Source organism: Oncorhynchus tshawytscha, linkage group LG12 (genome assembly GCF_018296145.1).
Source record: "Oncorhynchus tshawytscha isolate Ot180627B linkage group LG12, Otsh_v2.0, whole genome shotgun sequence".
NCBI lineage: Eukaryota > Metazoa > Chordata > Actinopteri > Salmoniformes > Salmonidae > Oncorhynchus > Oncorhynchus tshawytscha.
The window spans coordinates 62,083,088-62,155,176 of NC_056440.1; the positions used below are offsets into that span (position 1 = coordinate 62,083,088).

At 42.8% G+C, this 72,089-nt stretch overlaps 2 protein-coding genes across 2 annotated transcripts; one reads left to right on the forward strand and one right to left on the reverse strand.

Annotated features, from left to right (window-relative positions):
* Positions 1-23,070: 23,070 nt before the first annotated feature.
* On the reverse strand, positions 23,071-25,998 carry LOC112235770 (haptoglobin-like). The gene is made up of 4 exons (XM_024404290.2): positions 25,888-25,998; positions 25,449-25,558; positions 24,015-24,283; positions 23,071-23,819 (listed from the first exon to the last, which is right to left on the reverse strand). The coding sequence occupies exons 1-4, from the start codon at positions 25,890-25,892 to the stop codon at positions 23,244-23,246; spliced, it is 960 nt and encodes a 319-aa protein (XP_024260058.1). The 5' UTR covers positions 25,893-25,998; the 3' UTR covers positions 23,071-23,243.
* A 21,451-nt stretch (positions 25,999-47,449) lies between these two features.
* Positions 47,450-58,029, forward strand: LOC112235771 (trace amine-associated receptor 13c-like). Its single transcript, XM_024404291.2, has 3 exons — positions 47,450-47,816; positions 55,374-55,727; positions 56,297-58,029. The coding sequence occupies exons 2-3, from the start codon at positions 55,460-55,462 to the stop codon at positions 57,196-57,198; spliced, it is 1,170 nt and encodes a 389-aa protein (XP_024260059.1). The 5' UTR covers positions 47,450-47,816; positions 55,374-55,459; the 3' UTR covers positions 57,199-58,029.
* Positions 58,030-72,089: the final 14,060 nt, after the last annotated feature.

A 72,089-nucleotide genomic window follows, 5' to 3' on the forward strand; every position in this document is an offset into this window, starting at 1 on the left:
TCCTTCCCACCTTCAACAATCTGTTTGCTCTCTGAACTGGCTTATATTGGTTGTGTCGCATCATTTGAAACAGGTTAAATCAATTTTGAGTGGTTGTGTTCAATCAATTACATGTCTTCTCTATTTGTATTTGATTGTTGCCACTTGTGTTTACCAGTATGGATGACATGTGCATTAGAGTGCAGAATGTGTTTTGAGAATGAGAATGTATTTAGAGTTTTGCTGAAAAGTCTAAGTGAGATCTGCAAATTGTGTTTTACCATGTGAAATGGTTTAAGGTATTGACAACAGACTGCATAATTAGCTAAATGAGTCCAGGCAACTGAGAACTTTGTTCAGCTAATCTTTGTGGGCTATACTCGGCCCTGTCTCAGGATGGTAAGTTGGTGGTTGAAGATATCCCTCTAGTGGTGTGGGGGCTGTGCTTTGGCAAAGTGGGTGGGGTTATATCCTTCCTGTTTGGCCCTGTCCGGGGGTGTCCTCGGATGGGTCCACAGTGTCTCCTGACCCCTCCTGTCTCAGCCTCCAGTATTTATGCTGCAGTAGTTTATGTGTCGGGGGGCTAGGGTCAGTTTGTTATATCTGGAGTACTTCTCCTGTCCTATTCGGTGTCCTGTGTGAATCTAAGTGTGCGTTCTCTAATTCTCTCCTTCTCTCTCTCGGAGGACCTGAGCCTTAGGACCATGCCCCAGGATTACCTGACAATGATGACTCCTTGCTGTCCCCAGTCCACCTGGCCGTGCTGCTGCTCCAGTTTCAACTGTTCTGCCTTCTTATTATTCGAACATGCTGATCATTTATGAACATTTGAACATCTTGGCCATATTCTGTTATAATCTCCACCCGGCACAGCCAGAAGAGAACTGGCCACCCCACATATGCTCTCTCTAATTCTCTCTTTTTTTCTCTCTCTCGGAGGACCTGAGCCCTAGGACCATGCTCAGGACTACCTGACATGATGACTCCTTGCTGTCCCCAGTCCATCTGACCGTGCTGCTGCTCCAGTTTCAACTGTTCTGCCTTATTATTATACGACCATGCTGGTCATTTATGAATATTTGAACATCTTGGCCATGTTCTGTTATAATCTCCACCCGGCACAGCCAGAAGAGGACTGGCCACCCCACATAGCCTGGTTCCTCTCTAGGTTTCTTCCTAGGTTTTGGCCTTTCTAGGGAGTTTTTCCTAGCCACCGTGCTTCTACACCTGCATTGCTTGCTGTTTGGGGTTTTAGGTGATATCAGCTGATGTACGAAGGGCTATATAAATAAATTTGATTTGATTTGATTTTGAGCTAATGGGTTTTAGTGTTTTAGCAATTGAGAAAAACTGTAACTGAATGAGAGTGAAGTTTCTCCTCCATCTTGGCTTGTGCTGCAATAGCTAGATGAACAAACCATGTCTCCTCCCTAGCTAGCGATGTCAGCCTGTCCCTCTCATTAGCCTGCTGATGGGATCCGAGAGGGACACATTGAACTCCCTGACATTGACACATTAGAAAACCTCCCAGTGTGTGGCAGTGCATCAAGCAGAAGGGCTCATATATTAACTCCAGAAAGGCTGACGTGCACATAAAAAACTGTTGTTACTTCAGTCACATAGCTTGACTCCGAACAACCTGGATTTCCCATATATAGCTCATAGCTACATACTGTACTTCCATCAGTAAGGTTAATGGAAAACGATGTGACAGATGCTAACAAATAGGCGGATATCGTCATTAGGCCTACCTAATCACAGATTCCATGTGCTGCTCATCTAAAATAATGTGAAGGATGGTGAGTTGTGTATTGAAAGCATTTGTGACAGTAAGGATACTGTCTCATCCACCAGAGACCAGAAACCCAGCCTAAAACCCCAAACAGCAAGCAATGCAGGTGTAGAAGCACGGTGGCTAGGAAAAACTCCCTAGAAAGGCCAAAACCTAGGAAGAAACCTAGAGAGGAACCAGGCTATGAGGGGTGGCCAGTCCTCTTCTGGCTGTGCCGGGTAGAGATTATAACAGAACATGGCCAAGATGTTCAAATGTTCATAAATGACCAGCATGGTCAAATAATAATAATCACAGTAGTTGTCGAGGGTGCAGCAAGTCAGCACCTCAGGAGTAAATGTCAGTTGGCTTTTCATAGCCGATCATTAAGAGTATCTCTACCGCTCCTGCTGTCTCTAGAGAGTTGGAAACAGCAGGTCTGGGACAGGAAGCACGTCCGGTGAACAGGTCAGGGTTCCAAAGCCGCAGGCAGAACTGTTGAAACTGGAACAGCAGCACGGCCAGGTGGACTGGGGACAGCAAGGAGTCATCATGCCAGGTAGTCCTGAGGCATGGTCCTAGGGCTCAGGTCCTCCGAGAGAGAGAAAGAAAGAGACCATGCATATCATGATATTCAGTCTGGGTTGGTTGTTGAAGTTGTCTTTGCGGGGCTTGTGTGTCATGGGTCTTGTGTTCAGCTGTCAGTGACATCAGGGGTCACCACTGGATTCCATTACAAAGTGGTGTGCCAGAGCTATTTCTGGGGGTCAGCATGAACTCTGTCCCTGTGTGACATGTATTCAACCTCTCTTAAGTATCGTCTGAGATTTCCAAAGATTGGAAAGCTGCCGCGGTCATCCCCCTCTTCAAAGGGGGAGACACCGTAGACCCAAACTGTTATAGACCTATATCCATCCAGCCCTGCCTTTCTAAAATCTTCTAAGGTCAAGTTAATAAACGGATCACCGACCATTTCAAATCCCACTGTACGTTCTCCACTATGCAATCTGGTTTCCGAGCTGGTCACGGGTGCACCTGTCGTGGCAATTTCCTGTATTACCAAATGAAGAGAGAGCAAACCACACACAAGTCAGAGTTATATATTTAAAGTCCATCTTTTAATAATATGAGCTTCACCATAGCCCTTTGACTCTCAGATCAAATCAGTGTCTATAAATTAATTCTGAGAGTGCTTACAAAAGAATGCTTCATATTTTATAGCCAAGATACACCCCTCTCAACTCACAATGACGAACCACAGAACTTAGGAACTCCACAAAGGGCCTTTTACTTGAAAGAGGAGTATCCAATAGCTAGATAGCATTAGCTATAAATTATCGTTCAGTTTGCTCTCTAAGACAAGGTTCTACTTCTCGTTCTTGGTACTTCCTATTACCAAAACATTACCTCATCCAATGGCATATATCAATTGTCAATTCTAGATACTCCCATCTCAAATACAACCCACCCCTGGACAAGCTCCCTGAGGGGAGTGAGCCTCTGGGTCATATACTATGAAAGATAAGTTTCAACATCAGAGGGGACATACAATGGTTCCAGACACTGCCATACTCCTCCCCCCAATGGGAAAAGGAGGGAGTGACTGGTGTACAGACATAGTGGAGCCCTTCACATGGTTTAACATATTCACTCACATATGAAGACAATCCTGACCTCTCCCCTCTCTGGGCCCCAAGTGACTTTTTCCCACATAAGCATATTATGAAAAGAAATAAAACATCTTATTTATCAATGTTACCTAACTAATTCTGATTCAGCTACGACACACCTCAGCCACGCTCAAGGTCCTAAACGATATCATCACCGCCATCGATTAAAGACAGCACTGTGCAGCTGTCTTCATCGACCTGGCCAAGGCTTTTGACTCTTGTCAATCACTGCATTCTTATCGGCAGACTCAATAGCCTTGGCTTCTCAAATGACTGCCTCGCCTGGTTCACCAACTACTTCTCAGATAGAGTTCAGTGTCAAATCGGAGGGCCTGTTGTCTGGACCTCTGTCAGTCTCTATGGGGGTGCCGACTCTTTCAGGCCGACTCTTTTCTCTGTATATATCAATGATGTCGCTCTTGCTGCTGGTGATTCTCTGATCCACCTCTACGCTGGCGACACCATTCTGTATACATCTGGCACTTCTTTGGACACTGTGCTAACAAACCTCCGATCGAGCTTCAATGCCATACAACTCTCCTTCCATGGCCTCCAACTGCTTTTAAATGCTAGTAAAACTAAATGCATGCTCTTCAACTGATTGCTGGCCACACCCTCCCGTCCGACTAGCATCACTACTCTGGACGGTTCTGACCTAGAATATGTGGACAACTACAAATACATAGGTGTCTGGTTAGACTGTAAACTCTCCTTCCATACTCACATTAAGCATCTCCAATCCAAAATTAAATCCAGAATCGGCTTCTTATTTCGCAACAAAGCATCCTTCACTCATGCTGCCAAACATACCCTCGTAAAACTGACTATCCTCCCGATCCTTGACTTCGGGGATATCATTTACAAAATAGCTCCCAACACTCTACTCAGCAAACTGGATGTGATCTATCACAATGCCATCCGTTTTGTCACCAAAGCCCCATATACTACCCACCACTGCGACCTGTATGCTCTCGTTGGCTGGTCCTCACTACATATTCGTCGCCAAACCCACTGGCTCCAGGTCATCTATAAGTCTTTGCTAGGTAAAGCCCCACCTTATCTCAGCTCACTGGTCACCATAGCAACACCCACCCATAGCACGTGCTCCAGCAGGTATATTTCACTGGTCATCCCCAAAGCCAACACTTCCTTTGGGCGCCTTTTCTTCCAGTTCTCTGCTGCCAATGACTGGAACAAATTGCAAAAATCAAAAAAGCTGGAGTCTTATATCTCCCTCTCTAACTTTAAGCATCAGCTGTCTGAGCAGCTTACCGATCACTGTATCTGTACACAGCCAATCTGTAAATAGCACACCCGACTACCTCATCCCCATATTATTACTTACCCTCTTGCTCTTTTGCACCCCAGTATCTCTACTTGCACATCATTATCTGCACATCTCCCTACTCTTCTACATTTGCACACACTGTCCATAGATTTGATATTTTTTTATATTGTGTTATTGACTGTATGTTTGTTTATGTGTAACTCTGTGTTGTTGTTTTTGTTGCACTGCTTTGCTTTATCTTGGCCAGGTCGCAGTTGTAAATGAGAACTTGTTCTCAACTGACCTACCTGGTTAAATAAATAAATAAATGTATCAGCAACACAAATACAGGAAGTGGTTTAGTCAAAGAGGACGTAGTCTACTCTTTCACTGGTGGTAAGTCACATGTGTCCCCATCCCCCTTGGGCCTGTCAAGCTGTCAGCTTTGGAACATTATGGTGAAGTTATGCTAACACTAACTGACATAGATGTTTGTTATCAATGTTCATAAACTTCAATTAATCTACTCAGTCTGCAACCAAGAGTTTGTAAAGTTCTGGTTTCAATGAAACCGACAGAATTCCCAGTTTACAATAGTCAAATCAATGTTTTTTCACCAGAGCACTCTGAAGTCCAGAATACAAAGACATCCATTTTATACCATGCTCCTTACTTACGCACACACATGCACACGAACATTAGGAGAGTTATCTTCCTCTCCATAGTTCTCACCACTGTTTATCACTACCCAGCCGACAGTTCCATTCCCCCCAGATTAGGGAAACCTGGAGGGGTACTCCCTGTCCTATCATCCATTTCTCAGAGTTCTAGCTGGGTCGGTTCAAACACAGTTTAATTGTTCTCTGTATTTTCTTAGGCACACACACACATTCCTCTCTTTCCCAGTCCAACCTAGTTGGACTCATGTTTAATATTTTAATTACTCCTTATACATGCTACATAACCTATAATCCCTAATGGTTAATTTTCAGGTAAGAAATATTTATTCATTATCTTTAAACTCATAAATTATTTTATCACTAACAAAAGGTCATAATCCTCCCGATCACAGTTTATATCAATGAGTGGCAGTGTGTCAAGCTGATCCAATGAGTGTACCCTCAGTAACTAATGACATCGACCTTCATCTGCTGCTCTCAGACTCCGGGCTGCTTGATTAGTACTTTCACGGCAAGACAAGTGGTGCTTCATAGAGCGCATGTCTGACAATAAGTGTTGTTTATCAGGGGAAGTACTGTTTATTAGGGGAAGTGTTGTTTATCAGGGGAAGTACTGTTTATTAGGGGAAGTGTTGTTTATCAGGGGAAGTACTGTTTATTAGGGGAAGTGTTGTTTATCAGGGGAAGTACTGTTTATTAGGGGAAGTGTTGTTTATCAGGGGAAGTACTGTTTATTAGGGGAAGTGTTGTTTATCAGGGGAAGTACTGTTTATTAGGGGAAGAAGCCAGAGCTAGAGTACTGCACCTAGCCACCAGGAGGGTGGCACGTGGTTGTGTTGCCAGACAGACTCCATTGCCCTCATGCATATAATTCAATATATATAACTCATACAATATAACTCTATGATTAAATATTTCAGAATAGGTCGTGGTGATGGGTCTTTGGATGAGTACACACTACATTTTTATGCGATTCAGCCCTCTATGTTCCCGTTCTGTGAGCTTGTGTGTTCTACCACTTCGCAGCTGAGCCGTTGTTGCTCCTAGACATTTCCACTTCACAATAACAGCACTTACCGTTGACCGGGGCAGGTCTAGTAGGGCAGAAATTTTTACTAACTGACTTATTGGAAAGGTAGCATCCTATGACGGTGCCACGTTGAAAGTCACTGAGCTCTTCAGTAAGGCCATTCTACTGCCAGTGTTTTCCTATGGAGATTGCATGGCGGTGTGCTTGATTTTATACGCCTGTCAGCAGAGGGTGTGGCTGAAATTAGCCGAATCCACTAATTCGAAGGGGTGTCCACATACTTATGAATATAGTGCATGTTGAATTTGCATTTCCACACCAGAGATAATTATGATGTTTTGGATGAAAGAATGTGAAGACATTTAGCTATTCTTAATCTAAACACTACTCCTATTTTAAATGACACCAAGACTGACTTTGTAACATCTACAGACTCATCATTGTAGTGTCACAAATTTCAACATTTTAAGCAATTATTTCTCAATAGATATTCAAAACATCCTTCCCCCAAAGGGCCTTTATATGGTTGCATTTCAGAAAAATCCAAAACATGATAAATATCTTTGGGCCAACTAGTCTAGCAAACAGGTAGAGCTGAGTGAGGAATAGGGCAGCAATGGGCTAAAAATCATCACAATAGCCGTCCTCACATTCACTTCATAGAATTATCGTAGCTATGCTAATGCACACTGTGCAGTGCATGTGTTATTGTAACAACTGCTAATTAACTTATGCAGAGTGAAACAATGAATGGAAACACAGGCTAAGAGGAGTATCCTCTTCATACCACTCCACCTGTACACTGGGCTAAGAGGAGAAATAATTGTCACTGTGAATATCTGTCACAACATTTGGTGAATATAGGTACTGGTCTGAAGTCTTACGGCTTTCGCTGTATGAGACTCCACAGAGTCACTTTCTTCTTTGATTAAGTAACAGAGTGAAGTCAGACAAATCTCAGCAGACCTTTCAATGAGAAAACATTTGAATGTGTAGCATGACAATAGTCTCTCTAGACAGACGGGTTGCCTCCCACAATGTACCAACTTTCCTGCATACGCGTCTGTAGAAGTAGAATCTCGTGATTTGTGTGAAACCTCCTCGGTTTCAGAGACTAGAATGACACTGATTGTTGTGTGACCAAGGTGTTTAGTCACTGTGCACTATGCAATCCAATATAATTATTCATCATGGTTGAATCAAGAGCATATTTCTCACATCCAAGAGCCCTATATGCCCTACCGAGGTCCGCATGTCACCCATGCCATTATAGACCAGACCTGGCTCCACCCATCTTAATATCAACATTTCACATGGATTTTGAGCAATTATATGTGCTAAATGACTACAGCTGTGTGAGTCACATAATAATTTCTCCTTCAAATCCAGCAACAACACATGGCTGTGGCTCAAGCCAGACTGTGGTCTCAGAGACACGGTGACATGAGGACACAGAGCTGCACCCCTCTGGGGACATGGGGGAGGGGTGTCAGAGGAACTGTGTGACATGCTCTGGGGTGTTTAGCCAACACAATACCCTGGCGTCCACCCTCAACATCCACACAATGCCCTGGGTGATGACCCTGTGTGTGTGTGTGTGTGTGTGTGTGTGTGTGTGTGTGTGTGTGTGTGTGTGTGTGTGTGTGTGTGTGTGTGTGTGTGTGTGTGTGTGTGTGTGTGTGTGTGTGTGTGTGTGTGTGTGTGTGTGTGTGTGTGTGTGTGTGTGTGTGTGTGTGTGTGTGTGTGTGTGTGTGTCAGAGAGAGGGAGAGAGGTGATCAAGAAAACTAGAGAGAGCAAGCGAGAAATGGAATGTTGTATATCAATTGAAGGAGAGCAGGATGAAAAAGAGACTGATAAGATGTGAAATCTTTCTGCTGGAGGGGTGGGGAGTGGATGTAGAGGTGGGGGTGAAGAAGTGAGGGACCATAGAACAGTCACTATTGAAGGGAGAGCGATATATAATATATGACAGAAATTGAGTATGGAACAACATGACAGACAGACAGACAGACAGACAGACAGACAGACAGACAGACAGACAGACAGACAGACAGACAGACAGACAGACAGACAGACAGACAGACAGACAGACAGACAGACAGACAGACAGACAGACAGACAGACAGACAGACAGACAGACAGACAGACAGACAGACAGACAGGACAGACAGGACAGACAGTGACTCATACAGTGAAGTTGCCATCAAATGGAACATAAAATTTGACATACCAATTAGGATCTGTCTAAAAGTACTTGAATCAGTTATAGAACCCAGTGCCCTTTATGGTTGTGAGGTCTGGGGTCACCAACCAAGAATTCACAAAATGGTACAAACACCAAATTGAGACTGCATGCAGAGTTCAGAAAAAAATATCCTCAGTGTACAACGTAAAACACCAAATAATGCATACAGAGCAGAATTAGGCTGATACCCGCTAATTACAAAATCCTGAAAAGCCATAACCTATGGAGAGATGAACCTGGAGAAGAGTCCCCGAGGCAAGCTGGTACTAGGGCTCTGTTCACAAACACAAACAGACCCCACAGAGCCCCAAGACAGCGACACAATTAGACCCAACCAAATCATGAGAAATCAAAAAGATAATTACTTGACACATTGGAAAGAATTAACAAAAAACAGAGCAAACTAGAATGCTATTTGGCCCTATACAGAGAGTACACAGTGGCAAAATACCTGACCACTGTGACTGACCCAAACCTAAGGAAAGCTTTGACTATGTATAGACTGAGCATAGCCTTGCTATTGAGAAAGGCCACCATAGGCAGACCTGGCACTCAAGAGAAGACAGGCTATGTGCACACTGCCCACAAAAGGAGGTGAAAATTGAGCTGCACTTCCTAACCTCCTGCCAAATGTATGTGTTGGTGGTGAATGGATAAGGCGGAGTCAGGCACAGGACACAGGTATGAGTAAAAATCTTAGCTTTACTCTGAAGTGCTGGGGGATGGAACTGACGGACCCCGATCCAGATGTCCGCAGGAGGCCAACAGGTTATCCAGCCGGATGGATAGGTTCACCAGCTGGTCAAGGTTAAGGGTGGTGTCCCTGCAGGCTAGCTCCCTATGAACGTCCTCGCGTAAACTACACCTGTAGTGGTCGATCAGGGTCCGCTCATTCCATCCCGCGCCGGCGGCCAGAGTTCGAAAGTCCAGCGCAAAATCTTGTGCGCTCCTCATCCCCTGTCTGAGATGATACAAGCCTTCCCCCGCCGCTCTCCCTTCAGGTGGATGATCCAAAACCGCCGGAAGCGGCGGGTAAAACCCTTGTAATTGTCCAACGTCGGTCCTTCTCTTCCCCAGATGGCGTTGGCCCATTCCAGTGCTTTACCAGTCAGACAGGAGATGAGGGCGCTCACTCTCTCGCGCCCGTAAGGAGCCGGCTGAATGGCTGCCAGGTAGAGCTCCAGCTGGAGTAGGAACCCCTGGCACCCGGCAGCCGGTCCGTCATACGTCCCCAGGAGCGAAAGCCGAATCCCACTGGATCCTGGTGAAGGAGGGGTGGACATCGGTGTAGGTTGTTGTGGGAGCTGGGGTGATGATGATGGGGTTGCCGGAAAACCCCCTCTCTCCCATCATTCCATGGTTTGCAGCAAGCGATCCTGCTGTACCGAGACTCTGCAACATAGTCGCATGCTGCTGGACGCGCTCCTCCACAGGTAGATGAGGGCTGGGTGCACCTGCTGACTCCATTCTCAGATGCGTGATTCTGTTAACGTTCTAGGTGAATGGATAAGGTGGAGTCAGGCGCAGGACACAGGTATGAGTAAACATCTTAGCTTTACTCAATATCAACAATGTTCCAACAAGAATAAACATAAATATCCAGAGCACATAAATTAAACCACTTGACAACGACAATCACGCACAAAACAAAAGGGGAAGCCAGAGAGTCTGTGGTGGCAAATCGGTTCAAATATGACACAACCAAGAACTTTGTGAAAATCAATATAGACTTTTAATACAACAGTATCATAAGCCGGAGCGGTCCGCGGAACACACACTTTTTCAGAGCCCTCGCTCTGAGTTATACACATAGCATATAAGTCCCTCCCATATGCAAATTAAGTTACATCCCAATCCGTGCATTCTGCTTGTTCAGCCCAATAACGCCCCCATCTGCTTTCCATTAGATCCTAATGGTGACAAGACCCTTGCTTTGACCTAAAGATAATATACGTCCCTCTATCCTATGGCCTATGCTTTGACCCTGTAATTAACTCCATGTGTTATTTTGTATGTGTGTCTTTTATCTCGGATCAGCAGACTGTGGGTCTCCCCTGTCATTCCTTCAGCGTCTTCATGTCCTAAGGATATGTGAGTCATGTCTATAATCCATCAGTTGGTCATTTGGCTGACCCCCTCCTTTGTATATCCCTCTGACCTTTGTATGTCCAGCTGCCCTAGGCGTCTATGTGTTGCCCTCTCCCATGGCCCCACTCTGGCTTTCTGTCCTATACAATAGACAATGTATTTTACCAGAACAGGAAATGAACCCATAAGTGTATCTTTCTCTTGTGTTACCAAAATCATGTATATAATTTCACCCACAGGTTAAATAAGGAACACTGACTATGGAATGGAAACTAAGTATGTACAATGAAGACAAAACAAAACGAAAATGAAACATGGATCGGTGGTGACTAGAATTGATCGCCCCCCATCTAGCTTCAGAGTTTGTTCTGTTAGGTGACCTAAACTGGGATATGCTTAACACCCGGAAGTCCTACAATCTAAGCCAGATGCCCTCAATCTCACACAAATCATCAAGGAACCCACCAGGTACAACCCTAAATCTGTAAACAAGGGCACCCTCATAGACGTCATCCTGACCAACTGGCCCTCCAAATACACCTCCGCTGTCTTCAACCATCACTACCTCATTGCCAGTATACGCTACGGATCCGCAGTCAAACGACCACCCCTCATCACTGTCAAACACTTCCTAAAACACTTCTGCGAGCAGGCCTTTCTAATCGACCTGGCCCGGGTATCCTGGAAGGATATTGTCCTCATCCCGTCAGTTGAGGATGCCTGGTCATTCTTTAAAAGTAACTTCCTCACCATTTTAGATAAGCATGCTCCGTTCAAAAAATGCAGAACTAAGAACGGATATAGCCCTTGGTTCACTCCAGACCTGACTGCCCTCGACTAGCACAATAGCATCGAATAGTCCCCGCGATATGCAACTGTAGCCCTAACTCCAAAAAGTTCTGGGACACTATAAAGTCCATGGAGAACAAGAGCACCTCCTCCCAGCTGCCCACTGCACTGAGGCTAGGTAACACGGTCACCACTGATAAATCCATGATTATCGAAAACTTCAACAAGCATTTCTGGCCATGCCTTCCTCCTGGCTACTCCAACCTCGGCCAACAGCTCTGCCCCCCCCGCAGCTACTCTCCCAAGCCTCTCCAGGTTGTCCTTTACCCAAATCCAGATAGCAGATGTTCTGAAAGAGCTGCAAAACCTGGACCCATACAAATCAGCTGGGCTTGACAATCTGGACCCTCTATTTCTGAAATTATCCGCCTCCATTGTCGCAACCCCTATTACCAGCCTGTTCAACCTCTCTTTTCATATCGTCTGAGATCCCCAAGGATTGGAAAGCTGCCGCAGTCATCCCCCTCTTCAAAGGGGGAGACACCCTGGACCCAAACTGTTACAGACCTATATCCATCCTGCCCTGCCTATCTAAGGACTTCGAAAGCCAAGTCAACAAACAGGTCACTGACCATCTCGAATCCCACCGTACCTTCTCCGCTGTGCAGTCTGGTTTCCGAGCTGGTCACGGGTGCACCTCAGCCACGCTCAAGGTACTAAACGATATCATAACCGCCATCGATAAAAGACAGTACTGTGCAGCCGTCTTCATCGACCTGGCCAAGGCTTTCGACTCTGTCAATCACCATATTCTTATCGGCAGACTCAGTAGCCTCGGTTTTTCTAATGACTGCCTTGCCTGGTTCACCAACTACTTTGCAGACAGAGTTCAGTGTGTCAAATCGGAGGGCATGCTGTCCGGTCCTCTGGCAGTCTCTATGGGGGTGCCACAGGGTTCAATCTCGGGCCGACTCTATTCTCTGTAGATATCAATGATGTTGCTCTTGCTGCGGGCGATTCCCTGATCCACCTCTACGCAGACGACACCATTCTGTATACTTCCGGCCTGTCCTTGGACACTGTGCTATCTAACCTCCAAACGAGCTTCAGTGCCATACAACACTCTTTCCGTGGCCTCCAACTGCTCTTAAACGCTAGTAAAACCAAAACACCATTCTAAATACAACCCATATTTATGTTTATTTATTTTCCCTTTTGTACTTTAACCGTTTGCACATTGTTACAACACTGTATGTATACATAACATTACAACATTTGTAATGTCTTTATTATTTTGGAACTTCTGTTAGTGTAGTGTTTATTTCACTTTTGTATATTATCTACTCCACTTGCTTTGGCAATGTTAACATATATTTCCCATGCCAATAAAGCCCCTTTAATTGAAATGAATTGAAGAAATGATTGTGGCCACCTGAGCACTCCCTCTACCCATGGTCCAACTGCCTCTCCTGTAAGTAAGTCTGGGTGAGGACATTAGAGAAGGACATCGCAGGCTGCTGCCTAAAACAGGTGTGACAGACATTTAATACCTGTCCTCTTTCCTCTCTCTCATGTCAGAACGTGGGAAGGCACTTAGCCACTGAGGGAGCTGTGAAGAAAAGATGCCCAGTGCCTATAACCCACCAACCACCCACAGAGACAAAACACAGTCACTCCTGCTCAGAGACAGGCACGCGCTCCATAGATATACACTAGAACGTACAGTATATTTACAACATACAAGACAAATGCAAGCACACATGCATGTGTACACTAACATTGAGTGGCTGCTGCCAACACACTGACACTGACACTGACTCAACTCCAGCCACTTTAATAATGGGAATTGATGGGAAATGATGTAAATATATCACTAGCCACTTTAAACAATGCTACCTTATATAATGTTTACATACCCTACATTATTCATCTCATATGCATACGTATATACTGTACTCTATATCATCGACTGCATCCTTATGTAATACATGTATCACTAGCCACTTTAACTATGCCACTTTGTTTACATACTCATCTCATATGTATATACTGTACTCGATATCAGCTACTGTATCTTGCCTATGCTGCTCTGTACCATCACTCATTCATATATCCTGATGTACATATTCTTTATCCCCTTACACTGTGTATAAGACAGTAGTTTTGGAATTGTTAGTTAGATTACTTGTTGGTTATTACTGCATTGTCGGAACTAGAAGCACAAGCATTTCGCTACACTCGCATTAACATCTGCTAACCATGTGTATGTGACAAATAAAATTTGATTTGATTTGATTTGATTTGACACACATATTATACGCATGCGCTAACACACACACACAGTGTTGAGTGTCTCTGAAATACTGAATAGAACATATTGTTCGAATTAGCTGCTGGTCCATGTCGTTCAGCCACAGAGACAGCGGACCCTTAAAAGGCCATGCAACAGAATGAGTTTCCTCTGCAATGGAGTGTGAGTGACGGTGTTGGGTACCGTGTGAGTCACAGCAGCTCCTTACTCCATAGTCTGTCTCATTGCTGATGAACAGGAGAAAGACACACACACACACACACATACACACACATCGTGTCTCTGTCCGGCACACCCTGGTTGTAATGGGGCAGCTGTGTAGAGCCTGGCCTGGGCAGTAATGAGCGTTTCATTCCTGAGTGGAGGGGGTGTCTTGGAAGAGCCACTGAGACAGCCAGGCTTCCTGTGCCATCTGGGACCGACGCCTGCCTGTCTGCATCCCTGTCTGTTTGTCTGTCTGTTTGTCCAAATGATTATCATCATCATCACCCGGTTCTCACACACCAGAGCTTTTAGCCAGAGAAACATGTTTAAATAAAATGACTACGCAAATTTTGAAGGCTTTCTATGAGGACCTCAATATGAAAAAGATATAATTTACAATTGGGTAAAAACAGGAAACTTATCAAGAATAGTGGTTAAGGGGAGACCAGCAGAATAATGAGTATTTTGAACTTCCCTAAAAAAGTCAACCTCGTTGGCTGTGCTACTCACTTCAGCATACAAAGGGACTAGAGGTAAGTGTCGCATGTAAGTTGCCTTTCCCCTCTGTGCCCAATTACAACCTCATCTCATCCACTTCTCATGTAAGTTTCCATTCCCCTCTGTGCCCAATTACAACCTCATCTCATCCACTTCTCATGTAAGTTGCCATTCCCCTCTGTGCCCAATTACAACCTCATCTCATCCACTTCTCAGGTAAGTTGCCATTCCCCTCTGTGCCCAATTACAACCTCATCTCATCCACTTCTCATGTAAGTTGCCTTTCCCCTCTGTGCCCAATTACAACCTCATCTCATCCACTTCTCAGGTAAGTTGCCATTCCCCTCTGTGCCCAATTACAACCTCATCTCATCCACTTCTCATGTAAGTTGCCTTTCCCCTCTGTGCCCAATTGCAACCTCATCTCATCCACTTCTCATGTAAGTTGCTTTTCCCCTCTGTGCCCAATTACAACCTCATCTCATCCACTTCTCAGGAAGTTAAGCCTTGGCCTTTTTGTGCAATCAAACTCTGTCAGCCGGAACCTTGTTAATCGGGAATTCATTCCCAAATTACATCAAAGCCAATGAGCACCGCCTTTCAGCCCCAAGAAGAATAAATACAAACGAATGAAGAGTGAAGAAGTTGAGTTTGTGCACAGTGGCTGCTGGTCAGTTGAAACAGAACCACAACGTTTCCCCTAAGCGATTCAGACCGTCAAAAACATAATTTAATGCCTGATCTTTTCAGCCAATTGGCTTCAATATCATATTTTAAGTTGTTTTCCCTCTTTTCTTATTATCTTGGCAGCATGTTATTATCTGGGCAGCATGTTGTCATACAGGAACTAAGAAGCAGCGAACTAAGTAACAACTCTGAAATGCAGTCTCCTGAGTCAATAACTAATCATGTCCTTCATCTGAATGTAAAATGGATTCTCAAACAATCAAGCAGCTGAAAGTCAGAAGGGAAAATCATTTGTAGATTCTGCTAATAATAGCTAAACAACGTGCTTATCCTTATTACATTATACCAACAGGTACAGACAAAACTAATAGTGAATGCTTGTTATTATTTGATTTGATTGTTTTTTGCTGCTTATCTATGTTTTGATCATGTGATGTTATATAACCTCATCTGCAAACTCAATCAGAATGGATGACAAAGGCAGAGACACCACAGAAGGACAGATGAAATATGTCACACATACACAGTGCTGCTGCAACACTGAATGGCAATCTATCTTTCAGAGGAAGGTTTGCTCAGGCCTTATGCACATGTAAGCAAATCAGATAATCTACTTTTGGAGACAGTGATAACCCCCTGTCTCTATTAGTGACTTATTTCAATGTGTGATATAAAATGCTACATTCAACAGGAGGGGATTGGGGTTGCAGGGGGTTCGGACACATGGAAGAATTGTCAAAAGGTGCAATATTTTCCAGTTTAAATTTTTTTTTCACTATTTATAATTCTCTGGTGCCCTGTATGATAAAGTCTTCTCTTACATCATATCTCTCAGTGACTTGATCTCTGCATTCTGGTGTCTCTAGCATCCTGTTATACAGTCCTCACAACTCCATATAAAACTCAATCTTTTCTACTTTCTCTTTATTCTGTCCACTGGGAAAACATTACCCCTCAGCTCCCACCCACCTGAAGTGAGGGGCTGTCACTCATACAACACCATTTAATCTAGGAGTTTAGTCATGGGAGAGTTAGCCACAGTCACCACAACCAGTCAGAACTGTCCCAGCTTCTCAGGTGTGGATGGAGGACAATAGCCATTGAAGGGCTTGAAGGGTTCGTTGAGTCATTATGATTCCACATAACACCATTACCCTTACCAAAGAACACTCGACGAACCCTCTTTTCTAAGTGTGTACTAGCGTTATCAAATGCGTGTTTGTATACCGGCCATATCTATAACAATTAAATATCGGACTAGTTCAATATGAATTTTCTGTGGAAGATGGGGTTGCTATGGTAGAGTTCACAGGCTTCTGTGGATCTACAGTATCTCTGATATTGTTGCTTGTTGAAAAGCTGTAAATGTTTCCTTTACAGTTTGGCTTGGCAGATATTAGTTTCCCAGATACAGTGGGGGACATGAGACAAAGCCAAACAGCTGTTTATACAGTGTCCTATCCACAACATCAGAGCGATTGAAAACAAATATTATTCATGGATTTTACTCTGAATGTCTTTTTGACTTTTATTTTTCAGTTCAGCAACATAAAAGGCTTTCTGATAAGGCTCCTTCCTCTTCTGTGTTTAGAGGAAGTAACGTGCCTTCAGAAAGTATTCACACCCCTTGACTTTTTCCACATTTTGTTGTGTTACATCCTGAATTTAAATGGATTAAATAGAGATTTTGTGTCACTGGTCTACACACAATACCCCATAATGTCAAAGTAGAATTATATATGTTTACATTTTTATTACATTTTATTAAATTAATAAAACATTTTAAACTGAAATGTCTTGAGTTAATAAATATTCAACCTCTTTGTTATGGCAAGTCTAAATAAGTTCAGGAGTAAAAATTTGCTTAACAAGTCACATAATACAATACATGAACGAAGGTATGTGTACACCTGCATGTGGAACATCTCATTCCAAAATCATGGGCATTAATATGGAGTTTGCTATAACAGCCTTCACTCTTATGGGAAGGCTTTCCACTAGAAGTTGGAACATTCCTGTGGGAATTTGCTTCCAGTCAGCCACAAGAGCATTAGTGAGGTCGGGCACTGATGTTATGCAATTAGGCCTGACTAGGCTGATTAGGTCGGTGCTCAGGTCTCTGTGCAGGCCAGTCAAGTTCTTCCAAACCGATCTTGACAAAGCATTTCTGTATGGACCTCGCTTTGTGCACGGGGCATTGTCATGCTGAAATAGGAAAGAGCCTTCCTCAAACTGTTGACACAAAGTTGGAAGCACATATTAGTATAGAATGCCATTGTATGCTGTAACCAGGACCATGAAAAACAGCCCCAGACCACTATTCCTCCTCCTCCAAACTTTACAGTTGGCACTATGCATTGGGGCAGGTAGTGTTCTCCTAGCATCTGCCAAACCCAGATTATTAGGCTTGTGTGCCGCTGCTCGGCCATTGAAAACCATTTCATGAAGCTCCTGTCAAACAGTTATTGTGCTGACGTGGCTTCCAGAGGCAGTTTGGAACTCAGGAGTGAGTGTTGCAACCGAGGACAGACTATTTTTACACGCTACGTGCTTCAGCATTCAGCGGTCCCATTCTGTGAGCTTGTGTGGCCTACATCTTCACGGCTGAGCCATTGTTGCTCCTTGACGTTTCCACTTCACAATAACACAATAACACTAGCACTTACAGTTGACTGGGGAAGCTCTAGCAGGGCAGATATTTGACTTGTTGGAAACATGGCATCCTATGACAGTGCCACGTTGAAAGTCACTGAGCTCTTCAGTAAGGCCATTCTACTGCCAATGTTTGTCTATGGAGATTGCATTGCTGTGTGCTCGATTTTATACACCTGTCAACTACGGGTGTGGCAAAATTAGCCAAATACACTCAGTTGAAGGGGTGTCCACATACTTCTATATATGTACTGTAGTGTAATTTGCATGGATTCACTGTGCAATAATAGTGTTTAACATGATTTTTGAATGACTATCTCATCTCTGTATCCCACACATACAAATGATCTGTAAGGTCCCTCTGTCGAGCAGTGAATTTCAAACACAGATTCAACCACAAAAAACAGGGAGGTTTTCCAACGTCTCACAAAGAAGGTCACTTATAAAAAATCTAATTAAAACTTAAACTGCAATAAATGTGGCAAAGAAATTAACTTTATGTCCTGAATACAAAGCATTATGTTTGGGGCAAATCCAGCACACCACTTAGTACCACTCTTCATATTTTCAAGCATGGTGGTGGCTGCATCATGTTATGGGTATGCTTGTCATCGAAGGACTTAGGGATTTTTTTAGGATGAAAAGAAAAGTAATAGACATGACAATAACCTAAAACACAGGCCAAATATAGACTGGAGTTGCTTACAAAGGCGGCATTGAATGTTCCTGAATGGCCTAGTCACAGTTTTGACATAAATCGGATTGAAAATCTATGCCAAGAATTGAAAATGGCTGTCTAGCAATGATCAACAACCAACTTGACAGAGGTTGAATAATTTTTAAAGAATAATGTGCGAATGTTGCAGAGTCCAGGTGTGCAAAGCTCTTAGAGACTAACAGCTCTAATCGCTACCAAAGGTGATTCTACATGTACTGACTCAGAATACTATGTAAATGAAATATTTCTGTACTTAATTCTCTATAAATTTGCAAACATTTCTAAAAACATGCGTTCACTTTGTCCTAATGGGGTATTGTGTGTAGATGGGGGAGAATTATCATTTTTGTAATTCATTATAGAAAAAGATGTGCTATTAAAGGCACTGTATATAAACTTGTTGAACTATTCTCAACCCTCAAAACTCACCGTTCAGGGTCTAAAAGAAAAACAAAAGGATGTCAAAAAAATGTCAGGAACAAATTGTCAGTGGCTTAACACAGAGGAATTATCTTGGTTGCTTAGCCTCTGGTTGTATAAGTGGGGATATGCTGGTATTGTAACCTTTATCGAACTAGGCAAGTCAGTTAAGAACAAATTCTTATTTACAATGACAGCCTACCAGGGAACAGTGTGTTAGCTGCCTTGTTCTAGGCTGTGTAAGGTTATAGAGGCCAGTTAGTGGATCAGAGGTGTAGGAGGCAGTGCTTTCAACTGTGTGCGAGAGGGCAATAGTGCATGAAATGTAATGCATGGAACTGTAAACCTTCCTCAAAGAGTTGCATACAAGCAGGGGCGGACTTAGTGATTTGAAGGCTCCAGGCAGAGTCCAGTCTGAGGTCTGACATGCCATGCTCGTTTTGGCCAGACAGCATTAGATAGGTGGGCAGCATCAGACACATGGCCTCTGCCTCGACGACGATGACAGTGTTATCAGCAGCACCTGTCTTTTTAATGAGGAAATTAATTAACTTAGGTCAGCAGATATTTTATTTATTTATTTATTACTAGTTATCATTTTTTCAATTATGCCCAGCTCACCCCTGATGATACAGTATATGAGGCCTGAGGCAATTGCCTCTTCTGCCTAATGGTAAGCCAACTGCTGCACACAAGGGCTCTACTGTTGACCATGAAGGAGATCAGAGTTGTTCAGAAGACTGTGATTATATCAGAACTTGCTGTCTGTGTTTAAATGTGTATTTAAAATAGGTACAAACATTAACACATAAAGTACTAATTATGCCTGATGTTCTCTTCATAATAGTTGCATTACTTGTAGCTTTGCAGTTGTTTGTCAGTGTATCCTTGCAGGAAAAGACAACACAATTTCAAAAGCTCACACAGATGTCAAGTGTACACATCAAGTCCCATAGTAACAATGATGAGGAAGAGCACTTTATCAGTAGTCCCCTGAGGAACCCGGCCTAGGCTGGACTATGTGTTGGATAATGTCACACCCTGACCATAGTTTGCTTTGTATGTTTCTATGTTTTGTTTGGTCAGGGTGTGATCTGAGTGGGCATTCTATGTTGGATGTCTAGTTTGTCTGTTTCTGTGTTTGGCCTGATATGGTTCTCAATCAGAGGCAGGTGTTAGTCGTTGTCTCTGATTGGGAGCCATATTTATGTAGCCTGTTTTGTCATTTTGGGTTGTGGGTGATTGTCTATGTTAGTTGCTTGTGTCAGCACAGGTCTCATTATAGCGTCTCGGTTATTGTTTTGTATAGTTTGTGTTCAGTGCTTTCTTTAATTAAAAAATCATCATGAACACATCATGAACACATCATGAACACATACCACGCTGCATTTTGGTCCGCTCCTTACGACGATCGTGACAGATAATGATGAAACGAACGGGCTGCTGAGTCTAAGCGCCAATGTGCTGCAAGAAACCATGAGGACGAGCCCTCGATACCTACCCTCAATACCGGGGTGAGGGACTTTATGTAACTCTGTCAGCACAGCAGGAACACCAGTCTTAGCGAGGGTGCACACACTGAGACGAGCAGAGTGTAATGACCCCTGACAGGGACATTAATATTTCAGCTGGACAGAGGTGTACCCACTACTTCACTCTTACCGATTGTTTAAAAAATGCCTACTTAATCCTCATATACGAAGGACGTGTTTTCATCGGAAAATGGCATAGAAATCGTGTTGAGTCATTCTGGTAGTGTAATAGGATTGGTTAACCATTTCCTGTTGCTATGCGCACTCACTTGTAATGAAATAGCTACATTATAGAAGAGTGACTAATGTCAATTTTCAATGATAAAGTAGGAATTGAATCTTCCCACCTGACATAACAGCCTCTGGGTTGATATTTTAGGTAATCTACTGTATTCTCCTGAGCTCAATGGTTCTGCCCCCCCCCGCTGTCGACAGAGGTGGGTGTTGAAGTACCAAGAACCACAGCGTGTCATCTTTGTACATGTGGCAACGGAAGAGCGCTCTGCGTTCTTGGAATTTCATTATCTCAAAATGGCCCTCTCCTCTGTTCTCCTCAGTTCTCAACACTAGGTGGTGATGAGTTTACAGAATGTTATGTCCTACTGTGTAGTCACATGGACATCTTCACATTGCACCTACTGTGTCTTGCTTATCAGATCCCACTAGACTAACATCCAGAAGCTTAATTTAGTTAAGAATTTGATGTCTCACAATACTAGCCTAAACGCTGTCACTTGTATGTTATTAAACAAGGAGGAGGTATTGCTCCTATCAAGCTAGGCTTTTGAGACATTTTGGTGGAAACCTGAACATACCAGTTGAGTGATAATGTTCTCTTTTCTGGGACCTGTTACTACACAGCAGTTTTTTGATATGAAGAACAAATATAATTAATCATATCCTTACAGTACAATTTACAGTACGTTGTTTGAGGATTGAAGATCTGTATCTATCAACTGTTGCTTTTAACTGTGGATCTGAAGATGGAGAGACAGACTGACATGGAACCAGGGCAGAACCACAGGCCCATAGGGGACACAGAGGCACATGCCTCCTCATTGTATCCTGTTTAATAATAATAAAAATAATAATTATGAAGTTGGCTTTAGCTAGCCCAGATAGGTTCCTAATCTCCCAACCTCACAACTAGCTACCAATAAGCCATTTCAGGCTGTCAATCAAGTTAGAGTAGCTAGCTTGTCTAACTATCTTAGCTGGCATGTCTTCTGGCAAGGCTGGTAGACTTTCAAAAACTTTCACTCTGAACCAGCCCCCAGTCATCCTCACATACTCTGAGGGACCACTGCTCACTAACTTCACAGCGACAAACGAGATGACAAAGAGCTCCCACTGTTTAATGTATAAAAGATAGCTCAATCTGTCTGTCCCTCCGATGTAATGCAGAAAGGATGAAAACACTCTCAGGTTCTTGGATTTACAGACAGAAGGGATAGTAATTGCGCAACAATCGATTCTCTCTCACTTCTTTTCCCTCTCACTCTCTCTGTCCCTTCTTCTGTGCACACACATGAAAGCAGTTTCTCGTGACTGGCAGAAGCTAGAATCTTTCATGGAACTGTATATATGTGTTATTATGCAATTCAGGTTTGACAAGGAGTTTGAAACATTTTCACTTTCAGATTTTTATGGGGGCTAGATAGCATATTCCATTATACGTATAGGCTATGCTACGTCAAGGCTATGCTGCGTCAAGGCTATGCTGCGTCAAGCCTATGCTGTGTCAAGGCTATGCTACGTCAGGGGCTATGCTACGTCAAGGCTATGCTATGTCAGGGCTAGGCTGCGTCAGGGGCTATGCTATGTCAAGCTGGCACCTCTACAATACTTCAACTCAAGAGATCAGGGTTGGGGAAAGTACCATAAGGTACCATTTATCATCAAAGAGGATTTTTCCATTTTGAAAATGGAATTTCAATTCACTTCCTTCATTGAAATGAAATGTATATGGTTGAGATTATCATCACGTTATGCATGTGACATCTGAGATATATATCTTGTTGAAACTGAACAAATTGAGGTACAGCAGGCTGCTCAAAAGCAAGAGAGCTATTAACTAGAGTTGGGCTATGATGACAAGCCTTTTGTCATCTGTATTTAAATGAGTCACTAACCAGGAGTGACAGGACCTCCATTCCCCTGCTGGGAGGGGAAAGGAGGTCCTCGTTTATGCAGCTCTATTTTAGAACAAGTTTTTCCTTCTTGGGTGGTTTTCATGAAAAATCCACTTAAAAATCCTTCCTGGTTGACAAAGGCCGTAGAAATCTAGTGGCTAGAATCTCATCACAATATCCTCCTTGACCAGATAACATCTTGCCCTTAATAATTCCATGACTTAAATTGACTTTAAAATCATCTCAAGTCCTAGCTGTAGCCTACTTGTTTTAATGGCTCTAACATGCTCTCATCTTACAGCTTGGGAGATTATCTAAAACGTGTTTCCCAGCATTCTAATAGGAGTTGAAGAAAATGTGAATAAAAGTTGTAAGGTGAAACATCGGAAACCAAACTTCTTAAGAGAGATGAATTTATTGAAAATCCTTTGAAATCAACATCGGAAGACATACTCAATCAGGCGAGGACACACACTCAAAGAAAGTCATAACTTGAGAGAGTTTTACAAGATCAAGGCAGAAAATGACTTTGCCCCGGCTCTCATATCTGAAACTGTGCTGAGTGGAGGCTACAACTGCCTCGAATACATGTCAGACATTACACTGGAGCGGAGACTGGCTGATGTCTCACTGTCGCCCCTGAGGACACTGTTGATCCAAGGCATGTAGGCAGAGAGCTTCATGTAGACAGCGTATTTCTCCCTGGCACAGGCCTTATCAAAGGACAGGATCCCTGCAGCATACACTCTGCTGTCTTTGGGGTCCTGGACTGCCAGGGCACCGCCTGCATCCCCAAAGCACACATTCTCCTGGTACTTGCTGGCTCCAGTACAGAACATGTTGTCGTCTATAGTAGGAGTCTTGCTCAGCACTTGGCCACTGGGGTTGTACTCTGCTTTACAGAAGCCGTGCGATACCACAGGCAACACCAGGTGTTTCAGTAACTCAGCGGGGGTGAAGTGGACCCCCAAGCCCCAGCCTGTGATGATGCCTTTCTTCTGGGCTGCCTCAGCCAGGTCCTCACCCCTCTCAGGCAGAGGAATGGGCATCACATCCTCGCTCAGTGTGAATGGCTCCTTCAGCTGAATCAGAGCCAGGTCGTTGTCCCAGTCTGACACGTTCTGGAAGCCCGGGTGCAGAACCACCTAGAAGGGGGAAGGGAATAATTCATAGGACCTCTTTTTGATGATCTACTGTATTTGTGCTCTGACTACCTGTAAGACTGAGAGAGCCCAGTGATGAGAGCCCAGTGATGAGAGCCCAGTGCAGTTCTGCTTGCTGAAAATACTGAATTGTCTGAATATTGTTTGAAAGAGATGGTAATGGGCATACTAGCTCACCTTTTCAACAGCAACTTCTTTGGAAGCATTGGCTTGGGAGCGTCGCGTGATGCCTAGGTACACCTTGGGGATGATTGGTTCTTTCCCCTGGGTGTCCTGCCTCCTCTTCCTGACAAACAAGTTCCTGCCAGCGGTCAGGACCCAGCGGTCAGAGATTAGAGCTCCCCCAGCGAAGCCCCCGTTCATGATGTTTTCACTCAGGTAGACCATGGCCTGCCAGGGGACATGAGGGGCCAGGGTGCCCCCAACCATACGCCTGAAGCGCAGGTCTGGGCAAGAAACACAACAACATTATTTGTATACAATCTATACAATCTCTATATATTTAAAACACTCCCATCTCCCTCGCACCACCTAGCACATACTGCTGTGCAACTCAAACACAACTGTAAAAGATTATTACAGAAAAATGAAATGTGCCTCAATACAATTCCAGCCTTAGTTTCAGTTTCAGTTTGCTAAAATCAGCACTATTCACTTGAATACACACAGCATTTGGTAATAGCTTTGTGGAACCTTGACCTGACAGAAGCTCAGTAAATGAATTAATCATCTACCGTTATCTGAAAAAATAAGTGTTGTCATGACTTGAGCCAGACAAGGCTAGCTTTCACAGAATTACCTCGGGGGTCACAATACGCAGAAACCTAAATGAGGATGGAATTAGTGTCGTTTCTCTTCTCAAACATTTTCCTTGAAACGCTTGATGAGAGGTGGATTTTTTGAGGAATTTTACTTTTAAAGGCTTTCATGCTCTGTAGATTTTCCTAATGACATATCTTACCATTCAGCTTGGAGGAAGTTGAGACTAAGGATCTGTCCTTCCTTTCCTCCCTGCTTGCCTTCTCTTTGATCCCTGTCATCTCATGTGTGTCGCTGCTGAATCGATTTTTAAGATAATCGGGATAATAGCTGTGAGCCGTGAGACTTAAGGTTTTCACTTGAAAGTGATGGTGACATCCTCATTTTGGCCACAGCTACTGTATTCTCTTCCTCTTACAGAGGCCAACAGGCTGAATAGGAACAGCTTGTGTCTGCTAAGCTCAGAGTAGCCTGAGGGGAGCCATAGTGAAGATTGGCTTCAGAACATCAGATTAGAGTGACAGTGTAATTGAAATGTGAGTGATATCCTTACACGAACCAGTCAGAATGTGCCAGCAAATATAACATGTTTTGGAAATACAAGATTTGCACTTGTATGTCCAATATTTTTGTGCGATATTCTGCATCAATGGAGTAACTTTAACATAACCTTAACATGGGATAAGAAAGGGTGTCAATGCTCCTTGATCTTGTTTTTGTTTGAAAGCGTTTCCTGTCTCAGAACATTTAATCCCTCTCCCTTTGTTGACATTTCAATCTAAATCAGAAGAAGTAAGCCTGTCTTGGCATAAAGCAGGGAATGGGTTATGTGTCAGTTAGATAGATAGTTACCTGAATCGCCTGAGATCTCATCAATTGCATGTGATTCTTGGGTTTTGATTTTGATTCTGACCTGAGCCAGACAGACACAGGAGGCTGCGAGGAGCACTGCCAGGGATGACCTGTGGACAGAAGGAACACATGAGTACAGTACACACACACAGAGCCAACTGACAGACAGAGCCCAAACACTCACCAGTACCACAGCTAACGGTTCCTTTACTTAGGGCTTCTTCGGGGCTTGCATGTTTATCTATATTTAGAAAATGTCTCTAGCTAGAGCAGTTTGAATGTTTTTTTAAAGATTTAAGTAGCTGCATTTCCCTGCCATATTACAAAGATCCTTTGTCCAAAGACATTTCAGAGATTTATTTGGATTGGTACTGCAACGACAACAATTGCCAGGCAACTAGGGTTTCGTTGAGGAAAGAATATGAAAGGTATAACATACCACATTTTGATGGAAATATCAGTATATCAGTTCGTATGTTGAGCTGTGTCTCCTCTGTAAAGACAATGTACTTGAGAAGTTTTGGGACCAATTCCTTATATCTGCTGAGGAGAGAACTCACCCCCTGTCTGCCCACCCCTGGGAATGTTGCTGGACACAGCTTCAGATCTGATTCCCGAAAATCAGAGAGATTGCAAAATCTCTGTTCTTGCCAACCCATTATTGGGATCGTGTCTAAACCCTAACCCTGGCCCCATCTGGAGCTCAGCCAGAGCCCACTAGTATCCGAAAAGACCATCTGAGGGATAAATCATTTCATAGGGTATGAATTATGAAACCAGAACAGGACACAGCACATCTATAATTTCTGTGTCAGTTTGGTCTATTGCTAGGAAAGGAGGTGGATATAAATGCCGCATCAGAGTGTGTTATTTAAAAAATGTGGTACCATCAGAATCCCCAAAACGCTTTCTTCATTATGTTATTTGGAAAACCCCAATGAAAAAGTTGTTGACTCACATTTGCTGTTTATGACTCACTTTGGTAACACTTTACTTGACATCCAGCGTCATAACACGTTATGACACAGATATAACCAGGTTATAATATGTCATAACCTGTTATAATATGGCCATAACCTGTTATAATATGGTCATAACCTGTTATAATATGGTCATAACACTGTCATGACACATATTTAGACCTGTTGTGACATACATTGTGTTATTTTATGACTGGTTATGACACCTACATAAGAGTGTCAAAACCCCCAAAACCTACCACACAAGGCAAAACATTCCATCACACCATAGCCTACATGTCAACAGTATGTTCATGTTATATATATTTTTTTTAAATTGACCATATTCAATTATCATTGTAATTGCGCACACATTGATGTCAGACATGCACCAACCCCAATTCTTTGTGGCTGATGACTAATTTCAGGAGCAGGACAAGACACCCTCTTTTTTACTGATATAAGGGCATGTACAGTTGAAGTCTGACGTTTACATACACCTTAGCCAAAGTACGTTCATCTCTAGGAGACAGAACGCGTCTCCTTCCTGAGCGGTATGACGGCTGCGTGGTCCCATGGTGTTTATACTTGCGTACTATTGTTTGTACTGATGAACATGGTAATTTCAGGCATTTGGAAATTGCTCCCAAGGATGAACCAGACTTGGGTGACTCAAATAATGCCTCAAATGATGTCAATTAGCCTGTCAGAAGCTCCTAAAGCCATGACATCATATTCTGGAATTTTCCAAGCTGTTTAAAGGCACAGTCACCTTAGTGTATGTAAACTTCTGACCCACTGGAATTGTGATACAGTGAATTATAAGTGAAATAATCTGTATGTAAACAATTGTTGGAAAGATTACTTGTGTCATGCACAAAGTAGATGTCCTAACTGACTTGCCAAAACTATAGTTTGTTAACAAGACATTTGTGGAGTGGTTGAATATCAAATCAAATCAAATTTATTTATATAGCCCTTCGTACATCAGCTGATATCTCAAAGTGCTGTACAGAAACCCAGCCTAAAACCCCAAACAGCAAGCAATGCAGGTGTAGAAGCACGGTGGCTAGGAAAAACTCCCTAGAAAGGCCAAAACCTAGGAAGAAACCTAGAGAGGAACCAGGCTATGTGGGGTGGCCAGTCCTCTTCTGGCTGTGCCGGGTGGAGATTATAACAGAACATGGCCAAGATGTTCAAATGTTCATAAATGACCAGCATGGTCGTATCATAATAAGGCAGAACAGTTGAAACTGGAGCAGCAGCACGGTCAGGTGGACTGGGGACAGCAAGGAGTCATCATGTCAGGTAGTCCTGGGGCATGGTCCTAGGGCTCAGGTCCTCCGAGAGAGAGAGAGAGAAAGAGAGAATTAGAGAACGCACACTTTGATTCACACAGGACACCGAATAGGACAGGAGAGGAGGCGGAGACAGGAGGGGTCAGGAGACACTGTGGCCCCATCCGAGTACACCCCCAGACAGGGCCAAACAGGAAGGATATAACCCCACCCACTTTGCCAAAGCACAGCCCCCACACCCCAAATGACCTAAGTGCATGTAAACGTCTGACTTCAACTGTACGTGATAGGCATATCTGGCTTATATGATTATGATGGTCATAATGCTTCTTGACAGTGTCATAAAGTGTATTTTCTTAGTCCAAGTGAAGTGACACAGGATGGTCATAATGCTTCTTGACAGTGTCATAAAGTGTATTTTCTTAGTCCAAGTGAAGTGACACAGGATGGTCATAATGCTTCATGACAGTGTCATAAAGTGTATTTTCTTAGTCCAAGTGAAGTGACACAGGATGGTCATAATGCTTCATGACAGTGTCAGAAAGTACATTTTCTACAAGGTATTTAAAAGATGATGAAAAAACATACTATATAACATATTATGACATGGTTATGACACTGGGTGTAAAGTAAAGTGTTACCCTCACTTTTCAAGAAGAACAAAATGTGCTTGCCTTTGAAACATCTGGAGAGAAACATTTACTTAGTGTTTTTGCATTTGTTGTAAAGGATCCAAGCTTTTAAAATACCAGCTTTGCGAAATCATGTGAATTCCACGTGGCTGTTGACCAAGGTACAAAGAACAGGTAGCCTAGTCGAGTAAAGTTGAGTAAACAAATAGTCTGTCCTTTTGCCAAGCTTCTTGGCTCTCAACAACATTAGGAAAAATCCAGCCTTGCAGCCAATTCATATTCTGGTGTTGGGGAAAGAAATTGAAGGATTAAGTGACATTCTTCTACTGGGAGATCTGGTCATTATCTGATGTATTCCATTCTGAGTTTGCATCCCAATATTACACTTTATATACATCATAGAAGACTGAAATATAACAGAACTGTTAGACATAGAAACACCGGATTTTCTGCGTAAAAAAATTAAATATAATGTTTACTAATGACTCAATTATGAAAAATATGAATGTCACTCCACCTGTGAGGCCACTAGGTCATTTGACTGCAGGACAGAGCTACTACCACATCCCAGTTGAAAGCACCTTCTAACATGTATCAGTGTGTGATCTCATTCTTATGACAACTCGTTGGAGAGGAGTAGTTTGTTCATAACCATCCTCCTTTTAGTCCATGCAAAAATGAGTTTGCAATAGTATCGATTAACTGTACAATGAGAGGCTTTCATTGACAAAGAGAAAAAAAAGCTACAGTGCTTTGTAACAAGGAGGTGAGCGTATAACGTACATGTCACACCCTGACCATAGAGAGCCCTCGGTTCTCTACGGTGTTTAGGTCAGAGCGTGACTCAGGTAGTTATCTAGTTTATAGATTTCTAGGTTGGTGGTTTGTGTTGTTCCCAATTAGTGGCAGCTGGTAATCGTTGCCTCTAATTGGGGATCATATTTAGGTAGGCATTTTCCCCACCTGCATTTGTGGGATATTGTTTTGTGTTTGTGCACCATGTAGTCACGTTTAGTTGTTTGTTTAGTGATATATTTTGTTTGGTTTAAGTTTCTCTTTGAATTAAATATGTGGAACTCAACATCCGCTGCGCCTTGGTCCCGTTCTTACGACAACCGTGACAGTACAGTATGTTGTCGTGTACTTATATTACTGTAGATCTAGGGATTGATGGTGACTAAACAGTATCATGTACCTCATCAGTGTAATTACAGTATATAAAACAGCCATTTTTAATAGGAACTGTGTCAGGGCTAACGAGTTGGCAGATTGTCACTCAGATGGTCTCGTCGGTATCATTCATTCATGTCTCTGAAACAGGTGGGAGGGCTGGCATAATACAATAACTGATGCAAGGACAGAGGGATGGATGCCCTGCCTGCCTGCCTGCCTAGCACTGTAATGCTGTTGATGTCTCTGAACTGTCATGCTCTTAGTGCCTGATGTTACATAAGACTAGTAACGTCATTGTACCTCTGTCACACTCTCACAACCACTGACTGTCCTTAGGCCTTGTGATTCCAGACTGGAACCTGTGTGTTGTGTTGAGTATCACACTACAGGGCAGGACATGATGTACAGGTACGTGTACAGATAAACAGCCATCTGCCAGCAGCAATTTAATTTAGCGTTTTCACGTGTGTGTGTGTGTGTCAAATCAAATGTTATTTGTTACATGCGCCAAATACAACAGTGAAATGCTTACCTACAAGCTCTTTACCAAAGTTGTAGAGTATTAGATAAAAAGATAAACACATGAGAAATAAAACACACAAGCATGAAGCTATATACTGTACAAGGAGTACCAATACCATATTAACGTTCAGCGATACGTGGTAATTGAGGTAAATATGTACGTGTAGGCAGGGGTAACGTGACTAGGAATCAGGATATAATAATACGAGTGAAAAGTAGCAGCAGAGGATATGATGGGTGTATGTGTGAGTGTGTGATTGCATGCGTGTGTATGTGGCATCAGTACACGTGAGTGTGTGTGTGTGTGGATAGAGACCTGTAAGTGTGTATATAGCCAGTGCAGGTAGAGTCAGTGCAGGTAGTCCATACAGATAGTCCGGGTAGCCATTGATTAGCTATTCAGCAGTCTAATTGCTTTCAAGATAGAAGCTGTCTCGGAGCCTGTTGGTCTGAGACCCGTTGCTCCGGTACCGCTTGCCTAACGGTAGCACAGAGAACAGTACATGGCTTGGGTGGCTGAAGTATTTGGCAATTTCCTGGGCCTTCCTTAGACACCGCCTGGTATAAAGGTCCTGGACGGCATGGAAGTCGGCCCCATTGATGTACTGCGCTGTCCACATCACCCTCTGTAGAACATTGTGGTCGAGGGCGGTGCACTTGCCATACCAGACGGTGAAACAGCCAGTCAAGATACTCTCAGTGGTGCAGCTGTAGAACTTCTTGAGGATCTGAGGGACAAACCTGTATTTTTAGTTATTGTTTTTGATTTGTTGTTGAAATAGAGGAGAGAAGCCTCCGGCAGCGTCGTCAAAAAATTGGAATGATGTCAGAGGGGAAAAAACAGTGTTGGTTGTTTGCTTCTTTGTGGTTGTAATATCCCAAACAGACGTTTCAGTTTCACCAATTAAGGATTCCAGCTGTAGCCCTTTCCTGCAGTCAAATGACCTACTGTAGTGGCCTCAAAAAGGAGGATGGTTATGAACAAACTACTCCACTCCTAAGAGTGGTACTTTTATTTCAAAGTAGATTTGTTTGACTACCAAGAAACACTGTGTGACACAGATTTGGTCCACTGCAGTAAAAGGTTTTTAAAGCAGGAGAAAGAGACGAGTCTGCACTGTTGCCAGCCTTTACTCTTCAGCTGTTCTCTGTATGGTTGCACTTTCACGTTGCTGTACTACGCATTCGGCATCCTCTCTACTTTCACTGCAGCACAGGATAGTTTTGTCTGTCTATACAAAGGTCTTAGTCACGAATGTTTCAAACTATTCATGTCGATTCATTCGCTGCTATTCAATAGGGAATCAACAAAGGTTTACTGATTGCCAATCAGAGGATGAGAACTGTCCCTTTGAACCAGGTGACTCATGCCTGAGTCATCTGTGATCATATAACATTCAAAACCTCCTTAGATCAACAAGTCACATAGTCTTGCATGACACCTACAGGAATTTCGTAACTCTGGACGTCATTCATTTCTTAAATATTTTCCAATTTCCAATCCATTGCTCTGAGTCATATGAGTTCATTGTATTTCATGCTCCCATTGTGAGGAGCCTCTCTATCTACGTAAATAGTGGAGTGGAGTCAGGCAAGATGGCCATGGACTTTCTTTGTTTTGGCAGGGTCTGTTACGCCAACTTAAAAGCTACTTGAAACTTTACGTCTTTCAGTTTGAATGACTCCTCGGCAAAGATACAATCCCGTCAACAGTTTAATTCATAGATTTGTTTCTTCAGAATGCAATAAGTTATCATGTTTACGCATTTGACCTTCACTGTCCTCAAACCTTTGTCTGACCACGTATTAACAGACACAGAGTCATCTGTTGTCGTCTGGAGGACTGGCTGCTGGCTGCTTGTCAACAACTTTTCAATCTATCTATTTATGTATTGCCTCATGACCTTAGTTTAACTGTTGTACCCCATCAGATCCCCCAAAAAAAAAAAATATTGTTTTACTCCATTGTTTGTAAACAATGTAAACAAAAACTGTATAGCCTCAAAACATGGTTAAAACTATCATTTTAATTCCATGGATGGTCAGTCCTTGCATCCATAACTCTGTCTATCATTTTGAAAGTGGTTTCATTTCTCCAGCCCCATCGCACATCCCTTTACTAAAACGTTGTTATTGTTCAAACTGCAGATTACAATTGGCTACATTAGGGTGCTTCTAAGACAGGATGGAGGAATTCACAATTGACAAGAGGAGAATCTACATAGTAAAGCACTCAAAGCAAAAATATCAATAACACCACTCAGCACAGATGCTATGACTACCTGACAGCCATGTGGTTGAAATACAGTTCTCACCAGGGTGCTGTACCTTTAAGGAGATGGTGTGGTCTATGCTGTGCTGTGGGGGACCATATGGTTAAAGGACATCAAGGAACTTTGCAGATCAAATGAGCCATTTAATGTGACCGACCGAGAAAATGGGAAGAGGGCATGGGAAGGCAATAGGAGCAGTGCTTTCTGGGTCTGCTGTGACCAAATGAGAAAATGGGAAGAGGGCATGGGAAGGCAATGGGAGCAGTGCTTCCTGGGTCTGATATTGTGATGTCAGCGTAGTGTAGTCTACTGATCAGCTGCATTCCCCAGTTGTCTCTCATTGTGGGTCATATGACCATAGAATTAGAAGTTATTTAATAGGATCTCTATACATATTATTCAGCTGGAGTGGACTGACAAACTCATTAGCTAGCTACATCCTCTCATGAGAAACAAAAGTCCTTTTGGAAAATTAGTCAAATTAACCGCATGGGTGAGCTTACTTTCACTCAGAGCCTAATTTAGTTACATGGAGAGTTTTTCTCCTGGAATTTCTCATTTGCATCATGCTATGTCACTACATGCTGACTAGCTTTTAAAAGAGGATAATGAACAGAGAACTGTCTTTTCTCTGTGGTATGGTTTTGCTATCTTGTCTGTGTAATCCAACGACAAGTTGACTTGAGTGTGATCTTGGAGGGAAGACACTGTGCTGAAAATATAAACTGTCAGGCCCATTGACTGCCCTGATACAGGTGGAGACGGTTGTATTATTCATTACATGAGCTTGAAGCCAAAACAGACCGTAAAGTCATACGTTTGTCCCTCTCCATTAACAGTCAGCATGTTATTTTTATATAGCCTTAGGGGTTTGTAGGTACAGTATGTGGACTCCATACCACACAAATGCGTGATAAGACAAGACAAACATGGACATGCTCTGGGAATGCTTTGACGTTGCCAGGTTATCCATATCGGAAAGAAGAATGACCTTGTTGTATTTCTATGTGATTGAGTGTGTGCATTTATATGTTGTTAACAATTATGTAGTAAGTCACTAATAGTTCAGCACCACAATATGACATCTAGTGATTGAAGAAGTGTTTACCTGGCTCTGTGGATCTACCGTTGACTACAAGCTGTTGTTATTTTATTGTGATAAGTTATTATGATTGGGTGAAGCAGCCAAGCATGCTCAGTGCTTACACATGAAGTGCAGTGATAGTGGAGGGGGGAGTTGACTGGGGTGGTGCCTCCCTGAGGGCTGCGGCAGGGCCGTGGCAGGATGTGACCCATGCCAGGGCCCCTAAGCGATGTGCTGCTACCGCATCTACTGGAGCTGGGCTGACGGTCGCCATCATATGCTCTCTGCTCCACAAGGGCATGGACTCTGGCGGGGGATTGAGAGTGCACTGCCAGGGGTGGAAGAATGGGAGAAAAACAGAGAGAGGGGGAGAGAAAGGGAGAAGAGGATAGAGAGTGAGTAGGGGAAGAGGAGAGAGTGAGTAGGGGAGGGAGAGTGTGCCCTAACAAGGAAGCCAGGGGAAAGAATACAAGCCACAGAGAGAGAGCTAGGTAAGGGTTAGATCACGTGACAAACTCATTCCACAGAGGGCCGTGTATCTGCAGGTTATCCCTTCACCCTTGTACTTGATAGATGAATTAAGGTCACTAATTAGTAAGGAACTCCCCTCACCTGGTTGTCTAGGTCTTTATTGAAAGGAAAAACCAAAGACCCGCAGACACTTGGGAATCAAATTTGACACCCCTGGGCTAGACGTTGTTGACTGTGGAGTTGTTGACTGTGGAGTGACTGGAAAAAGACTGACTGAGGGAGAAAAAACAGTGAAGCAGTGCCTAATTTGTAAATCGGGAGATGCCGGAACAAAAAGTAAGCATCAGAGGGGGGTGACCTGGGGAGCTCTGAGGTACCGGAACGCATGAGAAAAAAATCACCTTCATAAGAAAGCAGTGCATGCAAATCATCACATTTGCGTTGTGGCATAGAGCACTAAGTAAAGGCACTTACAGAAGTTGCACACATGGGAGAAAAAACATTTGTGGCCTAGGGTCCGAAAAATTGTTGGCCTTTTTACAAACGCAGTTAATGTAATTCTACTTCATTTTACATGACTGGAGACTTTGGCATAATCTTTTTGAATGCTGCGTTCAAAACAACTGGGAACTCAGAGCTGGGAAATCTCTGACTTCTGACTTCAGTGTGTTTAAGACAACTGAGAAATCTCTGACTTCTGACTTCAGTGTGTTCAAGACAACTGGGAAATTGGGGAAAAAACGAGCTCCGATATGGAAAATTTGTTTTGAACGGAATTCCAAGTGGGGAACTCTGGCCTCTTCTAGAGGGAACTCTGGCTTCTTCTAGAGGGAACTCTGGCCTCTTCCAGACCTCTGACTTTCTGACCTGAAGATCACTGACATCATGATTCAACATAGTTTTTTTCAGAGTTCCCAGTTGATGATCAAAATGACAGGCTACGACAAACTGAGAATCTGAGATCAATGAAAACGACCTTGTCTTGAATCCATCAATAGCCTAGGCCTAGGTGTGTGGAGGCTACAATATGAGGAATGAATTATAGTCCTAAAAAGGCATATGCGCTCGTGTCAAAAGTTTTATTTTTTAAAATTTCATTTTACTTTGTAAAACAATAGTTGGAAGAAAGGTTTATCAAATATTTTGGTAGCCTACAGCTGACAGATTAGAGAATTATCTTTTCAGCAGGAGCCATTTGCTTTCCAACCTGTATTTTCCCACGATTGTAGACTATTTGAAATATTGGGAAAGGACAGTTTTGTCTGCATGCTGTTTGTTCACCCACAGATTTGCTGCTCGACCTCAACTGAAGGCTATGCCTTATTATTGGGCTACATTACATAGCTAGGCCATTTTTAAAACAAGCTATTGATCCTCTGTGTCTAGATGATAGGCCTTCTCTATTCTGAATGATTTCATTTATTTCTGAACAGACAGCAGTAATTCTATAACTTTGGCAAATGTATTTAAAATTTTCAGGCGTGCTGCAGCTCCTCCAGAACCCTTCACATGGCTCTATAAGGAAATACATTCTGAAGTGTAATGCTGGAGAGATGAGTTGCAGGCTCATGTCTATCAAAGCAGAGAGGGAGAGCGAGATAATAGAAAGTGGATCTCATTGTAATTCTGTGAGAGATGGAGGGGTGAGAGAGAGAATTAAAGATGAGGCAACTTGAATGAACTTTGATTGCGTTTATTATAATTTGTACATTGCAAAAAGGGACAATTATTGTTCATGCCAGAAGAGGTATCGGATCTGGCCAAATACAGTTGAAGTCAGAAGTTTACATACACTTAGGTTGGAATCATTAAAACTCATTTTTCAACCACTCCACAAATTTCTAGTTAACAAACTATAGTTTTGGCAAGTCGTTTAGGACATTTACTGTGTGCACGACACAAGTACCTTTTCCAACAATTGTTTACAGACAGATTATTTCACTTATAATTCACTGTATCGCAATTCCAGTGGGTCAGAAGTTGAAATACACTAAGTTGACTGTGCCTTTAAACAGCTTGGAAAATTCCAGAAAATGATGTCATGGCTTTAGAAGCTTCTGATAGGCTAATTGGCATCATTTGAGTCAATTGGAGGTGAACCTGTGGATGCATTTCAAGGTCTACCTTCAAACTCAGTGCCTCTTTGCTTGACCTCATGGGAAAATTAAAAGAAATCAGCCAAGGCCTCAGAAAAAAAATTGTAGACCTCCACAAGTCTGGTTCATCCTTGGGAGCAATTTCCAAATGCCTGAAGGTACCACGTTCATATGTACAAACAATAGTACGCAAGTATAAACACCATGGGACCACGCAGCCATCATACCGCTCATGAAAGAGACGCGTTCTGTCTCCTAGAGATGAACGTACATTGGTGCGAAAAGTGCAAATCAATCCCAGAACAACAGCAAAGGACCTTGTGACGATGCTGGAGGAAACAGGTACAAAAGTATCTATATCCACAGTAAAACGAGTCCTATATCGACTTAACCTGAAAGGCCGCTCAGTAAGGAAGAAGCCACTGCTGCAAAACCGCCATAAAAAAGCCAGACTACGGTTTGCAACTGCACATGGGGACAAAGATGGTACTATTTGGAGAAATGTCCTCTGGTCTGATGAAACAAAAATAGAACTGTTTGGCCACAATGCCCATCGTTATGTTTGGAGGAAAAAGGGGGAGACTTGCAAGCTGAAGAATACCATCCCAACCGTGAAGCACGGGTGTGGCAGCATCATGTTGTGGGGGTGCTTTGCAGCAGGAGGGACTGGTGCACTTCACAAAATAGATGCATCATGAGGAAGGAAAATTATGTGGATATATTGAAGCAACGTCTCAAGACATCAGTCAGGAAGTTAAAGCTTGGTTGCAAATGAGTCTTCCAAATGGACAATGACCCCAAGCATACTTCCAAAGTTGTGGCAAAATGGCCTAAGGACAACAAATTCAAGCTATTGGAGTGGCCATCACAAAGCCCTGACCTCAATCTTATGGAAATCTGACATGTTGGCTAGATTCACAACGAGTGTAGCTTTAATTGAGCATCTTGCGTGTGTGTTTTCATGAAAGTTTGAGTTTTATCGAGTACTATAGGTGGCGCTCTGAAATTTCTGCTGATTTGGTTCCTGTGCAGCAACCACATCCGTAACAGGTTATGGAAAATTTGTGGGCAGAACTGAAAAAGTGTGTGCGAGCAAGGAGGCCTACAAACCTGACTCAGTTACACCATCTCTGTCAGGAGGAATGGGCCAAAATTCACCCAACTTATTGTGGGAAGCTTGTGGAAGGCTACCGTAAACATTTGACCCAAGTTAAACAATTTAAAGGCAATGCTACCAAATAATAAATGAGTGTATGTAAACTTCTGACCCACTGGGAACATGAAAGAAATAAAAGCTGAAATAAATAATTCTCTCTATTACTATTATTCTGACATTTCACATTCTTAAAATAAAGTGGTGATCCTAACTGACCTAAGACGGGTCATTTTTACTAGGATTAAATGTCAGGAATTGTGCCTGTTTGGCCCTGTCCGGGGGTGTCCTCGGAAGGGGCCACAGTGTCTCCTGACCCCTCCTGTCTCAGCCTCCAGTATTTATGCTGCAGTAGTTTGTGTCGGGGGGCTAGGGTCAGTTTGTTATATCTGGAGTACCTCTCCTGTCCTATTCGGTGTCCTGTGTGAATCTAAGTGTGCATTCTCTAATTCTCTCTTTCTCTCTCTCTCTCGGAGGACCTGAGCCCTAGGACCATGCCCCAGGACTACATGACATGATGACTCCTTGCTGTCCCCAGTCCACCTGGCCGTGTTGCTGCTCCAGTTTCAACTGTTCCTCCTTATTATTATTCGACCATGCTGGTCATTTATGAACATTTGAACATCTTGGCCATGTTCTGTTATAATCTCCACCCGGCACAACCAGAAGAGGACTGGTCACCCCACATATGCTCTCTCTAATTCTCTCTTTCTTTCTCTCTCTCGGAAGACCTGAGCCCTAGGACCATGCCCCAGGACTACATGACATGATGACTCCTTGCTGTCCCCAGTCCACCTGACCGTGCTGATGCTCCAGTTTCAACTGTTCTGCCTTATTATTATACGACCATGCTGGTCATTTATGAACATTTGAACATCTTGGCCATGTTCTGTTATAATCTCCACCCGGCACAGCCAGATGAGGACTGGCCACCCCACATATGCTCTCTCTAATTCTCTCTTTCTTTCTCTCTCTCGGAGGACCTGAGCCCTAGGACCATGCCCCAGGACTACCTGTCATGATAACTCCTTGCTGTCCCCAGTCCACCTGACCGTGCTGCTGCTCCAGTTTCAACTGTTCTGCCTTATTATTATAAGACCATGCTGGTCATTTATGAACATCTTGGCCATGTTCTGTTATAATCTCCACCCGGCACAGCCAGAAGAGGACTGGCCACCCCACATAGCCTGGTTCCTCTCTAGGTTTCTTCCTAGGTTTTGGCCTTTCTAGGGAGTTTTTCCTAGCCACCGTGCTTCTACACCTGCATTGCTTGCTGTTTGGGGTTTTAGGCTGGGTTTCTGTACAGCACTTTGAGATATCAGCTGATGTACGAAGGGCTATATAAATACATTTGATTTGATTTGAAAAAGTGAGTTGAAATGTTTTTGGCTAAGGTGTATGTAAACTTCCCACTTCAACTGTAGGTTCTAGAACGAAACAGTCCAAAACTGAGCGGTGCCAGATCCTGTTCCGGCAGGATCCGGGTCAAATTAAGCACTGGAGTGAGGGAATGAGAGAGGTGAAGAGCGGTTTAGAGAATACATTTTATCCCAGGAAATGGAGAGAAGATTGGAAGTGCTGAGTGATTAACCGAAATGTCTTTTTTTTCCCCTCCGGTTATTAAACAAATAGTTGGACGATGTCGGTTCAATTACTTGAATTCCATTTAGTTCATTATGTTTGTGATCCCAACGCGCCGTTTCTCTAGAGAGATATAAAATCATTCACGAGAGAAATCGAGTCAAAAACTATATGGGACACTGGGCTGAAGGGAGTTGTAGTTAACCAACTATTAATTAACCTAGTTCAGCGCAGAAATGTGGTAATTAACTACCGTAACCACGTTTTCATCCACAGTTGATATGTGGGTAAAGTATACGGTATAAAAAAAAATACACCAGGTGTGATGGAAACAGGAAGATTTGGTACAATTGTATAAATGCGGACAGATAATTTCTTAGTTTGACATGGTGCAATCTTTTTGTGTCTGTAAAATTAATTATGGAGGAATGGCGGTGGAAATGCCTTTAAGCTCAAATATTTATGTAATAACATAATTTCGAAGTAAACTTGTCACGCGATGATATTGTGTGTGGCCTTCCCACCACGACTCAGGAAACCATGCAGTTTATTAGGCTACAGATTAAATAAATTATGAACTTCACAGGGTGGTGACAGTGCGCGGTGATAAGCATGGTGCTCCTTTCCGAATAAATATCGAGGGTCTTATTCTGGTGACACGATGCTCGACTGCCATTTGTAAAATCCATAATAATTTAATCATGTTTACTAGCCAGTGGCGATCAGTCATCCAGGGTAGGCGGGGCACCTGCTTTGAGCCCCACACTTTTGCATATTATTTTAGCATTAATACGTGTCACATAACAGTTTCCAAACAATGTAAAAAAAATAAAAAAAATCATATGAGTTAATAAAGCCTCCATACAAACATGGTCTCTTTTTTGCTTCCTTGAGTAAGGCAGCTCCAAAATGCAGGTGTTTCAGCCTAGCTTAGCGCTTTCAGTGGTGGTGGTGGGACAGCCAGCGGAAAATACAGAGTTTAGGGGTTGGTAATGTTCTCTAGCTGTGCCGTGATTGGCTTTGTGTTCTGTAACTCATGGGGACACTTAATCACTGCCAAATCTAACATGCTGACCACACCGCCCATGTCGTGTTCATGAGAATTGCTAAATAAATGTACATATACATGTTATTCAATCTACAATCTAAACTAGATGCCCTCAATCTCACAAAAATGATCACCGAACCCACCAGGTACAACCCTTACTCCGTAAACATGGGCACCCTCATAGATATTATCATGATCAACTTTCCCTCCATATACACCTCTGCTGTTTTCAAGGATCTCAGCTATCCCTGCCTCATTGCCTGCATCCATTATGGGTCCGCGGTCAAACGACCACCCCTCATCACTGTCAAACACTCCCTAAAACACTTCTTCGAGCAGGCCTTTCTAATCGACCTGTCCCGGTTATCCTGGAAGGATATTGACCTCATCCCGTCAGTCGAGGATGCCTGGTCGTTCTTTAAAAGTAATTTCCTCACAATCTTAAATAAGCATGCCCTTTAAAAAATGTAGAACTAAGAACAGATACAGTCCTTGGTTCACTCCAGACCTGACTGCCATCGACCAGCACAAAAACATCTTGTGGCGGACTGCACTAGCATCGAATAGTCCTCGCGATATGCAACTTTTCAGGGTAGTCAGGAATCAATACACGCAGTCAGTCAGGAAAGCAAAGACTAGCTTTTTTGAACAGAAATTTGCATCCTGTAGCTATGGTATGGGATTTTTATCAATAATGACTAAATGAGGTATACTGCACTATAACTGGCAATAATTCTACCCTGTCTTTCTTGTAGTATTAAATCATGTTTGTTCATTAGGAAGGGGTTGTATGGCATGTACCTAGGAAGAAAGGAATGTATGTGGAGATAAGAAGAGGACAGGGAGAGCTCCTCCAGAGTTACAGTGTCTGGGGGAGCCTGAGAGGTTATAAACTGTAGTTAGACTCATGAGAAAATCTATGTTGGTGTGTATGTATGTGCGTAGTTTAGGATGGTATAAGAAGGAAGGTATTTGTGAAAACTTGAGAGCTCTCGCAAATAAATTGGAATCTGATCAATTGTGAGCTGGGAATCCTGTCTGTTTTATTTAATACCAGAACTTTACAAACTCTGGGTATCAGACAGATAAATATAATTGGAATTTATGAACACTGATTAAATAATTACTTGACACTCTAACTCCAATACGTTTTGGGACACTGTAAAGTCCATGGAGAATAAGAGTACCTCCTCCCAGCTGCCCACTGCACTGAGTCTAGGTAACACTGTCACCACTGATAAATCCACTATAATCAAGAATTTCAATAAGCATTTCTCTACGGCTGGCCATGCTTTCCTCCTGGCTACCCCGACCCCGACCAACAGCTCCGCACCCCCCGCAGCTACTTGCCCAAGCCTCCCCAGCTTCTCCTTCACCCAAGTCCAGATAGGAGATGTTCTGAAAGAGCTGCAAAACCTGGATCCGTACAAATCAGCGGGGCTAGACAATCTGGACCCTCTCTTTCTAAAATTATCCGCCGCCATTGTTGCAACCCCTATTACCAGTCTGTTCAACCTCTCTTTCGTATTGTCCAAGATCCCTAAAGATTGGAAAGCCGCCGCGGTCATCCCCCTCTTCAAAGGGGTTAGACCCAAACTGTTACAGACCTATATCCATCCTGCCCTGCCTTTCTAAAGTCTTCGAAAGCCAAGTTAATAAACAGATCACTGACCATTTCGAATCCCACCATACCTTCTCCGTTGTGCAATCTGGTTTCCGAGCTGGTCACGGGTGCACCTCAGCCACGCTCAAGGGTCCTAAACGATATCATAACCGCCATCGATAAAAGACAGTACTGTGCAGCAGTCTTCATCGACCTGGCCAAGGCTTTCGACTCTGTTAATCACTGCATTCTTATCGGCAGACTCAATAGCCTTGGCTTCTCAAATGACTGCCTCGCCTGGTTCACCAACTACTTCTCAGACAGAGTTCAGTGTGTCAAATCGGAGGGCCTGTTGTCTGGACCTCTGACAGTCTCTATGGGGGTGCCACAGGGTTCAATTCTCGGGCCGACTTTTTTCTCTGTATATATCAACGATGTCACACTTGCTGCGGATGATTCCCTGATCCACCTCTACGCAGACGACACTATTCTGTATACATCTGGCCCTTCTTTGGACACTGTGTTAACAAACCTCCAAACAAGCTTCAACACTCCTTGCGTGGCCTCCAACTGCTCATAAACGCTAGTAAAAACCAAATGCATGCTCTTCAACCGTTCACTGCCCGCACCCGCCCGACTAGCATCACTACTCTAGACGGTTCTGACTTAGAATATGTGGACAACTACAAATAACTAGGTGTCTGGCTATACTGTAAACTCTCCTTCCAGACTCATATTAAACATCTCCAATCCAAAATTAAATCTAGAATCTGCTTCCTATTTCGCAACAAAGCCTCCTTCACTCACGTCGCCAAACACCCTCGTAAAACTGACTATCGTACCGATCCTCAACTTCAGCGATGTCATTTACAAAATAGCTTCCTATACTCTGCTCAGTAAACTGGATGCAGTCTATCACAGTGCCATCCAGTTTGTCACCAAAGCCCCTTATACCACCCACCACTGTGACCTGTATGCTGTAGTCGGCTGGCCCTCGCTACTTATTCGTCGCCAGACCCACTGGCTCCAGGTCGTCTATAAGTCTATGCTAGGTAAAGCTCCGCCTTATCTCAGCTCACTGGTCACGATAACAACACGCACCCATAGCACGCGCTCCAGCAGGTATATCTCACTGCTCATCCCCAAAGCCAACACCCCATTTGGCCGCCTTTCCTTCCAGTTTTCTGCTGTCAATGACTGGAACGATTTGCAAAAATCACTGAAGCTGGAGACTTGTATTTCCCTCACTAACTTTAAGCATTAGCTACCTGAACGGTTAACCGATCGCTGCAGCTGTACATAGCCCATCTGTAAATAGCCCACCCAATCTACCTACCTCATCCCCATATTGTTTTGATTTACTTTTCTGCTATTTTGCACACCAGTATTTCTACTTGCACATCATCATCTGCTCATCTATCACTCAAGTGTTAGTTTGATAAATTGTAATAACTCCGCTAATATGGCCCATTTATTGCCTTTACGTCCTCATGCCATTTGCTCAAACTGTATGTATATAGGCTTTCTTTTTTTCTATTGTGTTATTGATGTACGCTTGTTTATTCCATGTGTAACTCTGTTGTTGTTTGTGTCGCACTGCTTTGCTTTATCTTGGCCAGGTCGCATTTGTAAATTAGAACTTGTTCTCATCTAGCCTACCTGGTTAAATAAAGATGAAATTAAAACATTTAAATAAAAAAATTGCAGCCACACTGCTCTATTTGTGACGCTTCACTCGCTACAAGCCTACCTGGTTAAATAAAGATGAAATTAAAACATTTCAATCAAAAAATTGCAGCCACACTGCTCTATTTGTGACGCTTCACTCGCTACAAGTCCATCTTCTCCCAAATCCTCATTGGTTATTAGCAGCATAAACCCACATGGGTGATTGAAAGATGAACTGAGGTCCACACTTCAGTCCAGTTGGTGGTGCTAATGCACCTTAAAGTTGGTTGTCAACTGCCATATAAGTCTGAAGAAGAAGAAGAAGCCAGATTGAGGAGAGATTGCTAGAAACAAACTTGGTTTACCCTTATCTGTGGATGAATTGTCAGAGTAGAGGACCTTGTGCATTTCAGGTAAAATAACAACCCAATGTTTATATCCCAGGACAAATTAGCGAGCAAGCTAGCTAGCTAAATTGCCATAAATGTTTAATGATATACGACCTATCCCCAAATTAATATAGTTGGTTCAGATTTGGTTTTGGTATTTCAACCTGCGTGGCCTGATCTCGGGCGCAATGGCACATGCAGTCACACGTGCGCGAGTGGTTTGGTCAGCATATAAGAGTAGGGCTAAAAACTTCAAGCCCCTTGGGTGATGCCATAGAGTTATATTAGAAGAGCCCATCCAAGAAGGCTCAAGGTAATTGGCCACAGATAAAATGACTTCAAATCAATGTTATATCTTCAGTAGCTTTGATTGGACTAATCATGTCAACATCATACTTTCAAAATCTTAGCTAGCAGCCATCATCATGAATCTAGTCGACAATTACTGGCAAATCCTTTTTAATCTTTGTCATATGAAGAGAAATAATGAAGAGAAATTATAGATAAAATGTATCAGTGCTCATCGGCCATTGAAATCGCAAATTCAGCAATGAGTTGGTTTGGAAGGAACCTGTGGCTAACTGCAAGCATTGCAAAGCAATCACTAGCCTACAATTCAGTGGAGTAGGTGTGTGGTCCCAATTCTTGGTTTAGGGTCTCTTTTCCAACATTGGCCATGCTGTCAATCCAGCACGATTTCTGCCGCTCTCAAAACAACTGTTAACTCAGAACTGGGAAATCTGACTTAAGTGAGTTCCAGACAACTGAGAACTCTGACTTGAAAAATAGGTTTTGACGGTCATCCAACTTGTAATTGTAAATCAGGCCTCTTTCTAGAGCTACAACCTGAAGGTTACTGACATAATCATGATTTCGACAATGTTTTTTTTTTGAGTTTCCAGTTGTCTTGAAAGCACCATAAATCCAGAGAATGACAGATTTTGATGACAACGTTTGATGCCACCTTCCTGTTCATGTGAGCACAGCACAACAAGGTGAGTCCAAAATTGTCTTGTATGCTGCTGCATAATGACATAATATGCCAGGGAGATATGTATACTGTAGCTAAGAAAGTAATAGTAAGTGTTTGTTGTGTAATAAGCTGTTAGTAGCCCATGTGCCTCACTTTAATAATTTGGTCTATTTTCCCCTCTTAATTTCGCCTACTATTCTGACTTAGTGGTGCACATGTAGCCTTTAACCTATTTTAGAGAAATGTAATCATTATTGTAAGCGCTTTCATTGTCTGCTTATTTTCTTTTAGCCCTTTTTCGATCCAATTGGTAGTTACAGTCTTGTCCCATTGCTGCAACTCGGGAGAGGCGAAGGTCGAGAGCCATACGTCCTCCGAAACACGACCCGCTAAGCCGCACTGCCTCTTGATACACTGCTTGCTTAACCTGAAAGCCAGCCAGGAGGAAACACTGTACACCTGGGGATCGTGTCAGCGTGCATGCGCCCGGCCCGCCACAGGAGTTGCTAGAGTGCGATGGGACAGGGGCGGCCAGTCAAACCCTCCCCTAACCCGGACGACGCTGGGCCAATTGTGCACCGCCTCATGGGTCTCCCGGTCATGGCCGGCTGCGACACATAGATGAGACGGTCTCATAGATGAGACGTAACATAATAAATGTAAATCTGGGACTCAAATCAGTGTTACGTTTGGTGTGATTACATTAGACAGAAGGTAACTTCAAAAGTTGGGTGGTTGGTCGGGGTGGATGGGTCTAGCAACCCAAAGGTTGCGTATTTGAATTTCATCATGTACAACTTTAACATTTGTACTAATTAGCAACTACTTACTACTTTTTAACTACTTTGCAACTACTTGGCATGTTAGCTAACCCTTACCCTAACCTTAACCCTTTAACCAAACTCCTAACCTCAAACCTAACCTTAACCCTAACAATAACCCCTAACCCTATCCTCTAGCTTAGCTAATGTTAGCCACCTAGTTAATGTTAGTGTTAGCCACCTAGCTAACACTAGCCACAACAAATTTGAATTCGTAATATATTATGTGTTGCAAATTCGTAACATATTATATGTGTTGCAAATTCGTAACATATTATATGCATTGCAATTCATAACATATTGTACGAATTGCAATTAGCAACATATCATACAAATTATAATTTGTAACATATCATACTACACTGAACAAAAATATAAACTCAACATGTAAAGTGTTGGTCCATTGTTTCATGAGCTGAAATAAAACATTCCAGAAATGTTCCATATGCACAAAAAGCTTATTTCTCTCACATTTTGTTTACATCCTTGTTAGTGAGCATTTCTCTTTTACCAAGATAATCCATCCACCTGACAGGGGTGGCATATCAAGAAGCTGAATAAACGGCATGATCATTACACAGGTACACCTTGTGCTGGGAACAATAAAAGGCCACTCTAAAATGTGCCATTTGTCACACAAGACAATGCCACAGATGTTTCAAGTTTTGAGGGAGCATGTAATTGGCATGCTGACTGCAGAAATGTCCACTAAAGCTGCTGCCAGATAATTGAATGTTCATTTCTCTACCATAAGCCGCCTCCAATGTTGTTGAGACACCAGTCTCAATGTCAACAGTGAAGAGGCAACTCCGGGATTCTGGCCTTCTAGGCAGAGTTGCAAAGACAAAGCCATAACAGCCTTCATTTCTCAGAACAAAAATAGACTAAATAGACTGCTTTCAGAAGAAAGCACTTTGTTTCTGGCCATTTTGAGCCTGTAATCAAACCCACAAACGCTGATACTCCAGATACTCAACTAGTCTAAAGAAGGCCAGTTTTATTGATTCTTTAATCAGAACAACAGTTTTCAGCTGTGCTAGCATAATTGCGAAAGAGTTTTCCTTTTAAAATTATAAACTTGGATTAGCTAACACAGCATGCCATTGGAACACAGGAGTGGTGGTTGCTGATAATATGCCTCTGTACGCCTATGTTGATATTCCATTTAAAAAATCATAGTCATTTACAATGTTAACAGTGTCTACACTGCATTTCTGATAAATTTGATGTTATTTTATTGGACAAAAAAATGTAAGTGACCCCAAACTTTTCAATGGTAGTGTATCTGTGACCAACAGATGCATATCTGTGTTCCCAGTCATGTGAAATCCATAGATTAGGGTCTAATGAATTTATTTAAATGGACTGATTTACTTATATGAACTATAACTCAGTAAAATCTTTGAAATTGTTGCACGTTGCATTTATATTTTTGTTCAGTATAAATGAAGTGTCCCAGATTTAGTTTACTATGTTACATCTACCCCTGAGTCCACGTTTATCTACTTTGAAGAGCTAGTAAAATGATTTAGTCAGACAGCTCTGCAGCATACTTAGGCAGGCTTGCCTAGCTGAATATGATGACCAAAGACAGTACAGTATGAGGAGCCCAGAGATAACATTGTCTGGCTGGCTGCTCCTGCCTGAGCAGAGATGAGATAATGACTTTAAGGAATGAAAAATGGTAAAGCCATCAAATAAAAAATCAAATCAAAGTAATATAAACAACTGAAATATTGTATTATTTCATAGTAATGTCATATTTTTCTATTGATGTCTACCCAATGTGGCCCTGACAGAGAAAATTGAATGTTTTCAATATTTTGGCAATTGAATGTTCACAATTGTTGGCTTTGGACTTTCCATTAAAAAAGCTCTAAAATAATTTGAAAATCATTATTTCATAATGATGTTAATATTTTTTTAAATTATCGTAACCAAAATAAAAAAAGTGTTTATTTTTTAAATAATTGAACCGAAACGACCTCAAAAAACACTTATCAGTCAGCACTAGTTCCATGTAGAACCCTCTGTGGAAATGGTTCTATGTGGAACCCCAAAAGGTTCTATCCGAAGAATCCTTTTAGGTTCTAGATATCACCTTTTTTATATGAGTGTGAAGAGCGCACAAGACATAGGGCATATAAGTCGCTTGGAGTGGTGAGGGACAGAAGGGGGAGGGGAACGTGGGAGGGAAAGTGTGGGGGAAAGAGACTGGGAGAGAGAAGCTGCTGCGTGGACTGTAGCTTGCAGCTGCAATTGTGGAAGAACGAGAAAGCGTGCGCATGTGAGAGAGACTCAGAGACTACTAGAGAGAGAGAGAGGGATATAGTGAGAGAGTGAGAGAGACAGACAGACAGAGAGAGAAGGCTGAAGCACAGAGAGTGAAGTAAATAAAGAAAGACAGTAGTGGCGCAGTGCTTCTCTGTCTACTGTAGATGTACAATTCTGTTGTCTGTGGAGACCAGTGTGATACCAGGACTATACATTTGCTATCTCACCCAATTGTCTCCTATCAGCTGGATTTACTCAGAAAAGGACATCAATGACCATTGGACCATTTACTTGTTCACAATATTGCAGGCACTAAAGGTGGACTTTTAACAAGTGCAGTGACAATGCAGGTGAGATTATCTTGATTGTTCAAACACTGTACATGTGTTCAACTGCATGTTGTACTGAAATTATAGTTTGGTTTGCTAGACTTGAATTTGAAATGAATTAATTGTGGTACATGGCATTTCTATCTGTTTTATAATTGGGGAAACTGAATATCTACCAGATGCTGAGTTATGGATATTTCATATGTTATGTTTGCGATAAAAAAATATTCAACAGCTTCTGTCTGAAGCCAGTTGATGTGTGGACAGAGGCTGTGCTGTTTCGTTTAATTGAGGTAATAAACTGTTACTATGCATTTACTTGTAATCTGAGATATATTTGATATGCGCTTCCAGGTAAAAAACAAAACAAAGATGTGCTTTGGAAAGTGAACTTTTATGATTGAGTGTAAGAGAACAATGACGTACTGTATCTCTGTATCGCTCTTCTTTCCCCTCTCTCATACCGTACACACAGATACAGTCACACTCACAAGAGTATGGTGGGGTGCCTGTTTGTTAGACGAATGTGATTGAGACCACAGTATATTGACAGGGAGTAGAACAATGAGACTACTGTACATGGCTAACAAACACAACAAAGATCAACAAAGCAAGCGAGGAGTTATACATTAACGGATAGCTAGATTCAGGAATAAAGCCCTGTTCACAGTGCTCCTCACACATCCTGTAACAGCAAAATAAAGTGGATTGATAGAGAAAGTAAGAGGTAGATGAGAGGTGTGAAAGAGATATGTAGTATGGGGGGGTCGTCAGAGATTGAGTGGACTTTGAAGAAGGGAAGAAATGGTAAAAGGAGGAGAGGGAGTGTGAGATAGATGAAGGAGTCACTGTGTGTTCAAGTACAGCTAGGCCATGACAGTGAAGACAGCCCTGGCTTGGGGCGACATCGAGTAGAAATGGCCAGTCCATTATTCCAGATGAGCGTTTCCTGCTCCAGGGGGGGAGCCCTGACCTCGCCCCTAATCCAGCAGCCTTCCCCACGCCTCTCACTCAAGGAGGCCGCCACGGCTATCCTCAAACAGTCAAGCATGTATCCACTGCATGCATGACAAACACAGGCCTCATGAGCCCTGTGGTCAGTCAGCCCTCCTCACCCAGCTACCAACCACGGTTTACCAAATGTTCACCACACACTTCTGCCTACCACTTAGACATTTTACTTTGCACAGACACTTGTATATCAGTTTTAATTTGTATCAAGGGCAAGGCATTTGTTCGCCTATTGTTATACTGTTAGTGCACACAAACACTTGCATCTCCTTGGTCTTTTGCATTGGTTAGGAGTTTGTGAGATTTGTTTTGTTGTAAAAACTATAATATTGTGTGCATGTAGTCTGCCAGGTCAGAGGCAGAAGGGATGACCAGGGATGTTCTCTTGATAAGTGCGTGAATTTTCCTGTCTTGCTAAGCATTTGAAATGTAACAAATACTTCTGGGTGTCAGGGAAAATGAGAAAACATTTCTTTAGGAAGGTAGTGAAGTAAAAGTTAAAGTTGTCAAATATAAAGTACAGATACCACAAACAATGACTTAAGTAGTACTTTAAAGTATTTTTACTTGATTACTTTACACCACTGGTTATGTGTCATTATATAAGAAAATTAAATATTGCAAGTTGAGCATCCACTTCCCATTATGACCCGTAGAGTAAATTGCTGCTCTTAGTTGAGCTATTTAGTCATGGTGATTGGTCTATAGGCATGGCTCATGATGAACAAAAAAATGCAGCCTCTCTGTCCATGTTGGATTCATTAGCTTCATTCAGCCTTTTGCACACACACATACTTCTGCGTTCGAAGCCGGTAATGCCCGCCTGCTCTTCGTGCTTATTTTCCTCTGTTCATGTTTGTGGTTGTGCGTTTTTCTTGTTTTTCTCCGGACTGGTTGGGTCCTGGTTTTGGGCCGGTCTTGTTATTGCGCCTGGTGTTTTGGCGTGACCATTTTCCTGCGCCGGAATAAAACATTGTCCTTTACTCTCTGCTTCCTGCGCCTGACTCCGCACCCACTACGCATAGAAGTGCGTTACAGAAGCCCGCACCTACATGGAGTCAGCAGGAGCAGTGGCCACCCACCTTCCATCGATGGAGGAGCGCGTCCTCCATCATACCACCATCCTCCATCGGATTGGGTCGGCGATGGACCAAATGATGGAGAGAATGGACCGATGGGAGAGGCATGGTCTCCCCAACTCGCCTCCAGCTCCTCCAACAACTCAACCCACTCCTCCGGCGGCGTCCGGCCCCAGCACACTTGCGGCTGGGTGCCAGGGATTTTTGCTCCAGCTCGAGCTGTACCTGGCTACCGTGAGGCCGACTCCCTTGGGCGAGCATCCTCGTCTCCTGCCTGATGGGCCGAGCCCTGGAGTGGGCCACTACCCAGAGTTCACCCACCGTTTCCGGGCAGTGTTCGACCACCCTCCGGAGGACCGAGCGGTGGGTGAACGGCTGTTCCACCTTAGGCGAGAGACGAGGAGCGTGCAGGACTTTGCGCTGGAGTTCCAGACCTTGGCCGCTGGGGCTGGGTGGAATGACAGGGCCCTGATGGACCACTACCGGTGCAGCCTCCAGGAGGACGTCCGCAGGGAGCTAGCTTGTCGGGACGTCACTCTCTCCCTCGATGAACTCATAGACATGTCGATCCGGCTAGACAATCTGCTAGCTGCCCGCGGGCGTTCAGAAAGGGTCCTGTCAGTTCCACCTCCTGGCCCTCCCGCTCCCATACCTATGGAGTTAGGGGGGGCCGCATCGATGGGTACCGGAGGAGGAGGCTCCTCCTGCACCAGCTGTGGTCGGAAAGGACACACTTCCGACCGGTGCTGGAGGAGCCCGTCTGGGAGTCGAGAGGGTAGGCAGAACACTTCTCGGTCACCCCAGGTGAGTCAGCACCAAACTCACCCAGAGCTCCCTGTTGGTCACATGTTTGTATATTTTTTTCCCCTGAGTTTTCTCCCTCTCTCCAGCATAAGGAGCTAGTTGATTCAGGTGCAGCTGGGAACTTTATGGATCGCGGACTCGCCCGTAAGCTGGGGATTCCGCTGGTGCCGATAGATCCACCCTTCCCCGTGCACTCCTTAGATAGCCGACCGTTAGGGTCAGGGCTGGTCAGGGATGCCAAGGTTCCACTGGACATGGTAACGCAGGGGGATCATAGGGAGCGGATTAGTCTCTTCCTTATCGATTCACCTGCGTTTCCAGTGGTGCTGGGTGTTCACTGGCTGGCCAGTCACAATCCTAGGATTTCATGGAAACAGGGGGCTCTCCAGGGGGAGTCAGAGGAGTGTTCAGGTAGGTGTATGGGAGTTTCCATCGGTGCCATGTCGGTGGAAAGTCCAGACCAGGTTTCCACTGTGCGCATTCCCTCTGAGTATGCCAATTTGGCTATCGCCTTCTGTAAAAAGAGGGCAACCAAATTACCACCTCATCAGGGTGTGGTGGTGTATATTGATAATATCCTGATCTATTCCGCGCATGTGTCTCTGGTGCGCAAGGTACTTGGGCGACTGCTGGAGCATGACCTGTACGTTAAGTGTGTTCTACAAATGAGCCATCTCCTTCCTGGGTTATCGCATTTCCACCTCAGGGGTGGTGATGGAGTGTGACCGAGTTAAGGCCGTGTGTAATTGGCCGACTCTGACCACGGTAAAGGAGGTGCAGCGGTTTTTAGGGTTTGCCAATTACTACTGGAGGTTTATCTGGGATTCTGGCCAGGTGACGGCTCCCATTACCTCACTGCTGAAGGGGGGCGGCGTGTTTACAGTGGTCGGCAGAGGCGGACAGAGCTTTCAATCGTTTGAAGGTGCTGTTTTACTGATGCTCCCATGTTGGTACATCTTTTCTCCGGACTGGTAGGGTCCTGGTTTTGGGCCAGTCTTGTTATTGCGCCTGGTGTTTTGGCGTGACCATTTTCCTGCGCCGGAAATAAAACATTGTCCTTTACCCTCTGCTTCCTGCACCTGACTCAGCACCCACAACGCATAGAAGTGTGTTACAGCTCCATTATTCTGTGTACATTATCTTAAACATGTGGCACTCATCCTCGATGTTAATTAACTGGATGTAATTAGCTTGAAGAATATTGTCAGTCCCTAGAGAACCCTTGATCTGTGTCCCAAACGTAAGATGATGCGGGAATGCTGCTGCCTGAGGAGCTGCAGCTGCAGCCAATATTAACTGGGCTGGGCTATTTTTATAGTCGGACTCACAATGTTCTTTAACACATTTCCACATTCACATTTTTTATTGTTGTTCTGTCAGTGTTCCCTCCAATTGCCTTTTTCTTGCTAGATGTCTGTCTCTCTTGATATCTTCATGCACAGCAGTCAAGGGGATATTGTGTAGGAGATTGAAAGGGAAAGGTATGTAGTTGTCAGCTGAAACCAAAATGTGGTTCTGAACATTGAGTACTCTTGGACTATTAGTTTCAAAGAAAAACATAAAATGTTACGCAATAAGATTTAGAAGGAACATTTAACATTCCATCTTACCTCACACAAAAGGTACCTCTGAAAAGTACATTGTTTTATACTAATGCAAGTGCTAAGAAGAGATTTTGTTTAACAAGTAATAAAAAAATAATATTTAAAGAAAGGTATAAAAATAATTGCCACCCCTGTTTTTAATACTCTAGCACGCTCCCCTTGCGAGGATAAGAACACAGCCTTTACATTTTTTTTATGATGATTGTAGAACATGTTGGGAGTGATCTTATACCATTCCTCCATACAGAATATTTCCAGATCCTTGATATAATTTGTCTGCCCTTGTGGACTGCCCTCTTCAATTCAAACCACAGGTGCAACTCAATATTAAGTAGGTGTTCCTAATGTTTGGTAGACTCAGTGTGTATGTATAACATTTTTTTTAATGAATACTACTAACAACTACAGAATAAACACATTTTGGCCAAGGGATCTGTGGAATAAGTTTAGAGAGTGTAATATGATACAATGTCATATTATTCATTTACAATTTTTCACTGATGAATTTGATATCACAAAAAAGATTGAGAACCCCTGGGCTTGGGGTTAGGGGTTAAGGTCAGGGTTAGGGAAGAGTTAGCTAACAAGCTAACATGCTAAGTAGTTGCAAAGTAGCTAAAAAGTAGTAAGTAGTTGCATAGTACATTTTTAAACAAAAATAAGTAACCATCCTTTTTCATTTTCACATGTAGCAAGCAAAGTGTTTGTGTTGTCCAATCAACATCGGTAGTAGCTGAGTCAGACAGACAATACAGTTTTCATGCATCTAATTAGCCTATTTCTCAGTGTGGCAACCTGCCTCGGGCTATCAAGTTCAAAAAAGTTAGATGAATCAGGTCGGACTCGGATGGAGAGTGAGTGAGTTGTTCAAGATGGATAAACAAAGGCAAGACTAATTGGTGCACAAATACGCCGCAAAAAGCTTTATCTGATCAAGCTCAAATTACAGACAATAACCACGTCAGCAAAGTTACCACCTTGTCCTCAACTGACCAAACACTATCGCAGGTGGAAGCTAGTAGGCCTTATGCAGCAGCTAGCACTAGAGTCTCCCAGTCCTCACAGAGACCTCACTGCCAGGGCCTGGCAATGACAGTGGCCTTGCTTCTCTACTTCCTCCCCTCAAGAATAGTGACAGTTCCAGTTCCTCTAGAGAGAGTACTGGTCCTCCTCTTCTCCCAGAAAACCAAGCTGATGACTGTCAGAGACCCAGCGGTGCTGAGCGACCCCCCTTCTATGAACACTGGTAAAAGACTATGAGTGATGAGACTGATATCCCCGACAGCTAACCCTGAGTACCAATGTGTAATATAAAGAGGCTACCAGCTAAATCATGTATATAGCTATAGATAGGCTAGTAGGCTAGATTGTTCATTTTTCATTGATCATTTTTTGCATAATGAAACAAGCCCTAGTAAGCTATTGTTTTGACAGTAGACTGATTTGTATTATTTGTAATTAATAGACTGGTTTTATGCAGCCCAGACTTTCTATCTATACTGAGAGAGAATGCAAGGATGGCTGGTAGGCTATAGGCCTACAGGACAGTTGTATATTCCAAAAAAATCTATTGGGTACTGATTTAGTATGCAGTTGCATCGATAATTAATTTTACAATCTGACATTTTAGAATTTTCCACTTTAATTACTGAACAAGTAAATACATTATTGCCGCCAGCCAGCATTCGAAATTGCAGCATTGCGACACCGTAGGCCTATAGCTTCGTGAAACATAAAAGTTTGACTTAACATGAGAAAATGACGACCAAATAAAAATAAACATATCCATTCAAGCAAAGCTACAGGATACTTCAAGCACTAGCACCACATAATCTGATATGGGGGGCGCAAACTCCGACTTTTCTGGGGGTCCAGAGAAACTGCGCTACGCACAAATTTACATTTACTAAGTTAGTCTAGTCTTTGAGACCAGGCTGTTATTTTATATAGTCTTTAATTTTGGATCTGACTGTATATTGCAGTGAAACAAAACAATGTATCTCACAAATCCCCTAATCAAGCATTGTGATGTGCATGGAATATATATATATTATTTATTTGTATTTTTTATTTAACCTTTATTTAACTAGGCAAGTCAGTTAAGGACAAATTCTTATTTACAATGATGGCCTACCCCTGGCCAAACCCGGATGACACTAGGCCAATATTTGCTCGGCACTATGGGACTCCCAATCACGGCCGGATGTGATACAGCCTGGATTCGCACCAGGGACTGTAGTGATGCCTCTTGCACTGAGATGCAGTGCTTTAGAATGCTGCGCCACTCGGGAGCATTAGAATATGACGTGCAGTAATAAATATCAGAAGTACTATAAAAAAATAAACACCATCCAAAAACCTGTGGGGTACACTGTGTACTTACAATGATTTGGGAAGTATACAGTACATGTAATTTCCTTTGAATACATCATGATTGCCCATTTTGTAGTATATTCAATACCTCAAAAGCAAGCAATTTTCTTTATTGCTTTATAATAATAGAGGTTGTTCGTTGATGGGGATTTGTGAGGTGTCGTTAGCAGTGCCCTTCTGCAGAACATACTGTATAGGTAATTGCCAAAATAAAGGAAACATCCACATAAAATGTCTTAATAGGGCCATCATGAGTCTCCAGAACAGCTTCAATGAGGCTTGGCATAGATTCTTCAAGTGTCTGGGACTCTATTGGAGGGATGCAACACCATTCTTCCATGAGAAATTCAATCATTTGGGGTTTTGTTGATGCTGGTAGAAAACGCTGCCTCAGGCGCTGTTCCAGAATCTCCCATAAGTGTTTAACTGGGTTGACATCTGGTGACTGAGACACACACAAACCTGTGTGGAAGCATCTGCATTCAATACATTTTGTATCCCTCATTTAATCACGTGTTTCCTTTATTTTGGCAGTTACCTGTAGGTCATTTTAGGAAACATATAGCTAGATAACACAGTAGGTGATGTGAGTGTTTATCATGCAAATCAACTCTGTATGATGTGTTTCATAGCAGTGTTTGTAGTTTTCCTTTGGACAGGTTTGATGGTTTACCTTGGTTTTATGATGTTCCTGCTTGTTTCTCCAGGAGCATCTCTCAGTCCAGCACATGGGCACCAGGAGCACAAAGTTCTCCTAGTAGTGAGGTTTGTCCTGGGCCTCGTCCAAACTACCATGCCTGACCTCCTGGCCAACCTGAGTGTTCCATGGGGCACACAGGCGATTGTGAGCCCCAACCTGACAGCAGCTGCCCTGGTTGTGCCGGGGTCAGACAAGACTCTGGCCCCCTTCTGCACCTTCTGCTGCTGTGGCCTGCTGAACCGTACCCTGGCTGTGGTGTTTATGGTCAGTCTGGCCTTCGCCATAGTGGTGGGCAACGTGGTCACGCTCACCGTCTTCATGCAGACAAGACAGGTCCGTACACCACAGGGATACCTCAAAGGTAAACAAACAAACTCACTGATTCAAACTTGGAAGAACAACCTTTGGTGTTTTTGACACTGAAAGGTGAAATTCAAAGTCTGGTTTAATGTTCTGGAGTTGTTCTAAGATTTCTAGAGCCACATGTTTGTTTATGTTGCCTGCTGGTTACATTGAACTTTTTAGCAGACACTCTTACCCAGAGTGACTTTCGGAGCAATTATGGTTAAGTGCCTTGCTCAAGCGCACGTCGATACATTTCTCACCTAGTCAGCTCGGGGATTCGAACCAGAGACTTTTCGGTTACTGGCCCAATGCGGTTAACTGCTAGGCTACCTGCCACCCTGCGTTATTTATATTGGCAGGATTAATTAAGGCAGTCGGTGCTTGTTGATTAGCAGAGAACTAAATCAATTTTCAATACTGTTCAGTTACAATCAGGGATTCCTGATTGTAAAGCAGCGAAACCATTTCCACACAGACTGTAGTTTGTTTCCCATGGAATTAAATGTAAAATCAGCTTATAGAACACAGGGATTTGTACCATAAGTGGTTGAGTGTGAACTGTGAATGACCCTTCTCTCCTGACAGTCTCTCTGGCCATAGCGGACATGATGGTTGGAGTGCTGGTGGTTCCTTTCTCTGTCTACACTGAGATCTCTCTGATGGTGACCAGTTCCCCTCCTGTCTGGTACCAGGGGGGCACTGACCCCTCCATGGGGGGCCTGGTGGGCCCCTGGCAGCCCTGCATGCTGATTGGTCCAGTCTTCGCCGGCTGTACATTTGTCTCCATCAGTACTATTTTCCTGATGACGGTAGAGCGCTGTGTAGCCATCTTATGGCCACTTCATAAGGACCACCTGGTGACACGGAGACGTACCCTGTTTCTCATCCTCTTCTCCTGGGCAGGCAGTTTCCTCCTGGCCCTGGCCCCCCTCATCCTCAGTAACAACTTCACACTGGAGTACAGTGAGTGCAGCCGGATGTGTAACTACGTCCCCCTGTGGGATGGAGTCACGCTGCCCTCTGACGCCAACATCCTCCTGCTGTTCCCTGTGTTTGACTTCACGCTGCTGGGCGGCACCCTGGTATTCAACATCCTGTCCTTCACCAGCATTCGCCACTACACACGCAAACGTAAGCTCATGTCAGAGGGGAATGTAGGGGTCGAGGGAGGGGGAGGCGGCTGCCAACATAGACCCTCCTTCTCTGACATCAAGGCTGCCAAGACAATCAGCATTCTGACGTTTGCCTTCACGGCTTCCTTCACCCCCATCGCTGTGTTTGTGCTGGGCAACGTGGTGGGCTTCACCTGGTGCAACTTCTCCTTTGTAGCCTTCTGGATCCTGACTGGGAACAGCTGCTGTAATGTGATAATATACAGCGTGAGAGACCAGCGCTTCAAGAAAGGAGTGACTCTGCTTTTTCAGAGGGAGCACTCACCTTCCCATGGGGAGAAAGGCGGAGCTACACCACCCCCACCTACCTTGTGACTACACTCCAAAACCCCACCTCCTCTATTTTGAAAAGACAACCAGTGCCCTTTCCTTTAACTTTACTATGGAGAGAGGGATTTAATCGGCATTTAACTTCAGGTAAAACAACAAAAATACACAATTATGGAAAATTTATTGTTTCCATTTTTTTCACTGTGTTTAAATAATGATAATAATGTAGCTAACCTATGCGGTATCTAGTAGTTGCCAGTTATTCCCAGCATCATTTAAATCATATGACTCAAGCTGTCTCATTGGACTAGGTGAGATATCTGTGGGGGATATCTTAATAACATGCACTTTATCATAGAGTTGTAAGTAATGTATGGTTTTCATTTGTTTTGTGACATGTTTTGTGACTATCCTGAAATGTGTTAATTTTGCACAATTTTCTCTATAACAGCTTTTATTTTTGCTATAATACCATTATATTCATGAGGATGGCCTGATCAAATGTGAGTGAATGAAATGAATCTAAATGAAGAGTGATGTTGATTTTTTTATAAAGTTATGGGCAAATCCACGGGTCCATGATCTGTACTACACAGAAATGCATAATTATGGATATGAATGTCATTCTCTTCAAGGTAATGTATCCTGAATAGGTTCACAAAGGTTTACATATGCAAGATCCTCTTTTGCATATTCATGTATTATTCTACACACTGGATATTATTTTAATTAGCTCCGCCCCCAAACAAGACCAAATGAAATCTGAACCAATCATAGATGTCTTTGTTTCACAAGTTTAGACATCAAAGTACAGCAGAGCACAGTAGAGTACAATACAGCACAGTAGAGTACAATACAGCACAGTAGAGTACAATACAGCACAGTAGAGTACAATACAGCACAGTAGAGTACAATACAGCACAGTAGAGTACAATACAGCACAGTAGAGTACAATACAGCACAGTAGAGTACAATACAGCACAGTAGAGTACAATACAGCACAGTAGAGTACAATACAGCACAGTAGAGAACAATACAACACAGTAGAGTAGAAATCATTACAGTAGAGTTCTGTACAGTACAGTAGAGTACAATACAACACAGTAGAGTAGAAATCATTACAGTAGAGTACAATACAGCACAGTAGAGTACAATACAGCACAGTAGAGTACAATACAACACAGTAGAGTAGAAATCATTACAGTAGAGTTCTGTACAGTACAGTAGAGTACAATACAACACAGTAGAGTAGAAATCAGTACTGTAGAGTTCTGTACAGTACAGTACAGTACATTATAGTGTACTCAACTGTAGTGTGCCCTACTGTGTACTGTACTAAACTCTACTCTACTGTACAGTACTGTACTAAACTATACTCTACTTTTCTGTACTGTGCTGTCCAAACTTGTGAACCAAACTGTGATTTGTGACTACTATTTCAAGGCACAAGGCAATGTTTCATAGACTTACAGAAGGCAGAAACAGTTCTCCAAAGCGAAATATGTGTTGGTATTAGTTGGCAGGGGTCATTTCTTCAACATTATTGTGTTTTGATGTATTTCTGATACCATTTTAAGACTTTTTCTGGTAGTTTTCAAAGACCCCTTTTCCAGAAATTCAAAGCACTTGCTTATTCCTAATTTCTAAGATGGAAAATGGTTTAAAAAAAATATAGACTCTTAGCTTTCATTTAACACCCAGTTTGACATGCTCCTATGACCTTTACATGTTGGTGTTCATGGGCCCTTTTACATGAAAATGACCTTATTCATCTCATGGATGCCAGTGTACACAAGGAAAAATGTATCTGAATGGTACAACAAGCAAAAATGAATACAAAACATAAATGAAACATTTATAAATTCACTGAAATAGGCATAACGATTCAGATGCCTTATCTTATGTTTTGAGGGTGAATGACCCACAAAGACCAAATCCTCTGTTTAATCTGTTCTGTTTAGCGGCTGTAAAGTTACACCATTAGAGAGGCTACATTTACCTCTGAATATTCTCATACCATTATACGTTGTTTATAAGATTATTATTATTATTCAAGGAAAAACATGCTCCAGATATTTACAGCACTTATACAATGTTGATCAAATAAATGCTAATCAATTTATTTAAATTCAAATAATATCTAACTCGAAATTACATGACTAAAGTAAACATTTTGTAGCATTTTCAATAAACATCACTCAAAGAAATAAGGATAATTTCCACATGATCTGTACGAAATAGCTGTTTGGTACATTTTGGCACAGTGACGATGATATTTTATGAAAATAAAATATCTGTTTTGAAATATTTTACAAGCTTTGAGACTTTGGTTTATGTACAATGTGAACATTGCTGTGTCAATATGTAAGCACTGTACAGAACTTTATCAGTATTGCATTATTCATCAGATGACGTCAGATTTAGTCATAAACGCATTTGGAAACACTTGATTTGTGAGTTTTTAATGGTGTTCAGTCATGAGAGTAATGTGTTCAGACAGTACTAAATGTCTTTCAGACCTCTGCTCTAAAATTCACCGCTTCAGCAGTTACACAAGCTACACTAGAACCAACCATTTTCATCGTTTGGCCTCATTAGGATCCAACTTCCTTCCATTTGAGAAACGTTAGTGGAGAAGAGAACACCCTACTAGCTGTGGTCAACAAGCCACTGGATGTCTCAGGAGTCCTGATAATGTCTACAATGTGATCTCTCACACAAATCCTCATGAGTCAAAAAGTATTTTTTTTAAATATATACAATAGATTTTTATCGACTATCACTATTTATGTACGACCATGCCATCTTCCTGACAACAGATCACCAAATGGTAGACCTAGTAAATGGTAGACCTAATAAATGGTAGACCTAGTAAATGTGCATATAATCAGGAAGCTACTCCTCACTCCCATGTGCTGGCCTCACAAACTATGTCAGCAACAGGGTTATTTATTATGGCGATAAAATGATTGCATATATATTTGTTTACCTTTATTTAACTAGGCACGTCAGTTAAGAACAAATTCTTATTTACACTGACAGCCGGTCCCCTAACCCGGACACCACCGGACCAATTGTGCACCGCCCTATGGGACTCCCGATCATGGGCAGTTGTGATACAGCCCAGGATCAAACCAGGGTCTGCAGTGACACCTCTAGCACTGCAAAGCAATGCCTTAGACCACTGCGCCACCCGGGAGCCCAATAAATAGGCTGTGATTGGCACCAGGCCCATCACTGAGCAGTGAATTGCTTGTTTGTTGAGAGAAATGCTCTTTGCTGAATATGGAACATGTCAGATGCGTGCTCCGCAGAGCCGTGCTTCATCTTATCCCCCCGGTTGACAGAGAGGGGGTTTGGATATCACATTCCCTCCTCATAATCAGAGCAGTCTGGAGATGCTGCAAGGAAGCATTAGATGGAAATGGATGGGGAGAGGCTGGTATGTCAGAGCAGAGGTCTGGCTGGCAGAGATGTGATTAAAGCATATTCCTCCTACAGCACTACCATGACATAAATGATCTGACACATGGCTGGTCATGTGACACAAGGCAAGGCTAAGGAGAACACTGGACTGTCAAAAGAACCACTTACTGGGAGAGAGCGATATGGGGAAGAGGGAGAAAGAGAGGAGAAAGAGCGAGACAGAGGCATGATTAAAATATGCTGCTGTGTGTTGTTCATTTCACAATCTAAAAGTGGACCTATAATTTGGGTTGTATCATTATGGCACAACTAACAGTCTGACAACAGTGTTCGTAGGTCTATGTTTGCATACTGTATATACCCAGCGCTTTGACTCTGTGGCCACCAGAATGACAGCACTGTTGATTTCCCCAGGCACTCTGGACACTGACAGCCCATCTGTGGTTCATCTAATTAGGGTTTGAGATGACAACAAGAAATCCTTTTTGTGTTTAGGAAATCTCGAAAGTTACTGGCTAATTGCATCCTTAAACTGCCCCTGCAGACATCTCTGCCACCCAACCAGCTCTAAACCAGCTTTCCTTTTCAGCTGAAAGGTAGTCATTAACGAGAGGATGTTCTCAGCTCATGGTTAAAGTTCCTACTGCCTAATTGCCAATCTCAAATAGTTGGCACCAAATCTGCTGCCAGATAAAGATGAGGAATCAAATTATAGTAATGTGTTTCACTTCAGGCAATGTCGTGGGGTAACTTGACAGGTTGCATATTTTTCCAGTAACAACGAGCAACTCTGGTAAACAAGATCCTACTTTAAATGTTTTTTAACCTGCCAAGTGATTCACAGACACTTTTTAGGCTGAAAAGAAATACACACTTAGTAATCATTGTATTGAATTTCAAATCTCTGGTAGCAGAAGCTATTATGTTTGGTTCCTTTTGATGTTTTTCATTTTCATGCTATATTGGTGTGCTGGTGAGGGACAGAAACAGTCCTTGTAGGCATCTTAGCAACATTGTGTTTGGTGAGGTTACATTAGGGTTGGTTCAGCCTGTTGGGAGCTGTTGGGAAATAAGACAACTGCAACTTTCCTTGCGGCTACACTTTTATGGAAAAAGAGATGATTTAGCCTGCTTGCTCTCGCTGTGTGACTAGCCAGTCTGAGGTTAGTGAATGTACCCTTTCACATCGCTTAGTGAAATTGTGAGGTCAAAAACTTTGCAAGACATGACATGTTCAAAAAAGTTTAACCAAAAAACGTTTTACCTTCTTGAAATTGTGTATTAGGCATTGGATATGATTTTAAGCTTGTCTTCTACCAAAAGACAAAGGTTGAAAAGCAGATTGACTATAGCATTTTTTAAGTGCTTAAAACGTGTTTTACCCCATTGTTTGTAGCAACTCTGAATAGGCAGGCTGGCATTAATCCCTCCTGTTACTCTCTAGAGTGAAGTTTTCTGATGCAAGGTGCTCAAGGGAAGCTCCTATCGTTACCACCCAGGTAAATAGGACCCAGACAATTAACAGGAAGAACATTGTGTCAGTTACTGATAGCGCTCTTGGAACAACATCAACAAACAAACCTCCCTGTCAAATATCACCATTCATTCCTGTATTATTTTTTTTAAGGACACAAAGAAAGATGCTTTCCTTTAAACAAACTAAATTACATTTGCCAGTAAAAAAAAAAGGAGAGACCTTAAGGCATTTGTTATTCACAGAGAGATTTGAATATGTTTAGGACATGTGCATGGAGCCAGCCAGCATATTTTAGTCCCAGTTTGGAGAGCTGTCACAGGTTTGTTCTCTGAAGGTGAGGTGATTCACCATACAGGCCATTCATCAATCAGAGGCTCCATTGATAAATACAAAGATCGACTCACTATATGTAAAATATTCATCCACCCTCAGCACCCTTGTGATGTGGAATCCATGTGGAAAATACATTGGATTTGAAAAAAGGTCATCAACGTAAACGGTTGTTTTGAGGGTGTATTTTCACAACAGGATTATGTTGTCATGGTAATATAGCAAATGCTTATATAGCGTTTGCAAAGTCATCAACAGCTATTGTTTCAATTCAACCCAGAATTCAACTCAAAATAGACAATACAAATAGGCCTAGGGTTTCTAGTCCGGATTTCAAATGTTATGATATTTAGTGACATTGAATTGTGTTTGGTTGTCAATGCAACCAAATTTTAACATTTGAAGGAGATGTGTCTTCTGCTTGGATAGTTCCATCTGTGCCACTGACTTGTTTTAATTCCAGTTTGTCTACAAATTAATCATTTAAATATTAGATTCACGTCTCCAAAAATTGATGTTTAAGAATTGGACTAAATCATATCAAACTTTATTTAAAGTGCATTTAAAGTTTGATTTGATTTAGTACTGTTCTTTAATTTTGATTATTGGTTGAGATGGAGACGTGAATTCAACATATCAATTATTCATTTGTAGACAAACTGGAATTAAAGACAGAAAGTACTCAGATCCCTTGACTTTTTCCACATTTCGTTACGTTTACAGCCTTATTCTAAAATTGATTAAATTGTTTTTTTCCTCATCAATCTACACATATTTTCAGGTCTCTCCAGAGATGTTTGATCAGGTTCAAGTACGGGCTCTGGCTGAGCCAGTCAAGGACATTCAGAGACTTGTCCCGAAGCCACTCCTGCGTTGTCTTGACTGTGTGCTTAGGGTTGTTGACCTGTCGGGAGAGTTGTAAAGTACTTAAGTAAAAATACTTTCAAGTACTACTTAAGTAGTTTTGGGGGGTATCTGTACTTTACTATTTATATTTTTAACAACTTTTACTTTTTCTTCACTACATTCCTAAAGAAAATTATGTACTTTTTACTCGTTACATTTGAAATGCTTAGCAGGCCAGGAAAATGGTCCAATTCACACACTTATCAAGAGAACATCCCTGGTCTTCCCTACTACCTGATCTGGCGGATTCACTAAATACAAATGCTTCAATTGTAAATTATATCTGAGTGGTGGAGTGTGCCCATGGCTATCCGTCAATAAAAAAAGCAAGGGAATTGTGCCGTCTGGTTTACTTCATATAAAGAATTTGAAATTATTTATACTTTTACTTTTGATATTAAGTACATTTTAGCAATTACATTTACTTTTGATACTTAAGAATATTTAAAACCGAATACATTTAGACTTTTACTCAAGTAGTATTTTACTGGGTGACGTTCACTTACTTGAGCCATTTTCTATTATATATTTTTTTTAATTACATTTTTATTTCACCTTTATTTAACCAGGTAGGCTAGTTGAGAACAAGTTCTCATTTGCAACTGCGACCTGGCCAAGATAAAGCGTAGCAATTCGACACATACAACAACACAGAGTTACACATGGAATAAACAAAACATACAGTCAATAATACAGTAGAACAAAAGAAAACAAAAAGTCTATATACAGTGAGTGCAAATGAGGTAAGTTAAGGAAATAAATAGGCCATGGTGGCGAAGTAATTACAATATAGCAATTAAACACTGGAATGGTAGATCGGCAGAAGATGAATGTGCAGGTAGAGATACTGGGGTGCAAAGGAGCAAAATAAATAAATACCAGTATGGGGATTAGGTAGGTAGATAGACGGGCTGTTTACAGATGGGCTATGCACAGGTGCAGTGATCTGTAAGCTGCTCTGACAGCTGTTGCTTAAAGCTAGTTAAGGAGATGTGAGTCTCCAGCTTCAGAGATTTTTGCAATTCGTTCCAGTCATGGGCAGCAGAGAACTGGAAGGAAAGACGACCAAAGAAGGAATTGGCTTTGGGGGTGACCAGTGAGATATACCTGCTGGAGCACGTGCTACGAGTGGGTGCTGCTATGGTGACCAGTGAGCTGAGATAAGGCGGGGCTTTACCTAGCAGAGACTTGTAGATAACCTGTAGCCAATGGGTTTGGCGACGAGTACAAAGCGAGGGCCAACCAACGAGAGCGTACAGGTCGCAATGGTGGGTAGTGTATGGGGCTTTGGTGACAAAACGGATGGCACTGTGATAGACTGCATCCAGTTTGTTGAGTAGAGTGTTAGAGGCTATTTTATAGATGACATCACCGAAGTCGTGGATTGGTAGGATGGTCAGTTTTACAAGGGTATGTTTGGCAGCATGAGTGAAGGATGCTTTGTTGCGATATAGGAAGCCGATTCTATATTTAATTTTGAACTGGAGATGCTTAATGTGAGTCTGGAAGGAGAGTTTACAGTCTAACCAGACACCCAGGTATTTGTAGTTGTCCACGTATTCTAAATCAGAGCTGTCCAGAGTAGTGATGCTGGACGGGCGAGCAGGTGCGGGCAGTGATCGATTGAATAGCATGCATTTAGTTTTACTTGCGTTTAAGAGCAGTTGGAGGCCACAGAAGGAGAGTTGTATGGCATTGAAGCTCGTCTGGAGGTTAATTAACACAGTGTTCAAGGAGGGGCCAGAAGTATACAGAATGGTGTCGTCTGCGTAGAGGTGGATCAGAGACTCACCAGCAGCAAGAGCAACATCATTGATGTATACAGAAAAGAGAGTCGGCCCGAGAATTGAACCCTGTGGCACACCCATAGAGAATGTCAGAGGTCCGGACAACAGGCCCTCCGATTTGACACACTGAACTCTATCAGAGAAGTAGTTGGTAAACCAGGCAAGGCAATCATTTGAGAAACGAAGGCTGTCGAGTCTGCCAATAAGAATGTTGTGATTGACAGAGTTGAAAGCCTTGTCCAGGTCGATGAATACGGCTGCACAGTAATGTCTCTTATCGATGGCGGTTATGATGTCGTTTAGAACCTTGAGCGTGGCTGAGGTGCACCCATGACCAGCTCTGAAACCAGATTGCATAGCGGAGAAGGTATGGTGGGATTCGAAATGGTCAGTAATCTGTTTAACTTGGCTTTCGAAGACCTTAGAAAGACAGGGTAGGATAGATATAGGTCTGTAGCAGTTTGGGTCTAGAGTGTTGCCCCCTTACAAGAGGGGGATGACCGCGGCAGCTTTCCAATCTTTGGGAATCTCAGACGATACGAAAGAGAGGTTGAACAGGTTAGTAATAGGGGTTGCAACAATTTCAGGAGGTCATTTTAGAAAGAGGGGGTCCAGATTGTCTAGCCCAGCTGATTTGTAGGGGTCCAGATTTTGCATCTCTTTCAGAACATCAGCTATCTGGATTTGGGTAAAGGAGAAATGGTGGGGGCTTTGGCGGGGTGCTGTGGAGGGTGCCGGGCAGTTGACCGGGGTAGGGGTAGCCATGTGGAAAGCATGGCCAGCCGTAGAGAAATGCTTTTTGAAATTCTCAATTATTGTGGATTTATAGGTGGTGACAGTGTTTCCTAGCCTCAGAGCAGTGGGCAGCTGGGAGGAGGTGCTCTTATTCTCCATGGACTTTACAGTGTCCCAGAACTTTTTTGAGTTAGTACTACAGGATGCAAATTTCTGTTTGAAAAAGCTTGCCTTAGCTTTTCTAACTGCCTGTGTATATTTGTTCCTAACTTCCATGAAAAGTTGCATATCACGGGTGCTATTTGATGCTAATGCAGAACGCCACAGGATGTTTTTGTGCTGGTCAAGGGCAGACAGGTCTGGAGTGAACCAAGGACTATATCTATTCCTAGTTCTACATTTTTTGAGAGGGGCATGCTTATTTAAGATGGTGAGGAAGGCCCTTTTAAGGAATAGCCAGGCATCATCTACTTACGGGATGAGGTCAATGTCATTCCAGGATACCCCGGCCAGGTCGATTAGAAAGTGCTGCTCGCAGAAGTGCTTCAGGGAGCGTTTGACAGTGATGAGGGTTGGTCGTTTGGTCGCAGACCCATTACGGATGCAGGCAGTGATCGCTGAGATCGTGATTGAAAACAGCAGAGGTGTATTTGGAGGGCGAGTTAGTTAGGATGACATCTATGAGGGTGCCCGTGTTTACTGATTTGGGGTTGTACCTGGTAGGTTCATTGATAATTTGTGTGAGATTGAGGGCATCAAGCTTAGATTGTAGGATGGCCGGGGTGTTAAGCATGTCCCAGTTTAGGTCACCTAGTAGCACGAACTCAGAAGATAGATGGGGGCAATCAATTCACATATGGTATCGAGGGCACAGCTGGGGGCAGAGGGAGGTCTATAGCAAGCAGCAACAGTGAGAGACTTGTTTCTAGAAAGGTGCATTTTAGAAGTAGAAGCTCAAATTGTTTGGTTACAGACTTAGATAGCCTGCAGAGTTCTGTATTACTATCTTTGCAGTAGATTGCAACACCACCCCCTTTGGCAGTTCTATCTTGGCGGAAAATGTTATAGTTAGTGATGGAGATTTCAGGGTTTTTGGTGGTTTTCCTAAGCCAGGATTCAGACACGGCTAAGACATCTGGGTTGGCACAGTGTGCTAAAGCAGTGAGTAAAACAAACTTAGGGAGTAGGCTTCTAATGTTAACATGCATGAAACCAAGGCTTTTACATTTACAGAAGTCAACAAATGAGAGCACCTGGGGGGTGGGATCTTGGTCACCTCCCTGACAAAGGCCCTTCTCCCCAAATTGCTCAGTTTGTCCAGGCGGCCAGTGCGAGGAAGAGTCTTGCTGGTTCTAAACTTTTTCCATTTAAGAATGATATAGGCCACTGTGTTCTTTGGGACCTTCAATGCTGCAGAAATGTTTTGGTACCCTTCCCAAGAGCTGTGCCTCAACACAATCCTGTCTCGGACCTCTATGGACAATTCCGTCAACCTCATGGATTGGTTTTTGCTCTGACATGCACTGTCAACTGTGGGACCTTATACAGACAGGTGTGTGCCTTCCCAAATCATGTCCAATCAATTGAATTTACCACAGGTGGACTCCAATCAACTTAAAGAAACATCTCAAGGATGATCAATGGAAACAGGATGCACCTCAATTTTGAGTCTCTGTGCAAAGGGTCCAAAAACTTATGTAAATAAGTTTTTATTTTTAATACATTTGCAACAATTTCTAAAACACTGTTTTTGCTTTGTCATTATGGGCTATTGTGTGTAAATTGATGAGGAAAAATATGAATTTAATCCATTTCAAAATAAGGCTGTAATATAACATTTGGAGAAAGGGAAGGGGTCTGAATACTTTCCGAATGCACTGTATTGTATCTTCTTCAAATGTTGAAATTTGGTTGCATTGACAACCAAACACAATTCAATATCACTTTTGAAATACAATAAATTGCCTATTAACTTGTCGGCAACCTAAGAAGTTATATGTTGGATTCAAGTCTCCAACTCAACCAAAAATAAAAGCCTTCTACTATGAATCTCTCACTCAGTGGCCACTTTACCTGACATATTCCTTAAGCCAATGTCCATTAGTGTACTATGGGATCAAAGCTTATGGTTCAACTTCATTTATGTAACTACTTTTCATATCACAACAACTTGGCTCACAATGGATGGCCGTCACTATAAATACATCCTAATGCCACAGTATAGTGTATTGGTTCCTGGTTCCTATCTCTGTCTGCACGTACCTAACTGGCTCTTGGTGTGTGATCTCAGTCTGGGTCACATTAAGCTGTATTGTTCTCTTGATCTGAGACCTGAGCTCCACTCACACACCTATCCACTCTCATATGAATACAACATGGAAATCAGGTCTTTGAAAACTATGCCGCCAGCAAGGTGATTTTCTAGAGCACATTGAGAGCCTTAGCATCGGTACGTGAAGTCTGATATGTTTTTCCCCTCTATTTTCATGGTGCTTTTGAATTGTTAATTGGTCATAAACAATGTCCACATGTGGCCCGGGTCTCTTTTTGGCTCTGGCAGGAGTACAGAGAACAGAGTCAGAGATCGCTCAGGGGGAACACCTACAAACTATACAACAAATCTCTCTCCAGGTATAGAAACAAAACATCAGGAAGTATAAACTCATATGCCCTCAATGGGCCATTAATATTTCACCAAGATGCTGAGGTAAAAATGCTGCTCTGCTACTGATGTCTGAAAGCTATGCCAGAAAATATGTTTTCTGAAAATCTGACCTGCTGACATTCCTCTCCATGTATGTGGATTGATGATAGAGGCTAAGGAACAGAAATGTATGCACTTGAGCTAATTATCTAGCTTATTTAGTTTGCGATCCATTTTATATTTCTGAACCATCAATGAGTTTTTACTGACTGAAGAATCATTGCTTGAGTGAGAAAAAGTGACGAGCATTGATTGCTGCTTAAAAGTAGCCAATAGCATTCATACATCAAAGACACAGAAGGGAAATACGGTATTAGTCTACAGTAGCAAAGTCTGAAAAGACATAAACAAAAATCAACAAACTAATTTGAAGACAGAGTTTTTCTACAATATCCAGCAAATAGTAAAAGTGGGTCAGGGACTTGATGTGTTGTTATTGTGTGTGTTAGCAAAGAGTTTTAATTCATACTCTCCTCTCAGACTAATAGATCAATACATTCATACCAATTCTCAGCTACATTCACAGTCGATGCTTATTACTTTTTCTCCTCGCTCCAGCATTCAAAACTCAGACAGAAATGTAGACTGAATCCCAAACAATCAGCTAGACAATAAACTCAAGGACACACATTTCTGTCCCCTGGCAATGATTGAAATGAACAATAGAGATGTAGCATAATTTCAACCCGAAGGATAATTGAGTTTCCATTTACTATTCTAATTATGTTGGTACGGATGTCATATGATGATGCCTGCATCACACAATCACAGCAGAGCAAGGACAGGGTGCCCTCGGAGAGACCAGGTAGACTACCACTCCCACCCTCCCTTCCACCTCCACTCCTTCAGCTAACCACCATGTCAACTTGATTATTCACACAGCCTCCAAGTCATAACGGCATATAATCTAGAGGTACATTTTATTGAAATGACTATGAAAGACATTGTATTCTTTATAAAAGCATCAAAACACAGAATAATACATCCTCCACTCACAGCTCCAGATGTTCACAGACCCACCATCCTACTGCAGGTGTGATGAAGAGAGAGCGTGACAGATGGAGGAAGGGATTTTTGTCAAAGTCTAAGATGGCTGTTTTTCCCATCCTTAACTTTAGATATAGAATCCTGTCAGTCACTGAATCGCCGTTGTTAGTGCTATTGTCTCCCACGTTCTACTACCCTGTTTGTTTCACACTCTCCTGAGCCGATAAGAGCAGCTGAAGTCCCATATGTTTTCCCTGCATGGCTCTGTACTCTGTGTTTTCTTGGGTTATCAGCAGCTGTGTTGTTATATAAACACCCACATATCTACAGGACATAGCTAAATAAAGATCAAATAGAACCCAAATATTAGTACAGGACCCACAATGGCATTTTACCACCTTATCCGTTGCTTTTATTGTAGAAGTTCTGAGCTGTTGTGTGGGGGTGTAATTCTATCAAGAGAGTAGCTGATAATAGGCTTGGTAGGGAAGTATGGATAGCACAGCCCTTGACTCTCACACCTCTGACTGCCAGGACCAAGAAGCAGTGGCATTCACACTTTAACACACTACACACACCCACACATTACTTTTATTTGGTTGTAATTGTTTCTTTTTTTAAATGTGTCCTTTAGTTGTCGTATGCGGACACCTTCTTGGCGAACATCTCATTCCAATATGGACGTTAAAATGGAGTTGGTCCCCCCTTTGCTGCTGTAACAGCCTCCACTCTTGTGGGAAGGCTTTCCACTAGATGTTGGAACATTGCTGCGGGGACTTGCTTCCATTCAGCCACAAGAGCATTAGTGAGGTCGGGCACTGATGTTGGGCGATTAGGCCTGGCTCGCAGTCGGCGTTCCAATTCATCCCAAAGGTGTTCGATGGGGTTGAGGTCAGGGCTCTGTGCAGGCCAGTCAAGTTTTTCCACACCGATCTCGACAAACCATTGCTGTATGGACCTCGCTTTGTGCACAGGAGCATTGTCATGCTGAAACAGGAAACGGCCTTCCCCAAAATGTTGCAACAAAATTGGAAACACAGAATCATCTAGAATGCCATTGTATGCTGTAGCATTAAGATTTCCCTTCACTGGAAATATGGGGCCTAGCCCCGAACCATGAAAACAGCCCCAGACCATTATTCCTCCTCCACCAAACTTGACAGTTGGCACTATGCATTGGGTCAGGTAGCATTCTCGCCAAACACAGATTCGTCCATCGGACTGCCAGATGGTGAAGCGCGAATCATCACTCCAGAGAACGCGTTTCCACTGCTCCATAGTCCAATGGTGGCGAGCGTTACATCACTCCAGCTAACGTTTGGCATTGCGCATGGTGATCTTAGTAAGTGGTAGTAAGTGTTAGTAAGTGTTGCATCCGATGACAGACTAATTTTATGAGCTACGCGCTTCAGCACGCAGCGGTTCCGTTCTGTGAGCTTGTGCGGCCTACCACTTTGTGACTGAGCCGTTGTTGCTCCTAGACGTTTCTACTTCACAATGACAGTACTTAATGTTGACTGGGGCAGCTCTAGCAGGGCAGACATATAACAACCACCAGGGTATAACAACCACTTCAATCAAACTACATTCCAACATGCGGTCGTGTAATCTACTCAACTGTATGCTGTGAACTGCTTAACGATGCCATAGGTTCCTTGTATCATGGCATAGCAGCAGAATCGTTCTGATCCTCTTGAACACTGAGCACCGAGGCACACTCACAGAGCACCAGGTGATTTGGGTGACCTGAAAGGATGACCGCTGTCATTCCTGCCTCAGGTACTTTGTTTATGTCACCCTGTCTGTCTGACCTATTCCTACTTACAATCCAATTGTAAAACATGAGAGAAAAGCTCTGTATGGAACGCCAGGAGTAAACCCAGGTCTACAATACATCTCTGGGGCTTTCTCACTAGGAATCTACAGTAATGTCACCACACTGGTACCTACCTGTCTACTCAAAGCCAAGGCGTCTTGACTCCCACTGAACGCCAGGGAACTGGACGTTCCTCAGCAGCCTTCTCATCGAGCCAAAGATCAGAGGCTATGGTCGATGTAAAGCTTCCATTGATATGGCGATGATGCCTCTCAACCCTACAGAGTCAATATGGAAACAGTAACTGCTCTCCAGAAGTGTTGCAGAAGAAAGGGGTGGGGGAATACCTATAGCCTTATTATAAACTGGGTGGTTCGAGGTCTGAATGTTGATTGGCTGGAAGCTGTGGTATTTCTTTTTAGTGTTCTAATTATGTTGGTAACCAGTTTATAATGGCAATAAGGCACGTCTGGGGGGTTGTGGTATATGGCCAATATACCACGGCTAAGGGCTGTATCCTGGCACTCCGCATTGTGTCGTGGATAAGAACAGCCCTTAGCCGTGGTATATTGGCCATATACCACACCCCCTCGGGCCTTATTGCTTAATTTTAGCCTTCTGTATTGTGTTGTATTGTAATGCAAGCTATTCAGAATTTGTACATGTTCAATGCAAGTACATTCTATAAAAGGGAATGAATTGAAATCATACATTTTCAAAATCTTTTGACCAATCAGATCAGCTCTGAAAAAGGTCTAAAGTGAAAAG

Coding starts and splice junctions, on each gene's coding strand:
- LOC112235771 (XM_024404291.2), top strand. CDS start 55,460: ATGCCTGACCTCCTGGCCAACCTGAGTGTTCCATGGGGCACACAGGCG. Junction 55,728..56,296: donor ACCACAGGGATACCTCAAAG/GTAAACAAACAA, acceptor CTCTCCTGACAG/TCTCTCTGGCCATAGCGGAC.
- LOC112235770 (XM_024404290.2), bottom strand. Junction 24,284..25,448: donor TGAGATCTCAGGCGATTCAG/GTAACTATCTAT, acceptor TTTCTTGCCCAG/ACCTGCGCTTCAGGCGTATG. Junction 23,820..24,014: donor AAGAAGTTGCTGTTGAAAAG/GTGAGCTAGTAT, acceptor TCCCCCTTCTAG/GTGGTTCTGCACCCGGGCTT.